We start from the raw sequence: 70313 nt of genomic DNA, 5'->3' as shown, positions 1-70313 counted from the left end.
TAGGGGGCCTGAGTGGCTCAGTCAGTTAAGCATCTGACTTTGGCTCAAGTTATGATCTTACATGAGCCCCAGCCCCACAACCAGATCCATGCTGACAGCTCAGAGACTGGAGCCTGCTTCCGATTCTGTGTCTTCCTCTCTCTCTGCCCCTCCACCACTCACTCTGCCTCTCTCTCAAAAATAAATACACGTAAAAAAGTAAATAAAATGGGCTCTCATTAAAAGGACATATCTATAGATGCTTTACATCCCATAAATCCCTATTTTCAATTTAAATCTAGAATCACTTGCTGTATTTGAAAAATAAACCCATTTTTGAAACAACAAAAAGACACTTTTCCTTCTTGTTGCAAATATTAGCGGCTTGGTCCAAGCTCTGAGAAATGTTGGCCGGGTGAAGTCTGGTTCTTTTGTTGCTGCAGCAAATTCACTGCAGCACTACAGTGGAAGCTTTGCCGAGTGTGCTCTCTTATAAACGGTATAGGACCTTCTAAATGTCTTCCAGGAAGTCTGGATATGTAGCAAAAAGTAAGGCCCATGTAGAAAGGCAGCATAGAACCAGAGACCTCAAGTCTTCAGTTTAAAGCATCTTCAACAGAGCTAGTCTGACCATGTGCCTGTGACCCACGGCTTAGGAAGTATCTAAACTACTGTTCCCAGCTCAAAATCATCATTCTGGTCTGTACGTCCTAAAATGCAGAAGTGGAAGAAGGTTTCCAGTTACACTGGCAAGGATATGTCGAGATCAGTTTTGGTATTTCACTCAGGAAGCCTTTATGATGCCGAAGTCCGGGACCTCTGGCTGTCACATGCCTCCTGCGTGAACACCTCCCTGATGCCGGCTCCTCTCCGTACACTCAGCGCAATCAATTAACCCAACGCTGCTAAGCAAACCGTATTATCCGTGGTCACGCTCCGCAACCCAACCACAAAGCATTACTCTCCCCTCCTCGATCCCTTGGTCTTTTGTGCCAGCAGGTGCTCAACCTACTTACTGTAGTGTTTTGTTTTGTTTTGTTTTCGTATCTGATAAGACTTCTACGATGAATCTACACTACTTTTTTAAAGCAAAAGAGAAAAAGAAACTTCTAAGTGCCCTTTTTGAGAAACGGAAATAGTCTTGTTCCGGAGGTGTGACTGGGGCGCAAAGCCTCCTGTTGCTCCGCGTGCTGAGGATAGAAGAGAACCGGGTCCCTGGCTCTGCTACTGCCTTCCCTGGGAGCTGCGACTGGCGTTTCCACAGGCATCGCTCCCTAAAACCCCAGGGGAGGTGGGTTTCCCGAATTTACAAGTATCCTCCGGGGCCTCAGTTCCTCCTTTGCTTCATTCACATTTACATTTTGCTTTGAATAGCCCCGTTAGAAAAGGGACAAAGAGCTCATAGTCAATCTCAAGTCAAAATAAAAGCAGTGTAAAAAAAAAAAGTATCAGACGCTGCACCTGACAACTGCTGAAATGCATGTTGTCCTAAAGGACAAAAACCCGAGCCGCTTCCACGACCTCGTGGCGCAACGGTAGCGCGTCTGACTCCAGATCAGAAGGTTGCGTGTTCAAATCACGTCGGGGTCACAGCTGTGGCTTTTCTGTTTGGCCACTGGAATCAATTCGGTAAGCGTCTGTCTGCTACCTCCCAACCTTGGGCTTTCTCTTTCTTTTTCTTTAGTCCAAAGGGACTTCTTGCAAACAACTCGGCAATGGACAGGCACTTAAACTGAAGGGTGAGGATGACCTGGGGGGGGGAGGGGAACCCACAGAGGCGGACGTGTGATGAGGGTCGTTGTATCCCTATCCTTATCATGATTATGCTTCAACAGAGGACATTAAAATAGGGCAGGGTTTGTTAATGAATTCACTCTGGTGTGAAAGTAGTTTTATTGGGGTGCTAGCTGGGCATGGTAATAACTCTCTGGTGATAATTTGTGTCGCTTTGAAGAAGATGTCGATTTCCCAGTTCTGCCTCCTCACTCCGTGAAGGTTTGAGTTTCCTGTTGAAAGCTCCTGAACATTATGATTAAAGAGAAAATACTGGGAGGTTTGTTCAAAATTTATTATGTTGAGGATGCAGTTCTTGAGCTTTCTGAGAGTGGAAATTATCCTGGCAATTACCACCTTTTAATTCAGGATTCATTAAAAATCATCCCTCCGATAGAGATTTGAAACTATCAGGTTTCAGATACAAACAAGTTGCCGTGACCCAAGAGCGAGGAGAAACCCAGCGGAAAGAGAGATCTAGGTGTATACCAGCCTCGCTTCCTTCAGTTTAAAAAGTCTGTCCTTCGATGAGCTTAAAACAACTTATAGGGATTTTTTTTCTTTCTTTCTTTCTTTAGTAATCTCTATACCCAAGTGGGTCTTGAACTCAAGACCCTGAGATCAAGAGTCTCTCACTCTACTGAATGAGCCAGGCAGCACTCTAGGTACTGTTTTTAAAGATGTGAATGCCTGATGAAATCTTGGAATACATAGCATAGCACATGTTTTGAAGCCAAAGCAATGTGAACAAGCAACCTTCTGAGCCAGTGAGATGAGTTACTGCGGTGCTAGCACCGGAAACTTTTTGCATATTTAACATATGGTAATTTCCCCAGTTCTCAGTTGCATAATTTAATATTTGCTACCCATGCACCGAAAGATTTGGGCTTCTCTGGGCTTCTGGTCCTTTCATTACAGAGATGTACAAAGCAAGATGAAAAGGGCCATAAAGTAGAGGTAAACAGGAGGGGAGGGTGCCTCAGAGAATACTTGCCCTCACCATTCAGAAATAGCGTCCCCTCCCTGGAGGTTTGGAGGCACCACTATCCTTCCCCGCAGTCCTGATGGTCCCATTTCTTCTGCAGGACTTCAGATTCTAGCAGCCCCTGGAACAAATTTTACTCAGAAGGAATATGAGGTGGGCAGGGGAGAGTCCCTTAGACACAGGAGCGTCCTCAGAAGCAGCAGGCGTCAGGGGGAATTCTACTCACCCAGGGAAAGTGAGCAGGAGCAAATAGAAGGAAATTCACATGAAAGTCAGTCGTCTTCCTGGGATCGCGATTAGGAGCATTCTGGGTTCTTAGCTGGAGCCAGGTCCTACTCGGAGGACACAGAAGTGCCGTGGGGACCCAACCTGTCATCTCTGTCCCTCCCAACGTTCACATTCCTGGAAAGGATCTTCAGAACTGACTCCCCAAGTCATCTGCCTAGAGATGGTCAAGCTTGTCCATCCCTCCTTTCCCTAAGTTCAAATGCTTGGACCTGACCTCCCCCTCCCCCCCACCCCATCATTCCTCGCCTTCTGTAAAGAGAAACTTTGGCCCTGCTGTGGGTGAGTTGCTTTACTTCTAAAGGTTTTCCCCTTCTTTACAGTGACTCTGAGAGCAGTTTTCCTAACTCATTCCCCAAACATTAGCATAATCATAATAGCATAATGCACACACAAAATGTTGCAGGATATTCAAGCACTGTTGTGGGAGTTAGGGCCAGAGAACAAAACAGACCGACTTTCAGGGAAGTACCATTCTCTTTACATATCAGAAGAGATTTAGACCCATGACAGAAACAACACAAAAGGGAGGCAAACCCTGAGGAGACCATGTGGTAGAAACGGGGACTCTCTTCCAGCGGTTAAGACAAGAGTGTTCTTGAGCTTCACCTATGAGCAAGACTATGTGGTTTGTTTGCTCTATTTTAAAAACAAGGCAATTGCTACTTTTTTCTTTTTAAGAGTATAATATGTTTACTTGTTTTTTAAAGTTTATTTATTTCGAGAGAGAGCATGAGAGGGGGAGGGGGCAGAGAGAGAGAGGGAGAGGGAGAATCTCAAAGCAGAGAGCTTTACATGGGGCTCCCTATATTCCCATGAACCCTGAGATCATGACCTGAGCCAAAATCAAGAGTTGGATGCTTAACCAACTGAGCCACTCAGCTGCCCCAACAACTAAGTACTTAACCATTATCACACTCTTGTCTCTGAAAGACTAATAGCACTTTACTAAGATGGCAGAAGAGATATGGTAAATAATGTCACAGATATCATGGCCTTGGTTGGGACCCAGGTGGAAGTAGAAAATGATCAGCTGGGGAACTTTTGAACACACCAGACAAAAAGAGTAAACGGGAGAATAGCTGACAAAAATCACCAACTCAAACCTCACATGGGAGAAGATGCTCAGGTTCAAAGTCAGCCCCTAGGGTACAGTAGGTACAAGCAGGCTCTGTGCTGTCAGCTCAGAGCCTGACGAGGGGCTCCATCTCACCAATCGTGAGCTGAAATCAAAAGTCGCTTAACTAACTGAGCCACCCAGGTGCCCTTTTAATGATATATTTTTTCTTATACTCACATAAGAAGGAGAGTAAAATGATGAAGGCATTACTAGACACTTCACCTTCAGAATCCTGTTTTTCTGAATCATTTTTCCACTCAATGTTGTCTGTGCCCATGTTTTCCCATCTGGTATCATTTTTCTGGCTACTCTTACCAAAAGAATCAGTAATACAGCAACTCTTAAGTACTCTTAAGCATGCTCCACTGTTGTCTCTGGGATTTTCTTCCACGCTGTTGATATCCACGGTGCGGTGACTATTCACCAGTGGCACCCGACCAACAACAATTGTAAGGCACTTCTGGATATCAGAGATATGAAAATGTAGAAGAAACCTGCATGTATTAGAATCAGGGGAAACAGTAAAGTCTATTTTTTATGAAAATACTGTGACAACCACTCCTGTATAAATTGTGTGTTCCTTTTCTGTGGCTTTTAGATTCAAGCTGAGATGTGCCTACAGTCAGAGTGTATTGACCTATCTTTGTAAAGTTTTATGAACAGTGGTAGTATTGTGAGTATCTGCACAGCACACTGCAGAAAGATGTCCTATTAATTTAGTCATCTTTATTAAAATTTTGCAGTTAATTTGTATTTATATTTTGTATTTTAAGTTTATAGGACCTATCTGCCTGTTATGATTATGTTGGGGAACATGGTGATGGAGAAAACATATTTCTTTATTATCTGAAACAAAACAAGGTGGGGGTGCCTAGGTGGCTCAGTCGATTGAAAGTCCAACTCTTGACTTTGGTTCAGGTCATGATCTTACAGTTCGTGGGATTGAACCCTGATGGAGCTTGGGATTCTCTCTTTCCCTCTGTCTCTGCCCCTACCCTGCTCTCTCTCTCTCAAAATAAATAAACTTAAAAAAAAAATAAAACAAGATGAACAAGCATACATTCATTTGAAAAGTATTACCCTAAAAGTGCTCAGAAGGCATCTCTGAAGGTATGAGCTAGGTTATGCTGTAGAATCAAACAACCTGAAAATTCTCAGTGACAGCAAGCAGGGTGTCTTTCTTACTCATGTTACATGTCCGTGTCTTCACTCCGGAGCCCAGACTGTTGGAACAGTCTTATATGAGATATTCTAAGTCTCATGGCAGAGGGAAAAGAAATGGCAGACCAGAACCTGACTCTTAAACAGACAAAGATGACTCTCTCAGGGAAGGTTATTGTGAGTCACAGAGCCAAGCCTTAATACAATCAGGTAGGAAAGTATGATCCTCTTGCAAGGAGGAGCAGCAAAGATTTTGAACAATAATGTAATAGCTCTAGGCATGGTTAAGATACACCTAAGGAAAGACAGCTTTGACGTAATCTGCCTCCTTCCATTTCCCAAATATTTTATTATATTTTTAAAATTTTATTTAAAATTTTTTTTAACATTTATTTATTTTTGAAAGACACAGAGAGAGACAGAACATGAGCAGGGAAGGGGCAGAGAGAGAGGGAGACGCAGGATCTGAAGCAGGCTCCAGGCACTGAGTTGTCAGCACAGAGCCCGAGGCGGGGCTTGAACCCACGAACCGTGAGATCATGACCTGAGCAGAAGTCAGATGCTTAACTGACTGAGCCACCCAGGCACCCCCCCCAAATATTTTAGGTACTCCATGACTTTGGGATTGAGTACAGGGGAAGTCTTATTAGAATTCTCCCGTGAAACAGAACCAATAGAAAATAGATAAAACATGATTTATGATTAGGGATTGGCTCCTGCAATTGTGGGGCTGAAGTCCCATCTGCAAGCTAGAGACCCAGGAAGGCTGGTAATATAGTTCTAGTCCACACCTAGAACAAGGGGAATTAATGGTGTAAATTCCAGACCAAGTCAGAAGACCCAACAACCAGAGGTGCTAATGTCCAAAGGCAGAAAAGATGGATGTCTCAGCTCAAGCAGAGAGAGCAAATATGTCCTTCTCCTGCCCTTTTAGTCTATTCAGGCCCTTGATGGATTGGATGATGCCCACTAGCATTTATGAGAACATCTTTACTCTGTCTACCAATTCAAATGTATTATAATCTCTCCCAGAGACATCCTCACCGACACATCCGGAAATATGTTACCAACTATCTTATCATCCCTTAGCCTAAAGTAGACCACATAAAATTAACCCTCACCAAAGTTGGATTTATTCCCACTTGAAAGCCTCTCATTGTTCTGTGAAATAGATGGTGGTGGATTCATTGACTAAGAAAGAGGGGTTGGTCATGAAGTAGAGCGTTTAGTAAAGCAGTATCGGGAATGGCTGCTCAGAATGGAGTCAGAAAAGGAGACAACCACTTATAAAAGGAGATAGCCATGGATAAACAAAGGACTGATAAATTATGCTAGGACCTAGCTGAGGCTGAAATGCATAATTGTGGAATGGCATCTTCTCAACACTCAACTTTGTTGACAAGGCTCTGTGCTTGACACCTGGGACAGTGATGCACAAAATATGCATGGTCTCTGTCTTCACAGAGCTTACAGTCAAGTAAGGAAGGTGTACATTAAATAGCAGCAAAAGTAAATGTATAATTACAAACTGTTGCAAGTCTATGAAGAGAATGAACAAGGTTCGGTGAGAAAATTAATTTGAATTAAGGGGAAGGAGTTCAGGGAAAGCTTCCAAAGCTTCTCTGAAGTGACATTTGAACTGAAATCTGAAGGATGACAAAGAGATTCTAAACAAAGGGAATGTGTAGATTAAGGGACAGGAAAGAACTTGGGATATGTGAGTTACTAAAAAGCACATGTAACAGGAGTTTCGAGGATGAAAGGAAGATAGTAGCAGGTAATTCAAGATTGGCACAGCCAGATTATGCAGAATTTTATAAATTGTGCCAAGGAGTTTATGTCTTATTCCAGGGCAAAGGGAAGTCACTGAAGGGCTCTGAGGATAGCAACACAGATTTGTTTTCTTTCCTTTCTTTTGTTTTTTAAGTTTATTTTGAGGGGCGCCTGGGTGGCTTAGTCGGTTAAGCGTCCGACTTTCGTTTAGGTCATGATCTCGCGGTTCGTGGGTTCGGGCCCCGCGTCGGGCTCTGTGCTGACTGCCGGCTCAGAGCCTGGAGCCTATTTCAGAGTCTGTGTCTCCCTCTCTCTCTGACCCTCCCCTGTTCACGCTGTCTCTCTCTCTCCTAGAAATAAATAAAAATATTAAAAAAAAAAAAGTTTATTTTGAGAGAGCGTGGGGGAGGGGCAGAGAGAGGGGGAGATTGAAAATCTCCAACAGACCCTACACTGTCAGAGCGGAGCCTGATGCAGGACTGGAACCCATGAACTGCAAGATCATGACCTGAGCTGAAACCGAGTCAGACCCTTAACCTACTGAGCCACCCAGGGGCCCCCAGATTTAATTTTTAAATGTTCATCTTGACTGTCTTGAATAGCATGGATTGAGAAAGGCAAGATTAGATGTGGAGAGACTATTCAGGTGGCTGGCAATTTGGACTGTAAGGCCACCTGTGATACAATTGGTTTCTCTTGGTGAAGAACTGGAGTTACAGCCTGGAGCCTTTATAAACAGAGAAAAAGAAGTACATTTCCTCCGGTTGCTCTCTGCATCCAGTACCAATGTTGGCAAATTCCAGGTCCGCACAATCCCCACTTCACTACCAACCTCCCTACTTGCCTCCTCACATCTGACTTTTCCTTGTGAACTCATTCCTAATCATGTTTGTTTATATTACATCTCATCAATCAGGACAATGGCTTCTCAACCCTGCCTATGGTTTTTATTTATCGGTTATCACTAGCGGTTTCCAGACTTGGGGCTTTATTTTAATGAGAAATACTAGGGAAAAAGACTGTGTAACAGCTGTATCCCCACACCACCACCAATTAATAATCCGACACTGAAAATACTTGGAGCTTTTAAACAGCTTCCCACTCTATTCAAAAAGGACACCTATCAGATGGGGAAATATCTCCATTTTAAGGTTGACATTGAAGGCCTTCAGTTCTCTCCCCGTCGCTCTGCAGACGGCCCCCAAGGACAGGCACCGAAGTCCCCGAGCCCTCTGGGAAGTGGAGTCCTTCCGCCGGGACCCCCGACCTGGCGCGGTCGCCTCCCAAGTGCGCAGATGCGACTCCAGACGGAGCCTCGGGCTCGAGCCTTTTGTTTCCCCGTAGCTCCGTGCGTCCGGAAAGCTACTCCGTCCTTCCCTCCGGTCTGACCGCAGCCCGGCGGGGACCCGCCCTGTGGCCGGAGCCGAGTGGGCAGCGCGTCCAGGGGTAAGAGAAAGCTGGGCCTGAGGCGCGGGTCTCAGCGACCCACTGGTCCGTGCGCAGGGCTGCAGTACCTCTCGCAGCAGCCTGGACCAGGATCTCAGGTTCCGGCCCCGGCGCGGAATAGGCTGAGCCTTGCCCTCGTCCCGGGCCCGCTCCTCGGGGCTGTGCGCATCCTTCCAGCGTCTTTTCGGCTCGTACGCGAGCCGGCTCTGTAGGTTTAGTTTTGAGCTGGAAGGCGTCCCGGAAGCACAAGATGCCGCTAAGCCCTCTGGGAAATGGAGTCCGGGAACGTGGAGGAGGCGTGGGAGAGCGGGGGATTGTGGGAGCGCGACTGCAGAGACCAGTGAACTCGAGCGCCTCCTGCCAGTTTTGGCCTTAAATCTTGCCCCTCCACTAAGAAAGAGCCTTAACCTGAACTCCTGCAACAGAAAGAAAAAAAAAATGGGGTCTGCTTCTTACTGTTTCTCCTTTGCAGGCTTTGGCTACAAGCCAAGAGTACGCTTCCAAAGGGAAGCATTAGGTCCGCGGTTAAACAGGCACAACCCGCAAGTTCCGTGCCCTTTACAAAGATTGGTCACGCTCAAGTCCCAAATCACGAATTTCAGGTGCAAGCAGGATACAGTTAATAAGTTATTTCTGGTGGCAGTTTCAAGATGTGGCAGCCATTCAACAGCATGTGCTGCAAGTGTCTTTCTTGCAAATTGAATTTTATGTCAGCTTGTCCCCTTAGGCTGTACTGACTCGTTTTATTCTTCATGGTCATTCAACCTGATTTAAAGTTTAGTTTTTCTTCCTTGACATGAGGGAACCCATGTTGTCTGTCAGTTATTACTGTCAATTTCTGAAGTCTTTTGTTCTTGCTCTGACCATGCAAGGGAATCCTGGTCTGTACATTTTCAGGGTCTTTTAAAAAGGTGAGGAATCGGCTGTATTCGAGCCCCATCTTATCAACTGCCTGTTTTTATGAATAGTAAGGATGAATGAACTGTGGGAGCCCTGCTTATATAGTTAACTGCTTATATAATCACAGGATATTTTATGGCCAGTGTGTGCTTTCGGGTCTCCTGGGTGTTTCTGCACAATTTGGAAGCAGGTGTGAGGCTCACAGTTCACTGCACTGATTCTCTCTGGTTTTGCTCTGGTGTGGCATGTAGTGACTGATCTCAGTACTCTAGAGAATGCTCTTCCAGTTGTGGAGACTAATTCAGCCTAAATAATAAAGCTCACAAGCAAAGAAGAATTCCTTCTGAGGCCCTACAACTTAAATGCATAGGAATAAGCCTCCTAGGAGTAGAGATAGAGAGAGGGAGATCCCCCCGGGCAGGAACCAGTTCCAGAGGATGGCAAGCCTAACCTCAAAATCTCTCTCCAGAACTTCAGAATAGAGCTGAATGATTTTCACAAAGAAGCAGATTATGTATTGTTGGAAAGTCTGTGTTTATCTCATCTGAAACAGTGAATAAAGGAGGAAGTCATAGCAATAACAGGACAAAAAAAGAGAAGCTGATCATGGACTATCTGACCATTGAAGCTGAGGAAAAAGGTAAGAATTACAGATATAAACATGAGGCTGAAAATGGGGACAAGTGGAAGAAATACCCTCCACGAGAATTAAAAAGTTATATGCCCGTGCATGAAAGGAAATGGAAGCAGACACGTCCCCAAGTAGAGAAACTCAGTAAGCTACCAATTTTGGAAATCACTAAGTGGGCTCCTTGTGACACATTCTCCAGTCCCCTTTTCCTTGTTCAGCACTTCTGTGATCATCCACCTTCCCTCTGCAGCCGTGGAAGACAGAATATTCCATTTTCCATCCCCTGTTAGGCTATTCCAAAAGGTTGATGTCTACAAGCTTAGCTTTTTGGGCAACACACTTTCACTTTATCGTCTTACTGTATCCTCATCCCACCTTTTTGAGTAAAGTCAAGTGGGCCTTGAGTGTACAATTTACCTGGCTTGTGATAACTTTTGTCCTAATGAATTTGGAAATGGGGAGATAGAGTTTACCTCCTTCATGACTTTTCCCCCCCGCTCTAGTCCTTCCAGCCATTACTACTAAGGATGCTTCTCTGCCCCAATACCAGAACACAGAAGAAATGGAACCTACTGTTGAGTTCCTTCCTGTTGAGTTCCAGGCAAGTCTGAGTTTGATTTCTTCATCTGAAATCATAGCTTGGAGTTCACAGTGTGTCATTTTCTTTTTTCATCTTGCTTTGGAGGTCCATGGCAATCCCAACTAGAGAATTGAACCGAAGTAATTTTTCCTTGAAGACTTACAGGTCTGGGGAGAGCTCAGGCTTGAGCACTGATTTTGGGAGTAGTCTGTGTGAACAGTATTTTAAACCATGAAACTAAGAGAATAAAAAAGAGATGAAATTTTATTTCTGAGTCCTATAGCTTTCCAACACTGAGAAATCAGGGAGATGAAGAGGAACCAGCAAAGGATTCTGAGAAGATGGGATCAGTGAGATAGGGGGAAGTCAAAAGTGTGGCATACTGGTAAACAATTGGAGAAAGTGTTTCAAGGAGCAGAGAGTGATCAGCTGTTAAATGCTGCTGCTAAGTCAAGTAAAATGAGGCCTGAGAATTGACCATTGGATTTAAAAATAGGAAGATCACTGGTCACTGCCAAGAACAATTTCATGGAGTGGTTGGAATGAAAGCCTGATTGGAAAGGGTTCAGAAGAGAATAGGAGAGAAGTTAGAGGCAGGGATGACCGACACCTATTTTGGAGAGTTTTACTCTAAACCAGAGGAGAGAAATAGGGTGATAGCGGGAAGCAATAGTAAGACCAAAGAGGGTTTTCCTTTTTTTTTTTTTTTCTTTTTTCAAGATGGGAGAAATAACAATTGCTTACAGGTATGTAAGAATGGATGGAGAAGAGAAGATGTCTAACGACTGAGCTCTGGGGAACTCTAACATTTAGAAACATAACTTCATTTATTTTAAACAAAAAATCATGTGAGTTAGGAGTGATGCTTATTTCACAGTAAAACGGAATCTCACAGGGGCTCCTGACTGGCTCAGTCAGTGGAGCATGTGACTCTTAATCTCAGGGATGTAAATTCAAGTCCCATGTTGGGTATAGAGATTACTTAAACTTAAAATCTTGTGGGGGTGCCTGGGTGGTTCAGCCGTTTGGGTTTAGCTTAGGTCATGATCTTGTGCTTTGTGGGTTCAAACCCCGCATCGGGCTCTGTGCTGACAGTTCAGAGCCTGGAGCCTCCTTTGGATTCTGTGTCTCCCTCTCTCTCTCTGCTCCATTCATGCTCACTCCTTATCTCTTTTTCAATCTCAAAAATAAACATTAAAAATTTTTTAAATCAGTAAATCCAGGGGTGCCTGAGTGGCTCAGTCAGTTAAACATCTTACTTTGGCTCAAGTCATGATCTCATGGTTCTTGGGTTCAAGCCCCATATTGGGCTCCATGTTGACAGCTCAGAGCCTAGAGCCAGATTTGGATTTTATGTCTCCCTCCCTCTGCCCCTGCCCCACTCACACTCTGTCTCTCAAAAATAAATTAAAAACATTAAAAAGTTCTTTTTTTAAAATTAGTAAATCCAAACAAACCAACCAACCAACCAGTAAATTTGGGGTGCTTGGGCGGCCCAGTTGGTTAAATGTCCGACTCTTGATTTTGGCTCAGGTCATGATCTCACAGTTCCTGAGATCAAGCCCTTTGTTGGCATCTGTGCTGACTTCATGGAGTTTACTTAGGATTTGCTCTCTCTCCCTCTCTCTGCCCCTACCCCGCTCATGTGCATATGCTTTCTCTTTAAATAAATAAACTAAAAAAAAAACAAAAAACAAAAACAAAACAGTAAATCCATTGATTCAGAACAACTGCAATTACTAAAAGATAACTAGATAAATCTAAAAGTCATGACCCTAAGTACAGAGAAAGAAGAGCATGACAGCATGTATACATTCGGGATATCAAGCAGAAGTTCTAGAAAATCTCAGAATATCCTGAAATCAGTATAAATTACATGTCTGAGACTTACCCCATCTACAACAACTAAGTGCAATTAGTAATTAACATTTGGTTGTCACTCAATGGTTAATTTATATTAGATTTCTATAGTAAAATATGCGAGAGAGAGAAAAATACAGTAAAGAGTATAGCTTTGCTGTCAAATCACTATGCTGTGCACCTGAAACTAATATATTTTATGTCAACTATACTTGAATTAAAAGAAAACAAGTATATGGGGCACCTGGGTGACTCAGTTGGTTGAGCGTTCGACTCGTGATTTCAGCTCAGGTCATGATCCCAGGGTCGGGAGACTGAGCCCCACATCAGGCTCTGATCTGAGCATGGAGCCTGCTTAGGATTCTCTCCCTTTGAGAGAGGCAAACCATGAGAGACTCTTGAATGCTGACAAAAACTGAGGACTGATGGATGTCGGGGGGAGGGGGGAGGGGCATAGAGGAGGGCACTTGTGGGGATGAGCACTGGGTGTTATGTGGAAACTAATTTGACAATAAACTATTTGTAAAAAAAAAAAAAAAAGATTCTCTCCCTTTGCCCCTCTCCCCTGCTCATGCTCTCTTAAAATGAAATAGGGGCGCCTGGGTGGCTCAATTGTTTAAGCATCCGACTTTGGCTCAGGTCCTGATCTCAGAGTTCATGGGTTTGAGCCCCGCATCAGGCTCTGTGCTGACAGCTCCTAGCCTGGAGCCTGTTTCAGATTCTGTGTCTCCCTCTCTCTCTGCCCCTCCCCCACTTGTGCTCTGACTCTCCCTCTCAAAAATAAATAAGCATTTAAAAATTTTTTAAATTTTTTCTTAAAAAGATAAAATAAATATAAAATAAAATGAAATAAAATGTTGTTCCATTAAAAAAAAGAACCGAAAAGAATATAGTTTTGGAGTCAGACTATCTGGGTCCAGGTCTCAGATTTGATCCTCACATCTGTAAGTACTGTTAGTAATAGTACTTATCTCATGGAGTTATCATTACAAGAGGTAGTTCAAAGGACAGCACATAGAAAATATATTGTTAGCTATTATTATTTTTCCTAATATATACATACTTTGAAATTTTAGACTGTTCCATTAAAATAAAGTTTTAACTGTCAAATTAAAAAATANGACTGCCAGCTCAGAGCCTGGAGCCTGTTTCAGTCTGTGACTCCCTCTCTCTCTGACCCTCCCCTGCTCACGCTGTCTCTCTCTCTCTCTCTCCCCTAGAAATTTAAAAAAATATATATATATGTATATATATATATAAACCTTTCTCTTCTAGATTGTTCTCTTCCCCAAATTCTCTAAGAATGTGCTTGTTCTTCCAGGAATTGGTGACAGTCAATGATAAGGAAATGGACTTCACTCATATGGAGGAAGAACAGCTAAATTCTGCCCAAAGGTACATGGGCATGGATATGAAAGTGGAGAATTGTGGGAGCCTGGTATTTTGGGGTAAGGAAATTATTTTGTAATGCAAACTGCTTACTGGGACATAAACTTCCTCTATAACTCATGGCATCTAAAATTCTATAGTTGAGGTGCCTGGGTTGTTCAGTCGGTTAAGGGTCCGACTTCGGCTCAGGTCATGATTTCACGGTTCGTGAGTTCAAGCCCCGGGTCAGGCTCTGCGATGACAGCTCAGAGCCTGGAGCCTGCTTCTGATTCTGTCTCCCTCTCTCTGTGCCTCTCCCCCATTCACACTCTTTCTGTCTCTAAAAAATAAATAAACATTAAAAATTTTTTGAAAAAATAAATTAAAAAAAATAAAATAAAATGCCATCGTTGGGGCGCCTGGGTAGCTCAGTCAGTTGAGTGTTCAACTTCAGCCTAGGGCATGATCTCGCCATTCCCAAGTTCGAACCCCGCATTGGGCTCTGTGCTGACAGCTCAGAGCCTGGAGCCTGTTTTAGATTCTGTGTCTCCCTGTCTCTCTCTGCCCTTCTCCACTCACGCTCTGTCTCTCTCTCTCAAAAATAAACATTTAAAAAATAATAATAAAATAAAATGCCATAGTTTTGCTTAAGATCCAGAGAGCCTGATCCCCTAAGAGATCTCTGATCATTCTGGGCTCAGAATTGGGCTGCTTTTCTCTGTTGGCAAATAAAAGTTTACTATATCTGGTATTGAAAAAGGATTGCTTTATTACATTGGTTTTAAGATTTATAAAATTATAGGGGCACCCGAGTGGCTCTGTCAGTTAAGCGTCCGACTTCTGCTCAATTCATGATCTCACAGTTCGTGGGTTCAAGCCCCGCGTCGGGCTCTGTGCAGTCAGCTCAGAGCCTGGACCTGTTTCAGATTCTGTGTCTCCCTCTCTCTCTGACCCTCTCCTGCTCTCTGTCACTCTCTCTCTCTCTGTCTCTCTGTCAGAAATAAATAAAACATTAAAAACACTTTTAAAACAGATTTATAAAATTATAGTAATGAAAACAGTGTGGTATTGGTAAAAGGATAGATGTAAATCAATGGAACAGAACAGATAGTGTGGAAATAGACTGCACATGTGTGGTCAATTAATTTTTTTTTGCAATCATTATTCTATTCTATTCTATTCTATTTTTTTTTTCCAGGAATAGAATTTAGTGTCTTTTATGTTTTGTCTCCCTCTCTGTTTTTATCTTATTTTTGCTTCCCTTTCCCTATGTTCATCTGTTTTGTTTCTTAAATTCCACATTAAGTGAAATCATATGATATTTGTCTTTCTCTGACTGACTTATTTCACCTAGCATAATACACTGTGTTTCCATCCATGTTATTGCAAATGGCAAGAATTCATTCTTTTTGATTGCCAAGTAATATTCCATTGTATATGTATACCACATCTTCTTTATCCATTTGTCATTTGATGGATATTTGGGCTCTTTCCATAATTTGGCTACTGTTGATAGTGTTGCTATAAACATTGGGGTGAATGTGCCCCTTCAAATCAGCATTTTTGTATCCTTTGGATAAACACCTAGTAGTGCAATTGCTGGGTTATAGGGTATTTTATTGTTTATTTTTTGAGGAGCCTTCATACTGTTTTTCAGAGTGGCTGCACCACGAACTGCAAGATCATGACCTGAGATGAAGTCAGATGCTTAACCAACTGAATCACCCAGGCACTCTATACAGTTGGATTTAAAGCTACTTGTCTTCTATTTGTTCCATCTTTTCCTTATTCATTTTTCTTTCTTTTTCACTTTTTTGTTTGTATATTTTTTACACCATTTTATCTCCACAATTAGCTTACCACTAAACCTTACTTAAAGTTTTTTAATGGTTGTCCTAGAGTTCCCAATATGCTTCTTTAACTAATCACAATATTTTTAATCGTTATTCATTTTTGAGAGAGAGAGAGACAGAGTGCACGTAGAAGAGTGGCAGAGAGAGAAAGAGACACAGAATCCAAAGCAGACTTCAGGCTCTGAGCTAGCTGTCAGCACAGAGCCCGATGCGGGGCTTGAACTCACGACTGTGAGATCATGACCTGAGCTGAAGCCAGGCACCTAACTGTCTGAACCACCCAGGAGCCCCAATCACAATATATATTTTTAAAATGTATTTATTTTGAAAGACAGAGAGAGCAGAAGGTGGATAGAGAGAGGAAGAGAGAGAATCCCAGGCAGGCTCCATGCTGTCAGCACAGAGCCTGATGATACAGGGCTTGAACTCACAATCCTGGAATCATTACCTGAGCCGAATTCAAGAGTTGGATACTTAATTGACTGAGCCACCCAGGCACCCCAAACACACTATATTTTTAAAGAGTATTATACCAGGGGCACCTGGGTGGCTCAGTCAGTTAAGCATTCCACTTCCCTTAGGTCATGATCTCACAGTTTATGATTTCAAGCCCTGCATCACGCTCTCTGCTGTCAGCACAGAGCCTGATTCAGATCCTCTGTCTCCCTCTCTCTCTGCACTTCCCCTGCCTAAAATAAACAAACATTTATTTAAAAAAAATAATATTACACACTTCGTGCCTAGTGTAGGAAACCTCTAGAGAGTTCCAATTCCTCTCTCCCATCTTGTGTATAATTGTTTTCATGCATTTTACCTTTACATACATTATAAAATCACAATATGTTGCTTCTATTTTTTTTTAAACATTTATTCATTTTTGAGAGACAGAGAGTGAGCTGGGGAGGGGCAGAGAGAGAGACACACAGAATCTGAAGCAGCCTTCAGGCTCTGAGCTGTCAGCACAGAGTCCTACGCAGGGCTCAAACTCATGAACCATTAGATCATGACCTGAGCTGAAGTCAGACACTTAACCGACCAAGCCACTCAGGTACCCCTGTTGCTTCTACTTTTAAGACAGTCAGTTATCTCTTAAAGTAATTAAAAATAAGGAAAAAAATTGGGGTGCCTGGGTGGCTCTGTCAGTTAAGCATCTGACTTCGGCTCAGGTCATGATCTCACAGTTCAAGGGTTTGAGCCCTGCATTGGTCTCTGTGCTGAAAGCTCAGAGCCTGGAGCCTGCTTCAGATTCTGTGTCTCCCTTTTTTTCTGCTCCTCCCCTGCTCATGCTGTCTCTCTCAAATAAACATAAAAAAATTCTTTTAAATAAGAAAAAAATTAATTTTATATCTATTTTCATTTATGCCATTGCCAGCACTATTCATTTTTAATATAGACCAGGGGTTGGCAAACTTTCTCTATAAAGGACCAGATAGTGAACATTTTCTGCTTGTTGGGTCATATACTCTCTTGCAATTAGTTAACTTTGTCACTGTAGCATGAAGGCAGCCATAAACAATATGTAAACAAGTGGGAATGGCCAGATTTGGTCTGTGGTGGGTCAGTTCGGCCCATGGGCTATAACATGCTGACCCCTACTGTAGATCCAAGTTCTTGACTTGCATCAATCACCTTCTGCCTATAAGAGCATTTTTTTTAAAACTCCAAGTTAGTTAACATATAGTATAATAATGAGTTCCCAAATAGAATTTAGTGATTTATCACTTACATATAATACCCAGTGCTCATCCCAAAAAGTGCCCTCCTTAATGCCCATCACCCATTTAGCCCATCTCCTCACCCACCTCCCCTCTATCAACCCTCAGTTTGTTCTCTGTATTTAAGAGTCTCTTATGATTTGCCTCCTTCTCTGTTTTTACCTTTTTTTGCTTCCTTTCCCCTATGTTCATCTGTTGTGTTTCTTAAATTCCACCTATGAGTGAAATCATATGATATTTGTCTTTCTCTGACTGACTTATTTCTGGGGACAGGAGGGAACTATTTAAAAAGTCAAAAGTGGTTGTTTCTGGGTGATTCTTAGAAGTTATTTTTTTTGTCTTGTACTTTTTCAAAACTGTCTAATTTCAACCTGTGTTTTTATCTTTCCACCCTTCCACAGATGTTTTATATTAACATTTATTCTAATCCCACTTGCTTATCCTCCTTCCTGATTAGTCTGCTCAGTTTTCCATTTTCTTAGGTAGAGCATCCTCATTGTCCTTTTATTGTGCCTTATATTACTCATCCTCCCATCTCTGTTATTTCCTGATACTTCCTCTGCCACTGCCATGAGGTGCTTTCTGAAAACATTCTAATAAATGTGTTTAATAAGCATCAGTTTTGGGGGTGCCTTGGTGGCTCAGTTGCTTGAGCATCTGACTCTTGGTTTCAGCTCTGGTCATGATCTCATGGTTATGGGATCGAGCCCCACATCAGGCTCTGTGCTGACAGCAAGGAGCTTGCTTAGGATTCTCTCTCTCCCTCTCTTTCTGCCCCTCTCTCTGGATCTCTCTCACTCTCAAAAGAAATAAACATTTTTTTAAAGCATCCTTTTTGTTTTCTTTTTCCTCTTGCCAACTCAGCAGTTTTCTTTCTCTCATCAGAGAGAAAACACAATTAAGTGTACTTTTTATGTATTCCAGATTCCGAATCTATACCTGAAACGAAAGAATCTTTTTCAAAGCAAGGACTTTATGAAGAAGTGTCCCCTGAAAGAGAACTGATAACAGAAAGACTTGTAAAGGATGAGGCCTGGGACTCCGAATTGATAGAAACCTGGCAATGTGAAGGCACATTAGAAAGGCACCAAGGAAACCAGAAGAAAGATTTAAGGCAAGCCATAATTAAACAGAAGAAAAACCCTGTGGAGGATTGTAATGAAATTGGGGAAAGTTCAAACCCAATTAAACATCAAAATATTTACTCAGTGAAAAAGCCTTGGAAGTGCAATGAATGTGGGAAGTCCTTCAGTTACTACTCAGCCTTTATCCTACATCAGAGAATTCATACTGGAGAGAAGCCTTATGCATGTACTGAGTGTGGAAAGGCCTTCAGTCGGAGCTCATCACTTATTCAGCATCAGAGAATTCACACGGGAGAGAAACCTTATGAGTGTAATGAATGTGGGAAGACCTTTAGTCATCGGTCAGCCCTCATTCAACATCATATCATTCACACTGGAGAAAAGCCCTATGAGTGCAATCAATGTGGGAAGGCCTTCAACCAAAGCACATACCTTATTCAACATCACAGAATCCATACTGGAGAGAAACCCTATAAATGCAAGGAATGTGGGAAAGCTTTCAATGATACCTCATCCCTAATTAAACATCAAAGAGTTCATACTGGAGAAAAACCTTATGGATGTAAAGAATGTGGGAAAGCCTTTAGTGACAGGTCGGGCCTCACTCAACATCAGAGAACTCATACAGGGGAAAAGCCCTATGAATGCAGTGAATGTGGGAAAGCCTTCAGTTACTGTTCAGCTCTTATTCAACATCAAGGAACCCATACTGGGGAGAAACCTTACAAATGTAATGAATGTGGGAAGGCCTTCAGTGACCGCTCAGCTCTCATAAGACACCACAGAATTCATACTGGAGAGAAACCTTACAAATGTAAAGAATGTGAGAAAGCCTTCAGCCAGAGCTCATCTCTTACAAAGCATCTGAGAACTCATACTGGAGAGAAACCATATAAATGCAATGATTGTGACAAAGCCTTCAGCCAGAGTTCATCTCTTATTCAACACCAGAAAACCCATAGAGGAGAAAAACACTACAGATGTAAGAAATGTGAGAAAACCTTCAGTGTGCGCTCAGCCTTTTATCAACATAAACAAATTCATAATAAATAGAATGCAGTAAATTCATGAAATAATTATGTATTCTTGGGGCACCCAGCTGGCTTAATCAGTAGGACATGCAACTCTTGATTTTGGGGTCATGAGTTCAAGCCCCACGTTGGGCACAGATTTTACTTAAAAAAAGGAAAAAGAAAAAGAATTATGTATTCTTTGCTGATCATGTAAACCTGTTCTAAATATTACAGGGTATACTACAAAAACATATGAGGCTGTGTCATGCAAAAAACACCTCTCTTCCTTGAAACATTAGGTATGGGAAGAAGACAAGAGGTACAGTAACAGAACCCAAAAACCTAAAGCAGTGGAGAAGAGAATTCCTAGGGGAACACAGAAGGAGAAAGTCTAATTTAGTTACAGAAAACAGAGCCAGGAGCTAAGCATCTAATATCAGTAGAAAAGTTAATCCAAGCAGCAGGCTTACAGTACTTGAGGCTGATCGCTCTCTAAATAGTAGTTTCAACCTGAAGCCAAGTGGGGAGGATCGGGATCCCAAAAAGGAAAATCACCAGGCTGTTTCTCCAGAGAAATAAAGCGGGGGGCGGGGGGGGGGAACCTAAGTCCAGGTAATCCTCCTTTTCTCTGTCCCTGCACTCCCCTGTTCGCTTGAACTTTTGCAAATATTTAAACCAGTGCTTATTAATCCTGGATGTACACTGAAATCATCTGAAAAATACCTAGAGATTCTGATTAAATTTGGCCTGAGCCTGTATCCTGGGCATCAGGAATTTGAAAACTCCTCAGGTAGTTCCAATATGCAGCCAAGATTAAGAACGACTGATTTAGGCTCTTTCTGCACAAGGATCAAGTCAATAAGGTAGGAGGAGTATAGGCAGAATAATAACAATCTACGTCAGTTCTCAGGAGCGCTTTGTGTCCTTGTTTCTGCCTTTTCTTTCACTTGCCAATTGTATAATGTCATCTTTTCTTTTACCTGATGTTGGATCTTTTGTTTGATCCTTTTTAGTTTTCTCTTTGTGTGAATTGAGCTGCCTGATCCTAACTTCTGATTTGGCCCCTCACCTTTGCTAAATGTGCTCTTTAAGCTTGTGCTAAATGTGCTTACAGCTTTCTCAACCTCTTCTGCCCATGAGGATCATATATTGTGCTTGCTACCCATGGCCCGATGGTGGCAAATATTAACCATAAGAAACAATAAGAGGACCTACAGAACAAAATCAAGACCAAAACAAGAGTCGAGACATGGTGACTGGAAAGGAACTTCAAAGAGTTAAACTTCTGAGTCCAACTGTATAGTTTGTATCTTAGAATTTCCTGAAATTATAATAAAATTTAGTTGTGTGCACGAATTAATACTAAACTTCAAGGGAGGGAGGTGGAAGGCATGGTAAATAAAAAGGGTTTCTACATTCAGTATGACAAACGATCATACTGTAATCCCTATAGAATACCCATTAAATAATAATGCAAGTAGAGGAATTAAATTACATATTAAAAAATGTTTAACCCTAGAGTTGCCTGGCTGCTTTAGTCAGAGGAGCATGTGACTCTTGATCTTGGGGTTGTGAGTTTGAGTCCTACATTGGGTGTAGAGATTACCTAGATAAATGAAGCTTTAAAAAAATGTTTAACCCAAAAGAAGGCAGGAAAGAGGAAGAGGGACACAGAACAAATTGTAAACAGGTAGCAAACTGGGGGACCTGTGTTCAACCACATCAACAATTATAGTAAACATAAAAGAAACACTCCAAATAAAACTGACAGATTGTCAGACTGAATAAAGAATGACCCAACTATATCTAAAAGAGGCACACTTTAAATACAGAAACACAGGTGAACATTCAAAAGACACACAGTGAAAACACTAATCATAAGAAAGCTGGATATGTTAATATCAGATATAATAGAATTCAAGAAGGTATTATCATAGATACAGAAGGCTATTTTATAATGATAAAATGGTCAGTTAATCAAGGTTAGTAAATCTTATAATGTGTAACCATGTTACAGATATGACATGTTAATATACATAAGATTTATAATTTTAAGTTTATTAATATATTATGAACCTAATATCAGGGCTTCCAAAATCACAAGGTAAAAACTGACAGAACTAAGTTGTTTTTTTGTTTTTTTTTTAAATTTATTTCTAGGAGAGAGAGAGAGACAGCGTGAGCAGGGGAGGGTCAGAGAGAGAGGGAGACACAGACTCCGAAACGGGCTTCAGGCTCTGAGCTAGCAGTCAGCACAGAGCCCGACGCGGGGCTGGAACCCACGAACCGCGAGATCATGACCTAAGCGAAAGTCGGACGCTTAACCGACTAAGCCACCCAGGCGCCCCAAGAACTAAGTTTTTAAGAAGAACAATCTGGGGCACCTGGGTGGCTCAGATAGTTAAGCATCTGACTTCGGCTCAGGTCATGATCTTGTGGTTCGTGGGTTTGAACCCTGCATCGGGCTCTGTGCTGACAGCTCACAGCCTAGAGCCTGCTTCGGAGTCTGTGTTTCCCCCTCTCTCTGCCCATCCCCTGCTCACGCTCTGTCTCTCTCTCTCAAAAATAAAAATAAACATTTAAAAAATAAAAAAGATGCTTAAAAAAAAGAACAATCCACAATTTTATAATTAGAAATTTTAATACTCCATTCTCAGCAGTTGATAGAACATCTAGACAGCAAATATTAAATATATAGAAGAGTGAACAACACCTTGAGTGAACAATCTACCATCTTGAATCAATTGGCATATATAGAATACTTTATAGAACACACAAGGAACACACGGCAACTTCAGAGTGCACATCCCCTTCAAGTGCACATGGGATGTCCAAGTTACATTGTACATTGGGCCTTAGAGCAAGGCTCAGTAAATTTACAGAACTGAAAATATTTTCTACTACGTTTAATGAAAGTGGAGATCAATAAAAATAAGATAGGAAATTCACCAAATATTTGGAAATTAAATGCCATACCTCTAACTAACCCAAGTCAAAAAATTTAAAGGAAAATGTATTGAAATAATATGTTCTTTTTTCTTTTTTTAATGTTTTATTTACTTCTAGAGAGAGAGAGAGAGAGCGTGAGCAGGGGAGGGTCAGAGAGAGAGGGAGACACAGAATCTAAAGCAGGCTCCAGGCTCTGAGCTAGCTGTCAGCACAGAGCCTGATGCAGGGCTTGAACGCACGAACCATGAAATCATGACTTGAGCCGAAGTTGGATGCTTAACCGACTGAGACACCCAGGCACCCCTGAAATAATATGTTCTTTGACAAAAGTGGGATTAGTCTAGATATCAATAACATAATAGGGGGAAAAGTCTCAACTTCCTAGAAATTAAGAAAAACCACTGTTAAATAACCAAAGAGAAAATAAATAAAAGTAGAAATTGGAAAACAGTTTTGTCTGTATAATAATGAAAATGCAACATATCCCAACTGTGGGATACAACTAAAGCAACATATGGACAGAAATCTCTTGCATTTAATTATCTAACATTAGAAAAGAAGGCTGAAGGGTGCCTGGTGACTCAGTTGGTTGAGCATCTGACTCTTGATTTCTGCTCAGTTCATGCTCACAGATTTGTGGGATCGAGCCCTGTGTCAGGCTCTGCACTGATAGAGTGGAGCCTGCTTATGTTTCTCTCTCTCTCCTCTCACTGCCCCTCCCCCTCTTGTGCACACGCTTTCTCTCTCAAAATAAAGAAACANAACCGCGAGATCATGACCTAAGCGAAAGTCGGACGCCCAGCCGACTAAGCCACCCAGGCGCCCCTCATCATCTCAGTTTCCATTGACAGACTAAAAGTGGAAGCAAATTTAAACACAAAAGAAAACATATAATAAAGAGAAGAAATTTAAAAATACAAAGCAGATACACAATAAAGAAAATCAACAAAGGCAAAGGTTGGTACTTTGTGTATGGCTACTTTTACAAAACAAAGCAAAACGAAGGAAAACTGAAGAACACACAAGAATTATATGTAGGGATTGGAGGGAATGAAGTTAATGGAGCAGGGATAGAATGCCACCTTTACTGCATTTTGTTTTGATTTTTGAGTCACTCAAAAAGTTTTACTATCCATCCAGTACTATTCCAAGCCATATTGGATCCTGAAGCAAAAAGAAACATATATGCCCCTATATACACTTATCGGAATACCTTCCCATGCTTTGAACCAGATTGGGAAAGTTAATAAAATCTCCCTAATTAAGAAAAAATGACTATATGGGCGCCTGGCTGGCTCAGTCAGTAGAGCGTTTTGAGTTTGAGCCCCTCAGTAGGCATCAAGTTTACTTAAAAGATGATGATGATGATAGATAGATAGATAGATAGATAGATAGATAGATAGATAGATAACGAAAAAAATATGACAACCTGTACAAAGTGGGATGTGATGGCTTCATGTCCCAGGAACCATGAGCTGATTGGAAATAATTGTTCTCAGTGCATAACAATCCTAGTTTATAAAACAAGCAAACAACAGTTTGTTTTATCTAAAATTCTAGTATTTTGTTTTTCATGGATTTTTTTGCATTAATTTTGATTTAGAAAATATTGCATTAAAACATTATTTGTCTTGATTACTGAGGGTTTTGTTTTTTTTTTTGGTGCCCTCTTAAATTTTGCATCCAAAGTGATTGTTTGATTTGCCTCACCCTGATCCTGCCCTGAACACATTAGATGGGATCATCTGGAGCTGGGGGAGCTGGAATGGAGGAGATTTAGTGATTTTCATCATGGCCAAGGAAAGCAAAGACTGTGGACATATTTATTTAAAGACTCATGGGGCACCTGGGTGGCTCAGTTGGTGGGGCATCCGAATTCATCTCAAGTCATGATCTCACAGCTGGTGAGTTCCAGCCCCGAGTTGGGCTCTCTGCTGTCAGCATGGAGCCTGCTTTGATTTCTGTCTCCGTCTCTCTGTCTCTGCCCCTCCTCAGCTCATGCTTTCTCTCTGTCTCAAAAATAAATAAAAATATCAAAACAAAAAAAAACTCATTAAAAGATGTAAAGATATGGGTAGGTTTTAGGAAATTCTAAAACTTGGTGTGTGTGTGTGTGTGTGTGTTTATCTCAGAATCACAGGTTGGTGTTACTGGGCAGTTTGGGTTTTCATCTTTGTGACTGAAGAAATCAACAGAGACATCCATGGGTTACCCAATCTTACTCTAGGATTTTCCATTTGGAGCTCTGAAGGCTTCTTCTCAGGGGCACTTCAGGGGACCACATGCCTCCTGATAGGGTTCAAACACCCAATATCCAACTACAGTTGCTGAGCTCACATTCCTGTCCCTGCTCTAATTGGGGACCTCAGTTGGCCCTGTCCATGCCCATGGCAAGATTGCTGCGACTATATAGATTTCCTCAGGTGAGTGATTTAAAAGCTCATTTTCATTTTACCACCCTTTACCTACCAACTTGAACAACCTCCTTGCAGTTTCAACCCAAAGTCACAGTGCAGCCCCCCTCAAAGCATAATGGAGCACCCAGGCATTCCTCCACATTCAGCAAACATTTTCCCAGGACCCCGTTTCCGTAAGTACAATGAGGAAAATAATTGCACTTACTTCACAGAGTTATTATGTGGATGCTGTAAATTAATTCATGTAAAGCACATGAAATGGTCCCTGGCACACAGGGTGAGGTCTGGGAGGGTCCAAACACAGAAGCTTCTGTCCCTGTGGAGTTGGGATATGTCACACTGCTGCTAGTGTGGATGTATTCACCAATTTGGAAGCTCTCCGAATCCATACTCTTGGGGTTTTATGGGGGTTTCCTCACAGAGGTATGATCAATTATTAACTCCATTTCCAGCCCCTTTCCCCTCTCTGAAGAAATGAGAGGCAGGACTGAAAATTCCAAGCTTCTCATCATGGCCTTGGTCTTCCTGGTGACCATGGCCCATCCAGGAGCCCCCTAAGAGCCCACCCAGAGTCACTTCAATAGATCAAAAGATGCTCCCAGTGCTCTTACCATTAGGAATTTATAAGCGTTTTTTTCTTTTAAGTTGATTTATTTTGAGAGAGACTGAATGTGTGAGCTGGGTGTGAGGGGGAAGCAGAGAGATAGAGAGAAAGAGAGAATCCCAAGCAGGCTCCGTGCTGTCAGCGTAGAGTCTGACGTGGGGCTTGAATCCATCAACCATGAGACCTGAGCCAAAATCAAGAGTAGGACATTTAACCAACAGAGCTACCCAGGCACCCCAGGAATTTACAAAGGTGTTAAGAGTCCTGTGTCAGGGATGAGGTCAAAAACAAATATTAGAGGGACACCTAGGTGACTCAGTCGATTAAGTGTCCAACTTTGGCTCAGGTCATGATCTCATGGTTCATCAGTTCGAGCCCCATGTGGGGCTCTGGGCTGACAGTTTAGAGCCTGGAGCTTGCTTTGGATTCTGTGTCTCCCTCTTTCTCTGCTTTTACCCTGCTCACATTCTGTCTCTCTCTCTCTCTCTCAAAAATAAAATAAATATAAAAAAATTTTTTAATATAAAACCCCAAATATTAGAATAAGAGATACTCCTGACACTATTATCATTCAGGGAATTACAAAGGTTTTATGAGCTCTGTGCCAGGAGCTGGGTGGCAGAGACCAATGTATGTATTTTCTGTCACCTCACACCAGGAGGGTCCAGTCTGAGGAATGGCAGAGAGTCTGGATGAGGTTTTTGTTAAAGTTGCACATAATGCAATGAGATTCTCTCAGATTTCACAAGAGAAATAACATAATGTGTAGGCCAACATAGACGGGAAGTGGCTGGCAGGAACTATATAAGGGAGTCTGAACCCCAGAAAACTTGGTTTAAAGGTAGACACAGTGTGTTCTGCCTAGTCCTAGAGATGAATTAAAATGGAAACAAAAAGCAGAAACAGGGACACAAGTCCTACCAATGCAAGAGACAGTAGGAAAACTGAGTTCCCAAGCCTTATCCAAGGACCTAATGGAGGAGGGGAACTAGGATATTAACATCCCTAAGTTAATTTATAATGTTAGCATGCTACCAGTATAAGTAGTTTTATTTCTGCAGCTGTATTTATGAATTCTATAACTCATGTAAAAAAATAAATAAGCAGGGGCGGCTGGGTGGCTCAGTTGGTTAAGCATCCAACTCTTGATTTTGGCTCAAGTCATGATGTCAGGCTCAGGTAATGATCTCAAGGATTGTGAGTTCAAACCCTGCATCACGATCTGTGCTGTCAGCACGGCGGAGCCTCCTTGGAATTCCCTCTCTCTCTCTCTCTGCCCCTTCCCCGCTTGCATGTGTTCATATGCTCTCTAAATAAATAAATAAATAAACTAAAAAAAAAAAAAAGAAGTAGAAGGGGAGAACAATGAGGAGGGGGAGAAGAAGAAACCAAAAATCATGGTGAATTCATTTTTAATTTGGGAGTAGAGAAATATTTCTAACGATGTCTCAAAATCCAAAATCCAAAGTCTATACCCCAAGAGGAAAACATTCAAGCACAATTTCAGACAGTTCAGTCAGAAAATGCAAATGCAATTGTAAAAAGAAATGCAATGGAATAAATTTAAAGATTGAATTGGCTTTGTTGAATGATTCATGAATTGGGCAGCATCCTATCCAGCACTAGAATGGAACTCCAGAGGGCTACAGAAGAAAAGGTTTGTATTTTTATTCATTAAAATTTTTTTTAATGTTTATTTTTGAGAGAGAGAGTGGGGGAGGGTCAGAGAGAGAGGGAGACACAGAATCCAAAGAAGGCTCCAGGCTCTGAGCTGTCAGCACAGAGCCCAGCGCAGGGCTCAAACTCACAGACCGCAAGATCATGGTCTGAGCTGAAGCTGGATGTTTAACCGTCTTGATTCACTCAGGTGCTCCCAGAAGGAAAGGTTTTTTTAAAAAGGCAGAGAGAGTGTACAACAAGGAAATCATAGATGGAAAAATAAATCATCTGGCAAGGTAACCTTCCTTTGGGGGACAGTAGAGTCTGTTAGAAGCATTGCTTCATTGGTGCTGACCAGAAAATTCCAGACTGACCAGTTAGGATTGCATTCCTAGGAAATGTCGAAACTGTAATCAGGGCAGTTAAATATTGGCATGGTGTCATGGGTTTGAGACAGGGAAACCGAAGGACTCCATAAAAATCTGGGTTGTTCTGTGTGTGTGTGTGTGTGTGTGTGTGTGTGTGTGTGTGTGTGTTTCCTGCTTCTATTCTTATTAGGACCTGCACCCCCACCCCACTCTACACACTTCTCAGAATGTCCTCCCTGGATTTTAAAAATGTTGTTTGTTTGTTTGTTTGTTTGTTTGTTTTTGAGGGGGTGGGGGAAGGGGAGAGAGAGAGGAAGAGAGAGAATCCCAAGCAGGGTCCATGCTGTCAGCGCACAGCCCAGACTCAGGGTTCCATCTCGCCAACAGTGAGATTATGACCTGAGCTGAAATCAAGAGTCAGATGTTCAACCCACTGAGCCCCCCAGACACGCCTAGAATGTCCTCCTTGTAAGAGACAAGGAATTCATGATTTCTTTAACATCTAAGCAAGGACCAGGTAAGAATGACCAGAGGAAGAGAATGGTAGAGAACACACAGCCAGGGACCCCCTTGGTAGAGAATGCCTCTACCACTGTAGAGGCTGCTTTTAGGAAAACAGGCTTGAGTGATGGAGTGTGGAAAGGGCCCACAGCAGTTCCTTGGCTGAATACAGACAGGCCCATTGGGTGACCCAAAATATCCATAGGCCCTAACTGACCAATGGGTTAATTACATCCAGGCACAGTTACCAAAAAAGGGTAGAATTCCATACCTAGCCATACCTCCTCACCTTCCCTGTTTTAAAAACAGCCCCCACTCATTGCCTCGAGGCAGACAGCCTCTCCTCTGCTATCCTGCCTGCCCCTCCCTTAAAGTATGTTCCATAAACTTCTATTGCCTTTCTTCTGCCTCAGGTGAATTCTTTCCCCATCCAGGCCCTTGGCTTCCACCTGATCCTTGCCCCACATTTGGAGACCCCCATTCGACCAGATTTAGACACCACAGCCATCCTATGCACATTCTGGACCATGGCACTAGACATCTCCATGCCAACACCCCCTCGTTCCAAGGAATAACACCTGGCCCCTTGTCTTTGCTCTAACCGGTTCCTGGATAACTGAGGGGACACGTGCACCAGACCACTGTCCTCAGTAAAAACCCCAGACTGCAAACAAAGATGAGACTCCCTCCTTTCCTTTCTGAGTATCCTGGACACTGTCTATATATGCACTCTCTCTACACCTTTTATAAACTCTGCTCTTACTTCCTGCTGGCTTACGCTTGATTTCTATCTTACAGCCAGGGACCCCCTTGCCTCATCCTACGGGACCCTCTCTGGGTCCCCAGACCCAGCCCGCAAGCATCACCTTTAACCCAAGCGACTCCATTTGGGGCCTGTTGCTTCCTTTTAACAATTTAAATACTGAAAATTTTAAGTGCTGCTAGGAATTTACCCAAGGGATACAGGAGTGCTGATGCATAGGGGCACATGTACCCCAATGTTCATAGCAGCACTTTCAACAACAGCCAAATCATGGAAAGAGCCTAAGTGTCCATCAATGGATCAAAAAGATGTGGTTTATCTATACCATGGAATACTACATGGCAATGAGAAAGAATGAAATCTGGCCATTTGTAGCAACGTGGATGGAACTTGAGGGTGTTATGCTGAGCGAAATAAGTCAGGCAGAGAAAGACAGATACCATATGTTTTTACTTGTGGGTGGATTAGGAGGAACTTAATGGAGGATGAAGCGGGAGAAGAAGGGGAAAAATAGTGGGGGAGAGGGAGGGAGGCAAACCATGAGAGGCTCTTGAATGCTGAGAACAAACTGAGGGCTGATGGGGGTGAGGGAGAGGGGAAGGGGGGTGATGAGCATGGAGGAGGGCACTTGTTGGTATGAGCACTGCGTGTTATATGGAAACCAACTTCACAATAAAGTATGAAAGAAAAAAATGAAAATTTTAAGTGCATTTGTAAGAAAATAAATGCATGTTACAACTATGCTGAATTTCCTCTTCTGGCCATCATGCAGTTAGTAAGACTGGACTCACTGAACTTATGTAAAAAACTATAAAACTAGACAGAACAAGGGCACCTACCTGGGTGGCTCAGTCGGTTGAGCATCTGACTTTGGCTCAGGTCATGGTCTCACAGTTTGTGAGTTTGAGCCCCATATCGAGCTCTGTGCTGGCTGCATGAAGCCTGCTCGGGATTCTCTGTCCCCCACTCTCTTTGCCCCTCCTCTGCTCACACTCTCTCTCTCAAAAATAAATAAACATTTAAAAAAATAGACAATATATGAAAAACATGTTTTCAGACTGGAGAAAACAGGCAGTACAGACCTGTGATCCCTGAGAAAAAGGCACCTTTTATGCCACAGTGCAGGGGAGGAAAAGTCCAAACAGACCACAGCAGGCTCTCTGAGATGAGAAGACAGATATTTGAGTTCAGGGAGGCAGAGGCAGCTGGGTTTGGGTAGCAGAATCTAGGAAGCCAGAAGCTACACAGAGAAAATGCTCTAGAAATTTCCATAAAGTGTCCTCTTAAGTCTGTTTCTAGTAGAATCAATGACAGGCAAAGAACGAAAGGAAACAGTAAGTGAATAATTCTCAGAGTTCACACAGAGCTGGGAGATGTTCATGTCCTAAGTGACATCACTGAGTCTGAGGACTCTCACGTGAGGCATTCAGAAGCGCTCCTGGAAGTATAATGCCTCAGTAAAAGTATTAAACTAGCCCTGAGGGACTTCAAAGTTTGCTCAAGCTTTCAGGCCAAAGGCACATTCTTCTTGGGGTGACTCATCTTTACAAAGCTTCAGAACAAGGCTTGAAAGACTCAAGCCAATCAGAAAGTAATCTGAAGTGTCTTAAAGGGAAAAAAAAATTATGCTAGTAAAATATATATATAACATAACATTTAACTTTTTAATCATTTTTTTAAANGAGCCCGATGCGGGGCTCGAACCCACGAACCACGAGATCATGACCTAAGCGAAAGTCGGACGCTTAACCAACTAAGCCACCCAGGCGCCCCTCTAATCACTTTTTAAAATTAATTTTTTCCCATTTTTAAATTTATTTTAGAGAGAGAGTGAGAGCAAGGGGAGAGGGGCAGAGAGACAGAGAGAATCCCAAGCAGGCTCCACAATCAGTGCAGAGCCTGACACAGGGCTCAATCCCATGGCCCTGGGATCATGACTGGAGCCGAAGTCAAGAGTCGGGCACTCAGCTGATGCAGCCACTCAGGTGCCCCTAACTTTTTAATCATTTTGAAGTGGCATTAAGTACATTCACATTGTCTGCAACTATCACCACTGTCCTTCCCAAGCTGAAACTCTGTACCCATTAAACATCAACTCTGTTTGCCCCTCCCCTCAGCCCTTCTACTTTCTGTCTCTATGAATTGGACTACTCCAGGTACCTCCATAAGTGGACTCATACAATATTTGTCCTTGTGTGTCAGGCCTTTTTCACTCAGCATGATGTCCTCAAGGTTTTTCCATGTTGTAGCATTTGTCAGAATTTCCTTCCTCTTTAAGGCTGAAAAATATTCCATTGTATGGATATTTGTTTCTCCATTCATCTGCCCAGGACACTTGGCTTGCTTCTGCCTTGTGGCTGTTGTGAATAAATCTATTATGAACATGGGTGTACAAATATGTTTGAATCACTGATTTCTTAAGGGCATGTTACAGAAGATCGATTTCTGGATCATATGGTTCCAGTGTTTTGATTGATTGATTGACTGATAGAGAGAGAGAGACAGAGCATGAGCAGGGGAGGGGTAGAGAGAGGGAGACACAGAATCCGAAGCAGGCTCCAGGCTCTGAGGCTGTCAGCACAGAGCCTGATGCAGGGCTTGAACCCACAAACCATGAGGTCATGACCCGAGCCGAAGTCGGATGCCTAACCGACTGAGCCACCAAGGCGCCCCAGTTCCAGCCTTTTTTAAAGAAAACAACAGAGGCACCTGGGTGGCTCAGTTAAGCGTCCGACCTTGGTTCAGGTGGTGATCTCACGGTCTATGGGTTCCAGCCCGTGTTGGGCTCTGTGCTGACAGCCTGGAGCCTGCTTTGGACTCTGTGTCTCCCTCTTTCTTTGCTCCTTCCCTGCTCGCACTCTGTCTCTGTCAAAAATAAATAAATATTTAAAAAATAAATAAAAAGATGGTTACTCCACATTACTAACACAAGAGGAGCTTTTAAAAATATACAATTTGGGGACGCCTGGAAAGCTCAGTTAAGCTTCAGACTCTTGACTTCAGCTCCGGTCATGGTCTCACAGTTTGTGGAACGAGCTTGGCATCTGGCTCTGCACTGACAGCATGAAGCCTGCTTGGGATTCTCTCTCCCTGCCCCTCCCTCCTCTCAAAATAAATTTATAAAACATTTTTTTTTTAAAACCCACGCAATGGCACAAGGGTCCATCCTAACGGATTCTGGTTCAATTGCTGTGGAAGGGGAAGGTCTTAGCGCCAGAGTTTTCAAACCCTCCTGGTGATTAGAGATTCCGAAATGCTGGTCTGGGCGGGAACCGGTTGGGGCGGGGCCTGAAAGTCACGTGCCCAGACGGGCTGCTGCGGCAGTTGATTGGCCCCGACCAGGGGTGCGTGAGACGGAGGCCCTTCTCTATTAAACGGACCAGAGAGTCGCGAAGCCTCCGCGCTTCCTAGAAGGGACGCTGACAGAGAAGCTGGGCTCCCTGCGCAAGAGTAAGGGCCGGCGAGTGGCGCGGGTTTCTTCCGCATTCGCGCCCTCAAGTAGGGGCTTAGCGGAGGGGTGCAGGTCCATCACAGGTCCGGTCCGGAACCTGGAGAGGAAAGCCCGCCATGGGGGCTGCCGCAGGTGGACACTGAGGACTTCCTGGAGGAGGTGGCGCCGCGGAGGGTCGGAGGCGGCGAGCAGGTCTGAGGAGAGGAGCTAGTGTGATAGGAGGGGTGTGTGGGGCGGCGGAGCCACGATGGCCACGCCACGGAAAGTGACAGGGCTTGAGAGACAGTCCTCAGCCCCCGCCTTCGGAACAGGGCGCAGGGCACTTAAGGGAGCGTCTTCCTGAAGATGTCAACTTGTGAATATTTTCCGTGGCGTCAGTTTTTCAGCATTAAGAAAGAACACGTCTGATGAACACTGGTTAACAGTGTGGTTCGGTTCGGTTCGGTTATAGGGCGGAAAGGAGATGTGATTGAACGTTTCAGGAGTTCACATTGTTGGCAAGTGGTGTTTTAGATTCTGACTTCCACATGCACAATGTTCACGGAAAACGGGATAGTTTAGATAATGAGAGGGTTGAGGTCCCTTCCCCAGTCTTGAACCCATCAGCCAGGACATTTCTTTGGAGTGCCTCCTTGCTTAAAAGGCAGAGCAGAGGGTCTTCAAGCAGTGTTTTTAGGGAACTGAATGGTGTGAGGGAATGTTCTTAAAAATGCACTTAGAGAAAGCAGCGTTCAACGGTGGTCAGAGAAGCAGAAAAAAAGAATGAAAATCGTATCCCAGTAACTATTGTTACTCAAGTAACAACAGTGAGTTTATAATGGTAAAGAAAAACCACAGTGGAGGCCACAATTTGGTTATATCCTAGGCCAACCACCCATGGCTGTGGAATCAAAACTTGAACTGCCCTAATTTCCCCAAAGTGCAGACTCTCCTGCAGAATTTAAGCTTTCTTCATGTCATGGTGATCTTATAGCTTCCTAGCCAATCAGCTGCAGATGAGTAAACTTGTACAGTGCTTCTATTCTAAATTTTTTTCAATGTTTTTATTTATTTCTGAGAGAGAGACAGAAAGAGAGACAGAATCTGAAGCAGCAGAATCCGAAGCAGATTCCAGGCTCAGAGCTGTGTCAGCACAGAGCCCGACTTGGGGCTTGAATCCACGAACCTGAGATCATGACCTGAGTGGAAGTCGGATGCTTAACCGACTGAGCCACCCAGGTGCTGCGTGTGTTTCTATTCTAAAAGGGTTGTAAGTTTCTAGTAAACAGACTAGAAAACAAAGCTACTTCTTCATCTCATGCATAGGGGGTGGAAAAATAATTTTCTTTCTCAGTCCTTAGCTGAGACTCCTGCAATAAAAGATTAAGAGAAAAACAGACAAGTCTATTCACATGTATACTACATGTATGTGTGGGAAATACGGAAAAATGAGTAACTCCTGGAGTGGCTTAGAATTCAGGCCTAAATACCATCTTTTTAAAAACAATTTATTTTTGAGAGAGAGAACAAGGGAGGAGCAGAGAGAGAGAGGGAGACAGAATCCCAAGCAGGCTCCGCACTGTGAGCACAGAGCCAGACGCGGGGCTCAAACTCACTAAACTATGAGATCATGACCTGAGCAGAAATCAAGAGTCTGACACTAAACTGACTGAGCCACCCAGGCGCCCCCCTAAATACTATCTTAATAGGAAAGGAGAGGATATAGGCCTCTTAGAGGAGAGTAAGAGGTTTTTAGGAAAGGTGAGTGGACCCGTAGAAGAGTAGACAGAAGGTCCAATAGTCTATGACAAAGTTTGGGTGTTGTGTCAACGTCTAGTCTCCTCACCTGTGACAAAAGTCTTATCTTCCCTGGTTGGTGAAACTCCCTGGGAAGGGAATTTATGACAATTGAGTTCTTTTTGGAAGATCTGTCTTTAGGGATAGATGGGGGGGTTCAGAGAAGGCCTATCTCTGTGTTTGCCTCCTTTCAAATGCCTGCAGGTTGAAAGAATCATGGGGTGGCATCTTCTCCCCCTCATGTGCTTTATGAACTGAGCAGTGACTGCTGAGAGCTCTTGGCTTCTTCACACTTTTGGTTGAGAAGTCTCCTTGTTTGCCGTTTGTTTTTCCCTCAAGAAAATATTCATATCAAGTAAAGCTCTCTGAATATTCTTTTGACAGGGATTACCTCTGTGTATATAATATGTAGCCTGAGATCTCGAATTGCCCTAACATCGTATTTACACTCTCTGAGCTGAGTCTGTGTGAGATGGAGAAATAAATGAAGACCACCCTCCCCACCCACCCCCTAAAATGAGAATGAGCAAAGGGTCTTAATTGAGAGCCTACCATAGCAAGGAAGGGAGCCACTGTCATGTGTTTAGCAGAGACTCAAGAAGGCAGGCAGGGGAAAGGCGGGGGTGGGGGGAAGTTTGGATGTACCCAGTCTGAAGGTTGTTGGCTCGGGAAAGCTGGAGGCAGGTTAAATAAGTAGAAGTAGAATATCCCATGTGGTTGGGGAGAGGAGTGTGTCTGGCTTCTCTGTTGGTCCTCAGTTGGAGGAAGGAAGTAAAAATTCAAGATAAGCTGACAGTTATTGACCAAATCAGGATTTGGAGCTGATAGCTACACTGGCTATGGTTTAAGTTCTGGGCTGATTGCTGCAGGGTATGAGTCAGAGTTCTTTTTTCATCTATGGTCTTGTCCCTTTGTGTATTTGGTCTTTCAGTGAGAATATATAGAATATATTCTATATATATTCTGTGTATATTCTACAGAATATATTCCAGAGAGAAGGGGAGGGTGGGGCCCTTAGGTAAAGCTTTGGTGATTGATCTAAGTTCAGAAATTCCTAAAAAGACTCTCCTAGCAGCTCCTTTCATGTTATCACCCATTTCAAAACCAATCACATGACTGTGTATTAGCAGAGGTTTGTTGGCCTTGTTGGACTTCCCTGTCCCAGGGCTGCCTGGTGAGAGAGCTTTAAGTTCAGATTGGCCTTACTCATGATCATTCTTCTCTTTTAGTCTAGGCTGATGGCAGCAATCCTTTCCCATCTCGGAGACCAGGATGTGGAAGCTGTATTCCTGACAGCTAGGTGGAAGGTGAGCTGGGCTCCTCCTCCCTTTCCTTGGGATAGTCCCTGCGGCCCAGCAATGGCCTTGACTCCTTTGTTCATGCTGAGCCATCTTTATTAATTTGGGGACTTTTCCTTCTTGGAAGGTATGATGTAAAGAGCTTGAACTCTGGGTTCAGGTTCAAATCCAGGCTTTGTTTTAATTGTGTTACCTGCAGCTAGTTGCATAGCTCTCTGGGCCTCAGTTTAATTATCTGTAAATGGGACAATGATAGTTCCTATCACAAGGAGTTCTGAGGATTAAGTGAGGCACTTATGAAAATAAGTAAGTAATACTTCCCATAGTATCTGGTTAGATTTTAAGCACTTTGCAAGTTTTAGCTACTGTTGCCATAGTCATTGATTGTTTCTGTCAGTTGATTGTTTCTGTCAGTGAGAGATACTGTGTTCCTTCTGTCAGTGAGTGATACTGTGTACCTACTGTGTACCAGATAGTATTCTTTGTGCTAGGAGATAAACTCTACCTGAAGGAGTTTACAGTCTTTTTGGAGCCCAGAGTTCAAGCTCTTTTTTTTTTTTTTTAATTTTAATGTTTTATTTATTTCTGAGAGAGAGATAGAGACAGCGTGAGCAGGGGAGGGTCAGAGAGAGAGGGAGACACAGAATCTGAAGACGGGCTCCAGGCTCTGAGCTAGCTGTCAGCACAGAGCCTTATGCGGGGCTCAAACCCACGAACTGTGAGATCATGACCTGAGCCGAAGTCGGAAACTTTACCTACTGAGCCACCTAGGTGCCCTTGTTTTTGGAAAAGTAGATATGTAAACAGATTCTTCCAATATTGGGATAAATTCTTTTTTTTTTAATTTTTTCTAATGTTTTATTTATTTCTAGGAGAGAGAGAGACAGCATGAGCAGGGGAGGGTCAGAGAGAGAGGGAGTCACAGACTCTGAAACAGGCTCCAGGCTCTGAGCTGGCAGTCAGCACAGAGCCCGACGCGGGGCTCGAACCCACGAACCGCGAGATCATGACCTGAGCGAAAGTCGGACGCTTAACCGACTAAGCCACCCGGGCACCCCAGTATTGGGATAAATTCTTATCCGCCAGTATTAAGGAAAAAACAGCAGCTTAGTTACTGAGTTTGTAACATTATAGAGATTATAAAAAGTTGAATTTAGAGGCTCCTGGGTGGCTCCGTCACTTAAGCGTCTGATTCTTGATTTCGGCTCAGGTCATGATCTGAGTTCATGAGAATGAGCCCATTGTGTCAGGCTCTTTGCTGATGGCTCAGAGTCTAGAGCCTGCTTCCGATTCTGGGTCTCCATCTCTTTCTGCCCCTCCCCCACTTGTGCTCTGTCTCTCTCTCAAAAATAAACATTAAAAAAAAATTTCTCCTAAGTTGAGTTTAGGGACACCTGGGTGGCTCAGTCAGTTAAGCATCTGGCTCTTGATTTCGGCTCAGGTCATGATCTCATGGTTCGTGAGATGGAGCCCCACATCAGACTCTGTGCTGTCAGTGCTTGAGATTCTCTCTCTCCCTCTGCCCCACCCCCACAGTCACTGTCTTTCAAAACAAATAAATAAACATTTTTTTAAAAAGTTGAGTTTAAAGCTAAGGAGACATGTTAGGACACCATTGCAACAATTTTGAAAGAACAGTGGGACAGGAAGGAGGTGATTTGAGTTCATGCAGTTTGATCATATTGCTCCAGCACGTCTGCATTTTCTGAGGAATCACAAAGCTCTGCCTGCTTTTCCGGCTTCATGGCCAGTGTGCCCTGACCACCAGAGAGTCTGGAGTGCTCTTCTGTTCTTTCACCTCTTTGCACAACCTGTTCTCTCCTTCACAGGCAAACTCACCTAGTCACATTTTAAGACTGAATTAAAAACTCTTCTCTGTGAAACCCCCTCGACTTTCTACATTAACTGCATCACTCGGCCCCACATTAGTTGCAGAGGCCTGATGAGGCTTAAACCAGATGGCGGCTTATGGAGTGATGGTAAGTGAGTGTGTAGTTTTTTTCTGGAAGCTGGTCCAGTAAGGGAAGGAGAAAGAGCCAAAACCAGAGGGGAAGGAAGGCACAGGAACATCCTTTTAAAGATAGGCAAGATTTTGACATTTTTGCTGGTGAAGGGGAAGGAGTTAACGAGAAATGAGTGTTTAAGGAAAACATTCATGTGTTTCTCTGCATTCTCCTTTCACGCTGTACTTCACTTCTGACATTAGACATGCTGGGGCTTTTCCACATACATCAGGCACTTCTGTGACACCAGCCCGGTACCCTGCAACGGAGCTCAGTTTTGACACTCTCTGCCAGGGTTAGCATCAGACGCCACAGGTTAAGGACTCAGTCCCACAGACATCAGCCAGTTGCAAGTCCAGCTCTGGTATAAGGAGGGACATTTGGGATGGGTGGTGAGCAAGAGCTTGAAACCATAGTCCTGGAAGTCAGGCTTGGTAAGGAGGAAAGAAGGTCATGTAATTTGGGAGATTCTGGTGTCTGTTTCCCGAGGGGGTCGGGGTGAGTATTTCCTTTTCCTGCACAGACAGCCCCTGATGCTACTCAGTTTGTGCTAAGAGAAGGGAGTGTGGTGGGCAGACACCAGGCCTCTGCTCCAAGAGCTGCCCGAGGTGTGAGGCACCTTCTGTTCTCAGCCCACATGAGTTGAACATATTTGCAAATGGAAACGTCTACCATGTACATTGTACTAAACAGTCTCTGTTTGCCCCCGCTCTGATATAGGCTCCACCTCCCCCACTTTGGTCTGTGCCCTGGGAGGCTGACCTTCACACACTGTCAGTGGGTTCTCTTGCCCTCTGGCTTCCAACTGGCTTTTGGCAATGGGATGGAAGGGGGCGGGGGAGCAGAAACTTGGAAGAAAGTGGTGTCGGGTTTTATTCCCACAGCTCTGTGCCTGTTGGGCTGTGGGATGACCGTGGCCGCAGAGTTCCAGTCTTCTTTTCCAACAACTTTCTGGATTCCAACAACCCCCTTCCTTCCTCCTTCCCCTTCAGAGATATGGGTGATTGTTCCCCATGAGAGCCAGCCTGGCATGCTTCAGCCTGCCTTGTTGGCTTCCATGAAGCCTGTCCCTTCCTTTGCAAATTGTCTGCATGCTGACCTGTCTTCAGTGACCACATGTGAATGCACCATCTCTTTCCTAAGGGAACCAGGGGCCACAATAAATTATTTGTTAGAGGTGGTAGTGTATGGAGTAGGGCAAGCAAACTGGACCTTGTAGTCAAGTTTTACTGGAACACAGCTATGCCCATTCACTTACCTGTTGTCTCTGGCTGCTTTTGTGTGACAGCAGCAGAGCTGAATAATTGCAGCAGAGACCAAACCACCTGAAAGCCTAAAATATTTACCTTTTGGCTTTCTACAGCGTAAGTTTGTCAGGGCGCCCAGGTGGTTCAGTCTGGTTAGGTGTCCGACCCTTGATTTTGGCTCAGGTCATGATCTCCTTGTTTGTGAGGTTGAGCCCGACATGGAGCTCCACACTGACACCATGGGACCTGCTTGGGATTCTCTTTCTCTCCGCCTCTCTCCTACTCATAAATGCACGTGTTTTCTCTCAGAATAAATAAAAAAAGAAAAAGTTTGTCTACTCTGTAGGATAGAGGAAAGAATGAGCTTGGCCAAGTCACTTTACCTCCTCAAGCCTCATTTGTAGAATAATGATAGTTTCACAAAATTATTTTTAAGAATTGAGGCTGGGGGTGCCTGGGTGGCTCAGTTGGTTAAGCATCTGACTCTGGATTTCAGCTCAGGTCATGATCTCACGGTTCCTGAGTTCAAGCCCCATGTTGGGCTCTGTGCTGACAGCACGGAGCCTGCTTGGGGTCCCCCCTCTCTCTTGCTCCCTGTCCCTCCCCACTTGCTCACTCTGTCTCAAAAATAAATAAACTTAAAAAAAAAAAGAACTGAGGCTATAATTAGTCTCTGTTTTCAGGAGTCGGTGTCGTTTGAGGATGTGGCTATGTACTTCAGCAGAGAGGAGTGGAACAAACTTGACTGGGCTCAGAAGGACCTCTACAGAGATGTGATGCTGGAGAATTACAGGAACATGATCTTGCTGGGTAATGAATGACTTGGCTTGAAGATTTGGCCCTGAGTATCTACACAAGTCCTCAGCCCCTTATTTGCAATTCCAAAATCAGGAAAGCTCTGAAAACCGGAAGTGTTTTCCTAACTCATCTGGCTGCAAGACCCTGCCTGAAGTGTTCAGGTGGTAAAACCTGATCTCTTCCACTGGAAGTTATATATCATCCTTCCTTTTCCCACATGGTCTTCGTGTCTGTATACTTAAGTGTATCAGAAATATAGCGTGTTTGATTAAGGGTACAGCTCCAACCCCTGTTGGGGGTGGTAACATAATAGAAAACATACACACCAAGTCATCTAAAATCCGGGAAAATTCTGAATCCTGAAACATGGCTGGCCTCACAAGGTTTTCAAACAAGGGACTGTGGACAATGAATAGTTTCCTTTTGTTTTAGAGGTCAGAGACGCTCAATCCACTCCCCACCCTAATCCTGCATCTTCTACATCTATAAGACATAGAAGCTGAATAGATTATGGCTGATTTGGATTCCAAAGGTTAGCTTCTTTTTCTCTCGAAAAGCTTTTCTTCTCTCTAGAAGTGAGTTCCTTCTTTGTCTGCAATACCACTGAGTGTCCAGGAAATGATTCCTAGCTGACTTCATTTCTGAACCTCTACTGCTTCCTCACTCTCGGAGTCTCCCTTTGGCTATTCCAATGCAGTTTCCTCCTATGGGCATTTTCTCAACAAACTGCTTTCTTTCTGGGGCCAACTTTGCCACCCACACTGACACTCTTGCCACAGTCTTGACCACCTCTTGTGGGATTATCTACCCACCTCCGGAGTTTCTGATTTTTATTTTCCTTGTGGAAGCATTACAAGAGCAGACTTGAGTACACAGGAAGGTACAGGAAAGTATGACAGGAAGGGGAGGGCATTCAGGGGTAACACTGTTCATATTTTGGAATGTTTCCTCCCGGTTTTTCTCTTTCTGCTTTTAAAAAATGTAGCTGAGCAGGAGCACCTGGGTGACTTAGTCAGTTAAGCGTCTGACTCGTGGTTTCAGCTCAGGTCATGTTCTCATGGTTCATGAGTACGAGTCCCACATCGTGCTCTGTGCTGATGGCATGGAGTCTTTTTAAGATTCTCTCTCTCTCTCTCTCTCTCTCTCTCTCTCTCTTTCTCTCTCTCTTTCTCTCTCTGCCCCTGCACCACTCGCACTGTGTCTCTGTCTCTCTCACAATAAATAAATACACTTAAAAATTTTTTTTAAATGTGGCTGAACATATTCTTTTTATAATTTTGTAATTCCTTTAAATCTTAACATTAAGCATCAGCGTTTTCCCTGTTATTAAAAGCCCCCATAATTAGGGGCGCCTGGGTGGCTCAGTCGGTTGAGTGTCCGACTTCGGCCCAGGTCATGATCTCACGGTTCGTGAGTTCGAGCCCCGTGTCGGGCTCTGTGCTGACAGATAGCTCAGAGCCTGGAGCCTCCTTCAGATTCTGTGTTTCCCTCTCTCTCTGACCCTCCCCCTGCTCATGCTCTCTCTCTCTCAGAAATAAAACATTAAAAAAAATTTTTTTAAAAAGCCCCCATAAATATAGTAAATGATCATAATGTAATTCTGTTATATAGTCTGTAATGTTTAACCGTTATCCCATTTAGGGATACTTAGTTTGGCTTTTGTTGTTGTTGTTGACTTGTTTGTGGATTTGTCATTTTCTATATTATAATATTCTGATGGATGTTTGTGACTGTAAATCCTTATATGAATTTCCGACTATTCCCAAGATCCAGAATTTTGGTGTTAAAGGATATGGGCTCTTAGTCTCTCTGTATTATCGAATGGTTTTCAGTGACAAAGTAGGAAATAAAAATTATCTGCAGGCTTACTGCCAAGAAATTACCCCTGTTAACATGTTGGCTTACTTTTTCCTAGTCTTTTCTTATACTTAATGTACATATGCCCACACATACATGGTTTTTAAAAACAAAATTTGGATCATATTTCATGAGTTTTACATTCTGCTTTAAGATATACAGGAAACATTTTCCTATTTTAATATGCTTTGAACACATGGATTTTTAGTATCTACCTAATACTTTTGCCTTCACTGAATTCACATGTTACACTGTAGCTGTTCCTGTATTGATTTCCACTTTTGCGCTGGTACCACTGTGCTGAACATCTCTGGTACATTAATCTTGTCCTAATTGTTCCTTAGGCTGTGTCTCTAAGATTACCAAATCTAAGAGTGGAATATTGTTGAGAATTTACTGAATCTTTCCTAAAGATTTTTAGAGTTTCAGAAAGATTGTGCTGAATTCTCTTCTCACCAGCCCTTTTGATTATTGTCCTTATCTGTTTGCCACTATAGACCCAAGGGGCTTAAGCTGGGTGCTAGGACCTCTCTCTGTAACTCACTAACCACATCCCATTTACTTCCCTGTGAGTAGGATTTCAGTTTCCCAAACCTGAGGTGATCTGCCTGCTGGAGCAATGGGAAGAGCCATGGATCCTGGATCTACCAAGAACTGGGACTAGGAAGCCTTCCAGTAGTGCTTGTCCAGGTGGGTGAGGAGAGGACCCAGTCCAAGTGGAAAAATCATGAAGGGGCAGGAAAGCACATTAATGTAGCCCCTCATGTGCCCCCCAGAGCCTGAGCCACGTGTTCAACATCTGTTCTCCCACTTATTCATCCCTGCTGCCCTCTGAAGCTTGTAGGTGTGGCCATTGGTCCCATTTTCCAGATGAAGAAACAAAGATTCAGATGTCTGTCACACAGTAGATTGATAGTTGGGATCCAATTTCAAGCCTCTAAAGCTCATGTTCGTTCTACTGTGGTAGAATGCTTTTCTTTTCTNGGGGTGCCCCGGTAGAGTGCTTTTCTAAATCAGCTGGCCTCACAGCTCTTGTGCCAAACCAGATGCTTCTTTCTTCTACGCTCATTACTTATCCTTCCCCTCTGTTTCCTCTGATTCCTTTGCTTTCATCCTTTTTCTCATATTCCCACAGTGTTTCTTGGCATGTCTACTTTTTCCTACTTAAAATGTCCTGATTGCTACTTCTACCTTTTTTTTTCACATTCCTCTGTTCCAGCGTTTCTCAACCTCTGCTCTATTGACATTTTGAGCTACATTATTCTTTTTTTATTTTAATTTTTTAAAAAAATGTTTATTTTTGAGAGAGAGACAGAGTACAAGCAGGGGAGGGACAGAGAGAGAGGAAGACACAGAATCCAAGGCAGGCTGCCGGCTCTGAGCTGTCAGCACAGAGCCCAATGTGGGGCTTGAACCCACAGACCTTGAGATCATGACCTGAGCTGAAGTTGGATGCTTAACCGACTGAGCCACCCAGGCGCCCCGGGCTGGATAGTTTTTTGCTGTGGAGGAGCTGTCCTGTGTGTCGTTGAGTGTTAAGCATACTGGCCTCTACCCATTAGATTTGAGTAGCACCATCCTAGTTGGGATAACCAGAAATGTATTAAGACATTGTCCAGCGTCCCCCAGGAGGCAAAATCACCTCTGATTGAGAACCTCTGCTCTATTCCATTGGCCTTTGTACCTACTTCCCTCTGGTTCCTTTTTTCTTGTGTCTTATGTTCTCCATTTTTAAAAAGTTGTTTCTCTCAGAATTATTAAAAAATACTAAGCTAGAAAGTATAAGAAGTAACCTCTCCTACATTTATGTGACTTTACTAGGTACCAAGGGTAGGTTATTTTTCCATAAGTAGTGATGTATTTACTCAGTTCTCACTTCTCTGACACACACTTGTGCATTTTTTAGTCGTTCAGTTGATTTTGAGAACCCTTTCTGCTGTCAAAGCCGAGAGTCCTGTGGAAATCAGAATTTGGGCCTTGTTAGCCGGACGATATAACTAAGCAAGCACTTTGCGTCATTTAAGTGTCTTCCACACACTCATTTGGCTTCTTTTTTTCCTTCTGTGAGGCGGTGGACAGGTCATTTCTATGTTTTTTTATTTGGATAGGTTCTGAAACCAAATGGAAGATGAAAAAGCCAATTCCAAAGCAGAAGGTCTCTGAAGATTTGGAGTTGTGTAACACATCAGCAGTAAAGCAGAAAACAGCCAAGAGACCTTCAGAAAAGTTACATAAATGTAACGAATTGGTGGACATTTACAGCCTCACCCTCCCCACTATTGGTGATGAATGCAACAAGAACTTCCTTCAAAACCTTCACCTTCTTCAAGATCAGAATGCTCAAGCAGGGAAGAGGCGCGGCCAGCATGATGAGTATGGAAAGCGTTTCAGTCAGAGATCACTGCTTTTGCAGAATAAGCAAATTCCTCCAAACACAAAATCTTACGAATGCAGTGAATGTGGAAGAGTCTTCAGGCGTCAAGCAAATTTTGTTCGACATCAAAGAATTCACACATCAGAGGATCCCTTTGAATGCGACATATGTGGGCAAGCCTTCAAACAGAAGTCCACTCTTGCTGTCCATAAACAGTGTCACCTGCAGAAAAAGCCATATAAATGTCATGACTGTGGAAAATGTTTCCGTCAGATGGCATATCTTATTGAACATAAGAGGATCCACACCAAAGAAAAACCCTATAAATGTAGTGAGTGTGAAAGAACGTTTAGTCAGAATTCAACCCTTATTCGACATCAGCTAATCCATAGTGGAGAAAAACCCCATAAATGTGTTGAATGTGGAAAAGCCTTTGGTCGGCATTCAACCCTCATGAACCATCAACAGATTCACACTAAACAGAACACTCATAAATGCAGTGAATGTGGGGATTGCTTCAGTCGGAGTGTAGACCTCATTCAGCATCAAAGAACCCATACCAAGGAGGAATTCTTTGAATGTAGAGAGTGTGGAAAAACTTTTAGTTTCAAGGCAAATCTTCATCGCCATGAGGTCATTCATACTGGAGAGAGACCCTACAGATGTGACAAATGTGGAAAATCTTTTATTTGGCGTACAAGCTTTATTAAGCATCAGGGTACTCACAGAGAACAGATATCTATGTGATACTAACTGGAAAAAGACCATTTAAAGACCACAACTGGGGGCATCTGTCTGGCTGGCAGTGGAGACTACAACTCTTCATTTCGGGGTTGTGATTTTGAGGCCCACGTTGTGTGTAGAGATAACTCAAAATCTTAAAAAAAAAAAAATAAAGACCAGAACTTACCACTATTGTAGGTATATGAAATTACATTGTTTTAAGAAAATTAATAAACAGGAACTGAAATGGTTTTGCTTTGGGGACCCTTTTTCTGTAGCTAACCTTCTTGCTGTGTTAAGAATGACTTAATAAGGGGCACCTGGGTGGCTCAGTCGGTTGGGTGTCCGACTTCGGCTCAGGTCATGATCTCATGGTTTGTGGGTTCGAGCCCCACGTCGGGCTCTGTGCTGACAGCTCAGAGCCTGGAGCCTGCTTCAGATTCCGTATCTCCCTCTCTCTCTCTGACCCTCCCCTGCTCACGCTGTCTCTCTCTCTCTCAGAAATAAATAAAACATTAAAGAAATTTTTTTTAAAAAGAATGACTTAATAAAACATGTAATAAGCTGTTGTGTCCACTCTCCCTTGAGCCCGTCTCCCCAGCCATACTTTCATTCCCTTAAGTCAAGTTAAGGCAAAAGGGAGGCATAAAAACTCAGTGGTTCCCTAAGCTGGAGACCATTTAATGGATTATGAATGATTTAAGAATGCTTTTCTTATTTCTCAATAAAACTGGAGGAAAAAGAAGTTTTTAATTCAAAAAAAAAAAAAAAGGTGTAAACAAATGCCTTTCCTTGGGTTCATATGGAAAAGTTACCTGATATTACATTGACTTTTTAAAAGCAAAGTTAAGGTCTACTGACAAGTAACTAATGAGATACCAAGAATTACTAAAATGTATCCACACACTAAAATTAGTGTGCCACTAGATTCTACTGAGAGTTCTAAGTCAAGTGTTAACAGAAACTGTCGGTGCCCCTGCCCTCTGCTTACTCCCTCTGTTGGGCTTCATCTGACTTGCACTGTGTGTCTCTTGGTCCTCTGGCTTTTTCTAAAGCCACGAAAAGGCCACTGCTCCATAGGGCAACTAGCACATTTTGAGAGCAGGCCTCGACTAAAACTTGATGGGAATTTGACAAATATGATATTCTCCCTTTAGGGGGAATATCTCGGAAGCATGTGTTTTACATGGTTTTCAGTTTTCCCATAGGATTATGCATTTATTTACCTTGGAAGCACCTGGTCAGCCATCTTCCCTGCTGTCTCTTCTATGCTCCCCTCCCAGTGTTTCAATACTTCTTCTCCCCACGAATAAGTTGCTTGAGCTCAAAAAGTGTCAGCTCTAGTCCTTGGGGAGCCAAATCCCTTTCTCCAGTTATTCCAAGCACACTCTTACGTTCAGGTTATATAAGTGGAGCTGACCTTACAACTTCCCTACAGCTCACAAGACAAAAACTCCATTTGAAATTCTAAAAAAAAATTTTTAATGTTTCATTTATTTCTAGGAGAGAAAGAGAGACAGCGTGAGCAGGGGAGGGTCAGAGAGAGAGGGAGTCACAGACTGAAACAGGCTCCAGGCTCTGAGCTGGCAGTCAGCACAGAGCCCGACGCGGGGCTCGAACCCACCAACCGCGAGATCATGACCTAAGCGAAAGTCGGATGCTTAACCGACTAAGCCACCCAGGCGCCCCTCCATTTGAAATTCTAATATCCGAAACACCATCCTAAGTTGCATTACAAATCGCTGCCATTTAGACCCTCTCCTATAAATCCTCACTAGTTTCTTCTTGATTCTATTTTCTTGCTCCTACCAATTCCATGACTTCTTACGGAACATATAAAAACAAAGATCTATTAAGAAAGGAAGTGGCACCTCAGAAAATTAAGGAATCTGAAGACTTGGAGGAGGAATATAATAAGTGATAGATTGTATATTGGCTTCAAAAAGCAGTAATTTTGTAGTGGCCAGCATGGATTGGCTAGAAGCGCCTAAACAAAATTAAGAAGTTGAGACTTCTAACTGAGGGGGAAATAAGCCTGCGAGAGAAAAGTCCACCTTAAAACAACCTTGGGAGATGAGGACCTATGAAAAAGTGCATCCCTCCACTGCTAAGTAGAAGCCATAAAACTCCCAAATAAATAAATTAATCAATTAATTTTAAAAAGTATAAGTATAGGGTGCCTGGGTGGCTCAGTTGGTTGAGCGCCCGACTTTGGCTCAGGTCACGATCTCACGGTTTGTGGGTTCTAGCCCCGCGTCGGGCTCTGTGCTGACAGCTAGCTCAGAGCCTGGAGCCTGTTTCAGATTCTGTGTCTTCTTGTCTCTCTGACCCTCCCCTACTCATATTTCACTCTCTCAGAAATAAATAAAACATTTTAAAAAATAAATAAAAGTATAAGTATAAATAAATAAAAATAGATTGATTAAAGAGATAGGGGCACCTGCTGGCTCAGTTGGTGGAGCATGCAACTCTTGATCTCTGGGTTGTGAATTTGAGCCCCATATTGGATGTAGAGATTACTTAAAAATAAAATCTTTAAAGCAAATTTCCTGATGGTAGCTCTCAGTTGTATGGGTGAGAACTGATTTGGAAATCAGCAATCTGGTCCAGGGAGACTGTTACAGGCAGACACTTGGCTGTAAGGACACCTAGAGGTATGCCCTAAATGCTATTCTTGGGCTGTGGCCAACAGCTAAGCCATATAGTCTGGCAAACGGGCCTTGGACAATTAAAAATAATCAAAGTGGGGAGCCCAATTATGATAAGCCCTTTGCTTCCCAGAATAACCCAGAGTGGGTTCTGAAGGTTAACAGATGTTCTAGGCAAACCATTCGAAGTGGCAGTGTGGATGTGTGGGTATCCAAGATGAGTGGCCACGGAGGCTCCCAAGCCATGCTGTGTCAGATCATCCCACATTCCATTGTGACACCTGCTTGGGCATCAGCGGTTGTCAAAGAGTGTCCAGAACTTGCCAGGTTAGCATGGTGGGAAGTGGGTTCACCCCAATGAATGTGCCTAGTAGACAGCCCTGCCGCATGTCCCTCCTAGGAACCTCAAGATGCCAAACAACTCTCTGGTCCCTCACTCTCTGGTGGGGTTAGTGAGGGGCCCAGCCATATGCTGCTGTGGTTCCCACCTCTGAGCCCCAGGAGCTTCCCTTTTAACTCTATGTCTCTGCCCTAGAGACCTCTGAGTCGTGAGCAGGGCACAGGACCTTCCAGAACAGAACTTAGAAATGTTTCAAACAAAGGCAAGCTAAGACAATAGATTTAAATGACCATATCACTCTCTCTGCTAACTCCAGTCAGGAATTCTAACACTTTGTTAGCAAATATCTGGACTTCACGCTTTGTAGGACATAAGATGCTATGTAGATCTATGTGAAGAATGGAAAGATTATTCCCTTCTGTTATGGACTGAATTGTGTCCCCCCAGATTCATACATTGAAGTCCTAACCCCCCAGTGTGACTGTATTTAGAAATAGGGCCTTTATTTTATTTTTTTCTTTAAAGAGAAGTATTTTATTAAAAATAATTCTTTTAAATGCTTTTATTTTTTTCTGAGAGAGAGAAAGACACCAGGAGAGAGCGCGAGAGCGAGAGAGCGAGAGCGAGTGAGCGAGAGGGGGGGAGGGGGAGAGAGAGAGAGAGAGAGAGAGAAATAGGGCCTTTAATGGGGCGCCTGGGTGGCTCAGTCAGTTAAGTGTCCGACTTCGGCTCAGGTCATGATCTCACAGTCTGTGGGTTCGAGCCCCACATCGGGGTCTGTGCTGGTTTCAGATTCTGTGCCTCCCTCTCTCTCTGCCCCTCCCCCACTCGCTTTGTCTCTGTCTCTCAAAATAAAGACATTAAGAAAAAAAAAATAGGGCCTTTAAGGAGGTAATTGAGGTTGAATGAGGTCCTAAGTGTGGGGCCTTTAGTGCTGACTGGTGTCCTTGTAAGAGGAAGGGACCCCAGAGGCCTCTCCATCCACTGTAAAGAGGAAAGGCCATGTGAGGACACAGTGAGAAGGCGGCCATCTAGAAGTCAGGAAGGGGCATCAACAGAAACCAGCCCTGAGGGCACCCTGACCTTGGATGTCCAGCCTCCAGAACGGAGAAAATAAACATGTTGCTTAAGCCACTCAGTCTGTGGTCTTTTGTTCTGGCACCAAAGTGACTAATACTCTGACCCTTTATAACCTAGGGATCAGAGATGGTGTATACACGTTAACTTACTGGATATAATAGTTTGCATGGGAAGTGACAAAGCCTACAGATAATGGTAGTTTAGTAAACGAAATAATTGGGGTAGGATAATTGAGAAGTGACATTTTAAAGTCATTTTACAAGACTTTTCTGTTATTAATCTGGTGGGTTAGCGTCTAGGGAAAGGAAGCTGGGATTAAAAACATCTTGGACAACGGCATATATGTGGAAAATTCAAGTAGTACGTAAGCAACAGTCAATGTGTAGAGAGGGTGAAGAAGGGAAGAACAGAGGGAAGGCTAAAGTACAGAAAGGAGAGCTGGCTCTAAGTCTGTGGTGTTCCTGGGGCGCCTGGGTGGCTCAGTCAGTTAAGCACTGGACTCCTGAATTTGGCTTAGGTCATGATCCCAAAGTGGGATCAAGCCCCACTTTGGGCTCTATGCTTAAGATTTCTCTTCTTCCCCCTCTGCCCTTGAAGGTGTGTACCTTCTCTCTTTCAAAAAAAAAAAAATGTCTGTGGCATTCCTCAGTAAAAAGAACACTGGGATCAGGGTATTGCTACTACTCTATTGCTTACTAGCTCTGTGACCTTGGGCAAATAACCTTGATAAGCTTGGGGAGAACACCAGTGTGATACACCTTGTGGACTGCTTAGACACAATGTACATGTCCTCATTCTCAGCCCCAGTGCTAGATATGAAATCATTCATAAGTGACATTCTCCACATGACACACCAGAACCTGAACACACCCAGGGCAGCCCTCTCGTTGTGCCTCTGTGCTGACAGCTCAGAGCCTGGAGCCTTCTTCGGATTCTGTCTCTCCCTCTCTCTCTGCCCCTCTCCTGTTCACTCTCTCTCTAATACATACATACAAAAGCCTTGACAGAAGAAACATGTTTTAGGCTATTTGTCAAGAGCCACCCTCCTTGCCCCCCACACAAAGCTTAACAAAAGGTTTAATGCAGACTTTCATCAAAAACCAAAAGTCCTCAAATAAAGCACCCTTAATTTAGTAAGCTTCAAAAATGATATAATGACGGGAATTAATAAGTGTATTTGGGTGGGGTTTTCCTTTGCTTCTACTTTGAAATCAACAAGACGTATAAAATGGAACCCCTAGAATGGGGAAGAAAGAGAAACTCTGTAAAATTAATTTTTAAAAAAGCAAAAAATATAGTGTCTTGTATGTACCGAACTTTAAATGGTGTTTTAGATCATCATGTATTTGAAATCCTGTCCACCATCGAAGCAGAGAGAAAATTCTAAGTGACTCAAATATTTCTCAGGGTAATGAGTGGAATGGGGAAGATTTGGTCTGAAAGTGGAGGTAAGAAGAGACCAGGACAGAACTGTCCCAAGTAAGCCCTTGCTGTTGTCAGGAGGCCCTTCCAGGGGACACCCTTATCCTTCGGAAGACTCCCTACTTACACATTCCTGCTTCTTGGTGATGCTCAGAGTAGATACTAAGACCGAAGTCAGACTGATGGATCTGTCGTGTGTGTGATGCCCGTGGAAATGAGATCTACAAATGACATACTTCAAATGGCAAAGAATGGTGTTTCTGGACAGCAGAATGAACACACACACCCCACCCCCCCATGAAGCAGCCATGTCAAAACAATGGGACTTTATTTCTTTTTTTAATTTTTTTTTAATGTTTTATTTATTTCTAGGAGAGAGAGAGAGAGACAGCGTGAGCAGGGGAGGGTCAGAGAGAGAGGGAGTCACAGACTTTAACAGGCTCCAGGCTCTGAGCTGGCAGTCAGCACAGAGCCCGACGCAGGGCTAGAACCCACGAACTGCGAGATCATGACCTAAGCGAAAGTCGGACGCTTAACCGACTAAGCCACCCAGGCGCCCCAATGGGACTTTATTTCTATGGATCCTTTGGTGTCGGATAAGGTGTGGACTCTGTCTAAAGCTTTCCCCGCATTCAAGACACTTATAAGGTTTTTCTCCAGTGTGAGTCCTCTGGTGCGTAATGAGGGTTGCGCTCTGACTGAAGCGTTTTCCACACACAAAACACCCGTATGGCTTCTCCCCGGTGTGGATCCTCTGGTGTTTAGAGAGGTCCGAGCACCGTTTAAAGCTCTTCTCACACTCCTCACATGTGTAGGGTCTCTCCCCTTTGTGAATTCTCTGATGTCTAAAACGGTTGGAAATACGGCAGGTTTCCCCACATTCGTGACATTTGAAGTGTTTCTCTCCTACGTGGATCCTCTGGTGCCGGTTGAGATGGGAGCTCTGCCGGAAGCTGTCCCCACACTTGGGGCAGGTGTATGGCTTTTCGCCCGTGTGTGTCCTCTGGTGTTTGATCAGGGCAGCGTTCTGGCTGAAGCTCTTCCCGCACTCTTGGCATTTGTAGGGTTTCTCCCCAGTGTGGATTCTCTGGTGTTTAAAAAGGTCAGAACGCTGTTTGAAACTCTTCTCACAGTTCCCACATTTATAAGGCCTTTCTTCCCGGAGCCGCTGCCGGGTCTCAAAGAGGCCTGCGCTGTGGAGCTGTTCTTTGCTGTCGACAGAGTCAGGGGGTTTCACCGTGTGATGCTTTACCAGCTCTGAACTCTGTGTACGACTGTCCCCCTGTTCGCTGCCATCAACGGGCCTCCCCGCGGCCTGCACATGCTGACAAAGAACCCAGTTTGAACTTCTGGCCCTGTTCCCACATTCATCATGCTTGAGGTCTCCATCCTTTGTGGGACCACTCTTGAGATCTGCAGTGCTGGGGAGTCCTTCCTCTTCAGGAGAATTTTCCAGTTTCAGTGATGAGGGATTTTCTGACTGCTTTTCTACTCCATTCCCACGAGTATCACCACACCCCAGGGAAGCCTTCCTGTGGGACCTTTCTTGTAGCTGCCCCTGCAGCTCTATTTCTTCTAAAATTTCTTGTTTTGGAATAAAGTCTTTGTTCTCAGTTCTGGTTTCCAAACCTGAAACATTAAAACAACAGTAAACAGGGAGGCAAACCATAAGACAAATTTGTATTTATTTGTATTAAATACAAATAACAAACTAAGGGTTGTTGGAGGGGAGGTAGGTGAGGGGGATGGGCATTAAGGAGGGCACTTGTTATGATGAGCATTGGGGTGTCATATGTAAGGGATGAATCACTAAATTCTACTCCTGAAACCATTATTACACTAGATGTTAACAAATTTGGATTTAAATACAATTAAAAAAAAGAAAGAAAGAAAAAAGGCTGACATTTCATCCTGGTGCAAGAGTAAAACAAGCAAGTGCCTGCAAAAAAATACCCACCCTCCCAAAACTTTTCTAATATTCTCCATGAACCACTCAAGTTAAATGATTAAAAAAAAATTTTTTTTAATGTTCACTTATTTTTCAGAGAGGGAGAGAGACAGAGCGTGAGTGGGGAGGGACAGAGAGAGGGAGACACAGAATCTAAAGCAGGTTCCAGGCTCTGAGCTGTCAGCACAGAGCCCAACGTGGGGCTCGAACTCACAGATCATGAGATTATGACTTGAGCCTAAGCCAGACCCTTAACCAACTGAGCCACCCGGGAGCCCCTCAAGTTAAATGATTTTAATTAACTTGTGAAATGTGCTGACATTTACCTGTACAAACCCCATTTCTTTCCTTTTTCACTTGTGCCTATACCCACATGTCCATCTCTTTCCCCCTGCCTCACTCCACTGTTACAGGAGTCACAATATCAGGAAGGGGTGTCAAGAAGGGCACAACAGCCTATACCCCATGAATGGAGGATGGTTTAACAAGAGAAATTCTATTCATGTCATAAGTTATGGTAACAGACACACCCTGTGCCTCCAATGTCTGGAGGCAGCCTCTGGGTAGGAGACAAATCTAGGACTGACTGGAAGTCTATAAAGGAGCAGTCAAGCCACCAGATTCTACCCCCAATCCAGAATTTTTGCAGTTTACTCCCCAGGGAGACTGAACCAGATAAATTCTGGACTGGGGACATCAGGCACAGCTAAGAACTGGGGACAGGGACCACTTTCGTATCAGGAAAATCAAGTGAAAAGGAAGACACAATTGGTAGAACCTCAGTGCCATCCTCTACTCACGTCCCAAACTGTAAGCTCCAAAGCTTACGTCCTCCAGGCAAGAAAAGGCAGGGATTTTTGTGGCAGGGATTTCATAGGTTTTATTCCCTGATGTGTTCTCAGCACTTAGAACAGTGCCTGGCCGGGGTTCCTGCGTGACTCAGTTGGTTAAGTGTCTGACTTTGGCTCCGGTCATGATCTCTTGGCTCATGAGTTCGAGCCCCACATCAGGTTCTGTGCTGTCAGTGGAGAGCCTGCTTCAGATCCTCTATCCACCCCCCAACCCCTCCCCTGCTCATGCTAGTTCTCTCTCAAAAATGGATAAACACTAAAAAAAAAAAAAAAGCACCTGTCTTATTGCAGACACTCAATAAACTATTTGTTGAATAAATCTCTCTATGGCAAAACTCGCGAGCCCAGGCCTGACATATGGGAATTCCCCAAAACAGCACCTGATAGGCAAGGCAATCCTGAGAAAAAAAGAACAAAGCCAGAGGTATCACAATACCAGATTTCTTTTTTTTTTTTTAATTTTTTTTCAAATTTTTTTTCTTTTTAATTTCTAGGAGAGAGAGAGAGAGACAGCATGAGCAGGGGAGGGTCAGAGAGAGAGGGAGTCACAGACTCTGAAACAGGCTCCAGGCTCCGAGCTGGCAGTCAGCACAGAGCCCGACGCGGGGCTCAAACCCACGAACCGCGAGATCATGACCTAAGCGAAAGTTGGATGCTTAACCAACTGAGCCACCCAGGCGCCCCACTAGATTTCAAGATATACTACAGAGCTGCCTGGCAGGCCCAGTGGGTGGAGTGCGTGACTCTTGATCTTGCAGTTCTAAGTTCAAGGCCCACACCGGGTGCAGAGATCACTTAAAAATAAAATCTTAAAAAGAAAAAAGATACACTACAAATCTGTAGTAATCAAAATAGTATGATATGGGAACAAAAACAGACATATGGATCAATGGAAAAGAACAGGCAGCCCAGAAATAGGCCCACAATTGTGTGGTCAATTAATCAATAACAAAAAGGCAAGAATATACAATGGGGAAAAGACAGTCTCTTCAATACACTGTGTTGGGAAAACTGGATAGCTACACGTTAAAGAATGAAATTGGACCACTTTCTAACACCACATATAAAAATAAACTCAAAATGGATTAGAAACTTAAATGTGAGACCTGAAACCATAAAACTCCTAGAAGAGAACATAGGCAGTAACTTCTCTGTCATCGGCTATTTTCTACATTATGTCTCCTGAGACAAAGGAAACAAAAGCAAAAATAAGCTATTGCGACCACATCAAAATAAAAAAAGCTTTTGCAGGGGGCACCTGGCTGGCTCAGTTGGTGGAGCACGTGACTCTTGATCTCAGGGTTGTGGGTTCAAGCCCCACACTGGGTGTAGAGATTAGCTAAAAATAAAAAAATTTTAATTAAAAAATTCTTTTTAATGTTTTATTTATTTTTGAGAGAGACAGAGACAGAATGAGAGCAGGGGAGGAGCAGACAGAGAGGGAGATACAGAACCTGAGGCTTGCTCCAGCCTCCGAGCTGTCAGCACAGAGCCTGATGTGGGGTTCAAACATAAAAACTGAAAGATCATGAACTAAGCTGAAATCAGACGCTTAACCAACTGCACCACCCAGGTGCCCCAAAAATAAAAACTTAAAAAAAAAAAACCTTTTGCATAGCAAAGGAAAATATCAACACAAAAAGACAACCTACTTAATGAGAGAAGATACTTGCAAATGATATACCTGATAAGGGGTTAATATTCAAGATCTATAAAGGACTTACACAAGTCAACACCAAAATAAACACCAAATTAAAAAACGGGCATAGGATCTGAACTGACATATTTCCAAAGAAGACATAGAGATGGCCAACAGACATGAAAAGATGCTCAACATCACTAATCATCAGGCAAATGCAATGAAAACCACAAGGAGCTATCACCAATTATACCAGTTAGAATGGCTAAAATCAGTATGACAAGAAATAACAAGTATTGGTGGAGATGCGGAGAAAAAGGAACCCTCACACACTGTTGATGGGAATGTAAATTGGTGTAGTCACTGTGGAAAACAGTATGGCGGTTCCTCAAAAAACTAAAAATAGAAATACCTTATGATCCAATAATTCCACTATCGCATATTTACCCAAAGAAAATGAAAACACTAATTCAAAAAGATATATGCACTCCTACATTTATTGCAGCATTGTTTACAATAGTCAAAATATGGAAGTAACCTAAGTGTCCATAAATAGATGAAGAAAATGTGATATACCCTACATGATGGAATATTATACAACCATAAAAGGATGAGATCTTGCCATCTGAAACAACACAGATGGCCCTAGAAGGTATTATGCTAAATGAAATAAGTCATGGGGGTCCTTGCTGGCTCAGTTAGTAGAGCATGCGATTCCTGATCTTAGGGTTGAGAGTTCAAGCCCTGTGCTGGGAGTAAAGACTGCTTTAAAAAACACACAAACAGACACCTCTTAATAAATTAAAAACAAATAAATAAGTCACACTGAGAAAGACAAATACCATATGATTCTACTCATATGTAGAATCCAAAAAAAAAACAAAAAAACAAATAAAAAGAAGAATTAGATCTATAAATATAGAGAACAAACCGATGGTTGCCAGAGGGGACACAGAAAAAGGCTGGGCAAAATGGGAGGTACAGGCTTCTAGTTATGGAATGAGTAAGTCAGGGGAATAAAAAGGACAATGTTAGGAATACAGTGGATGATAATTTAATAAGATGTACCCAGCCAGACAGTAGCTACACTTGTGGTGAGCAGAGCACAATGTATACACTTGTCTAATCACTATGCTGTACACGTGAAACTGATAGAACATTGTGTGTCAGCTACATTCAAAAATAAAAACAAACAAAAAACCACAGAGCACCTGATGACTGCCCCTATATTAAGACCACCAGGTCACAATCCTAGCCCAAAAAAGAGTTTTCAGTCAGAATTCTTATGTTTGACTATTACATAAAAATGGAAAGTAGAAGATTACCAACATTTCAGGAAAACCTCGAATGAAAGTGTTGAGGAAACATGCAGTGTGTAAAACAGAAGGTCTAACGACCTACAGTCAACATTCTCAGGTAAATAAGAGAAGATATTGCATCCAGGAAATGAGGAGGCTATAAGAAAAGGAATATTTAAAGAACAAGAAAAGGCTCCTGAAAATATTAGTGAGAGCAGAAACATTTCAGCATTAACAGCTGGAAAACAAAGCTACAGAGATTTCCTAAGAAAGTGAAACAAAAGATAAAGAAATAAGAAGAGGCAATGAACCTGATGTGATCAGTCCATGAGTTCCAACATCCACTGAAAAGAAATCCCAGAAAGAAAACAGGAAAAAAAAAAAAAAAAAAAGAGAGATAAAAATAGATAGATAGATCGAAAGACAGATAGATAAAATACCATAAAAAATTTCTTATGCACCTGGGTGGCTCAGTCGATTAAGTGTCTGACTTCGGCTCAGATCGTGATCTCGAGGTTTGTGGGTTCAAGCCCAGTGTCTGGAGCCTGCTTCAGATTCTGTGTCTCCCTCTCTCTGCCCCTCCTCCACTCATGCTCTGTCTCTCTCATTCTCAAAAATCAATAAACATTAACATTAAAAAAATGTTTTTTAATTTCTTGGAACTCAAGGATATGGATGTCTTGTTACAAGGGCCCACCCACTATCAACAATGAATGCAAAAAACAAAACTAAAAAACCCTCCTTTACACTAAGCCACATCCATTCTGAAACTTCATACTAGCAGGACTAAAGAAGAGATTCTAATGGCTTTTGAACAAACAGATCACACACCAAGGATAAAATATCACAATGGGATCTGATTTCTCAGTAGCAACATGGCAAGCTAGCTAGAAAACCCAGTCTTTAAAATTCAATGGTAAAACCATTTCTAATGGGGAATCTGGCCATACTATGATCTGGATATAGGAAGGAATAGAGACATTTTCAGACAAACTTTCAAAAAATTAGGTTCCCAAGTGTATGTTTTCTGGAAGATACTGGAAGAGGTTCTCCATCAGAGGGGGGTAAACCAAGGAAGAGAATGGTATGGGGTCCAGGAAAGAGAAAAGGAATTCCAAGGTGACAGTGAAAGAAGGTTCTTAGGACACTAGCTGTGTGACAGGCCTGGAGAGAGGCCCATTCACGCTGGAGCAGAAGATTCTGAAGGCTTCCTCCAAGTGGACTATGAAACTGATGGCATATCTGATACATTTGCACCTACAGTTTTACATTTCTAACAGGGAGACTGTAGGTAAATTGCTGTCCAATAGTTAGAAAAGCAGTGTGTGCAAAACAGGCATTATTAATTCCAGAGAAAATTAGAAGTTGTAAAATAAGACATATAATCATACAGGTTATGTGGGTAAATACAGATAACATTTATGTGGGTAGGATATTGAAATATTATATCAATATGCAAAAGGACTGATTTAACCATAATGAGAGAATTACAGACTGCTAAATGTGTGCATGGTCCTGTCTTCCTCGGTAGACAGTTAAGAGGTAATACTTGAAATCAGGGGAAAAAGAGCAGAATAAGCATCATATATAGAAATATGAAAACAAACACCAGTGAAAAACACATAAAAGATTTTAAAGTTGTGTCTGCAAAGATGGAGTCAAGACTGAGAAGGGCGTGGGGGCCTGGGTGGCTCAGTCAGTTAATTGCCAGGCTTCAGCTCAGGTCATTATCTCAAGGTTCATGGATTCGAGTCCTGCATCAGGCTCTGTGTTAACAGCTCAGAGCCTGGAGCCTGCTTTGGATTCTGTGTCTCCCTCTCTCTCTGCTCCTCCCCAACTCATACTCTATCTGTCTCTCTCAAAAATAAATAAACATTAAAAAAAAAAAGATTGACAAGGGCCTGGTATTTTCCTAAGATTGGAAAAACACAAATCATAAAGTAAAAGATCGAAAAATCTGACCCTTAAACAAGAGTTTGACCTGTGAAGGCCTACTTGTGTATGGATTTTTTTTGGTAAAGTCAGTCCAGCACTGTAAAAGTATTGTCTCTTCCTTATGATTTTCTTAATAACACTTTCTTTTTTCTAGCTTACTTTATAGTAAAAGAAGGGGCACCTGGGTGGCTCAGTCAGTTGAGCATCCAACTTTGGCTCAGGTCATGATCTCACCACTTCCTGAGTTAGAGCCCCACATGTGGCCATGTGCTGACAGCTCAGAGCCTAGAGCCTGCTTCGGATTCTGTGTCTCCCTCTCTCTCTGCCCCTCCCCTGCTTGTGCTCGGTATCTCTCTCTCTCTCTCAAAAATAAACATTTAAAAAAATCATAGTAAAAATAACAAAGAGTTAATACAGAAAATATAAAGAACTGCCACAAAGCAATTAAAAAAAATAATGAAGGAAAGGAAGTGAAATAGGAAATAAATAGGCAATTCATAGAATGCACCCCGTACCCTAAAATAAATCTGAAAAGGTATTTAACCAAGAACCAGTCAGGGAAACGCAAGTTAAAACAATAAAATACTATTCATTCATTAACTAGTATTTATTGAGCACCTGCCAAGCACTCTCTATCCCAACTACTTGGGATATATTAGAACCAATGAGACAAAAATCTCTCCCCTTGTGGAGTTTACAGTCTAGAAAGGGTAGTCAGACAATAAATACACAGAAAGTAAATTCTGTAGGATGTCAGAGGGTGATGAATGCCGTGGATCAAGTTGAGGAAGGTGTGGGATGGATCAGCAGCATGGGAGGAGGAGATGGTGGAAGGCAAACTGCACTATTAAACACAATGGTCAGGCTGGGCCTCACTGAAAAGTAAGATCTGAGCAAAGACTTGAAACAAGTCAAGGAATTTGCTTAGTGGAGATCTGAAGGAAGGAAGAATAGTCCAGGTAGAGGGGCACTTGGTCGGCTCAGTCAGTTAAGCATCCGACTCTTGGTTTCAGCTCAGTCAGTTAAGCATCCAACTCTTGGTTTCAGCTCAGCTCATGATCTCGTGGGTTCGAGCCCCACATGGAGCTTTGCGCTGACAGTATGGAGCCCGCTTGGGATCCTCTGTCGTCCTCGCTCTTGGCCCCTCCCCTTCTAGTGCACTCTATCTCTCTCTAAAAATACATAAACATTAAAAAAAAAAAATCCAGGTAGAAGGGTCAAATAGAGCAAAGAACAGGAGGCAAGATGCCTGCCATGGTCAAGGAACAAGGTCAGTGGGGCTGAAGCACAGTGAAGGGCAGCGTAAGAGAGGGGTGTGCCGGGTTACAGGCCTTGTCACATTAGGCAACACAGATTTTCCTTTGCATGAAACAGAAAACCACTGCAGGTTCTGAGCAGAGGCCTGATGTCACATAATATTTTAAAAGGAACATGTCAGCTACTGTGTTACGACATCCTATCAGCCGAACACCAAATGTCTGTAAGGATGTAGAGAAGGAAGATTCTCATGTATTTCTGGTAGGAGTACAAACTGGTTGCAGTCTTTCCTTCTGAACAGCAAGATGGGCAAACGTGCCTAAGTCTATTCTCTTTAGTTCCTATATATGTTCCTATATGTGAACACAGAAAGACTCAAGTATGTCTGATGTAATGCTATTTGTAATGGTGAAAAACTAGAAGCCTTGATGTTCACTGATAGGACAGTGGATAAATGAATTTTGGACTAGTCATACAATGAAAGATATAAATGTTAAAATGAACGGACTAGAGCTACATATGCCAACATAGATAAATTCCAAAAACGTAATGGGGGAAAAAAAGGCAGGGTACAAAAAAAATCATACAGCAATTTAATTTATACACCATCAAAACATCTAAAAATACTACGTGTTTACAAATTTATGTATTTATATGTTTATATACATGTTTACACACATTTTTGTATGTAGAAAGTGCACATATATATACAATATGCACATGTAGCTACGTGTACATGTAGAAAATATAAAACGTGCGTGGAAATAAGTACCACAATCAGGATATTGGTTACCTCTGAAGAGCGAGGGGAACAGCTTCAGGGAGGGTACCCAGAGTTTCACCTATAGTTGTAACATTATTTCTTGGCGTTGGGGGGGGTGGGGGAAGAATGATGCTGTTAGGGCCTAATATTAAAATATGATAAACGTGGGTGGTAGATACAAGGTGCCCATTATACTTTTTGTATTTTTCTGCATGTAATTTGTTTAAAATGAACCAAAATAAAAAGCTAACAATACAGAACAGCAAGGTCCTGTTGGGTCACAAAAGAGACTCCATGGCTCTCAACCTGTGTGTGTGACTGGCTCACAGATGGCACTGGAGCAAGCCCTCCACAGATCACACATGGCTAGAAACAAGGTCAGCACTTACTCAGTGAGACCGATGAGACCGAGGTCCTATGATCCTTCCGTGCACTCTCCCAGCAGAACTCCCTGGGAGCTGGGTCCAGAGGCTCCCACTCCTCACAGTTTAGAGGCACAGCCACATTCTTTATCGTCACCAACTCCTGCAACAACACAAGACCTCCACTCAGCACCTGCTGTCCCAGGACAGCATAAGTGACCACTAATCTCAGGATGAGGCCAAGCTTGGGAGGAGTCTGCAAACACTGAGCAGGAAGCCCTGGGAATCAAGTAATACATGGCTGTCGAGTCTGCTCCAGTGAGTCTTGTACTGACTGGAGTTCCAAAGTAACAAAGACGGAGGCTAATATTCTCTTGCAATCCAGAAAAGCCTTTCTGTGGACTATCCACACTAATTTGGGGTAAGAGCAAAATCTTCATCTGAGCTGTATCACTGTAATCTATCAAAATGGAAATGTGATACAGATTAAAAATGTACAGGTAACCAGAAAGCGCCAAACTCCAGTGCTGGCTCTGAGATCGGTTACCTTACTCATGAAATGGATATAAATTTAAGAAGATGAAGGTACCTCCCTGACAGCAAGTGCTCAGTAAAATCGATTTCCTTTCCCTTGACCATTCCACAATAGGATAATTATCCAGCAAGGTGATCTTTTGTGATACCTTATTTAAATACAAGTTGACCATTCACAGAAGGCAAAGCCACAGTTCTTAGAAAAAGAAGGTTCTAACACTGGCGTGTAGACAGGTTTCTCTAGTGATGGGTCACAAACTGACTTCAAGGATCTGTCACTCAATGACAGGAAAGGGAAATACATTCTTAAATTTTGTTATGTTTTGACATCTTAAAAAAAAATCTGGCTAGGGAGACTGCCCCTCCCAGGGCTAGCCAATTCTTAGAGAGAGCAAAGGGCTCAGCCAAGACTGCTTATCTCAAGCCATACCTCCACCTGGCCCGTACACTCCAGGACACAACAGTACTCTGGCTTCGTTATCCTAAGGCCAGGTTTCAGGGCAACGAGGGACAAGCCCTATAGATTAGAGCATGCTGAAATGATTCAGACCAATCAATCCTAAATTGTTTCCCCTACCCTGTGTGTTTCCCCGGGAAACCTCAATACAGGCTCTGACCTAAACTCTCCCCTTGCTCCCGTCTTCTGCCTCCTGACCACCCCTGGTGTCCTTCTGAGGAAGCCCTGAGTGTCGTGCTGTACCTCCTGTTTCTAAGATCTGAATATAGTAACATTTGTTTTTTTTCCTGAGCCTCTCCTCTGCTTCCTGGTCAAGGAAAAAAAATCACATTCCTGTGCATCTTTTCTACTCTCAATACACTGAATACTTTCACAACAACACTCCTTCACTTCTGACACCAGATGTAGCAGTTTTCCACATCAAGTAATTCTGTAATACCAGCTGGGTGTCCTCAAGTGTAATTCAATTGACACTATCTACTGAGATATACAGTCACATCCCACAGGTGAAGGGCTTGGTCCCACAAGACCACCCACCCTTCCCAACTTTGGAAGCCAACCTCAATTAGGCTTACCAGTTTATTACAAAAAGATATGATAAAGGATATGGATAAACAGCAATATGGAGAGACACACTATAAGGTCTGGGAGGGTCCCGAGCTCAGAAACTTCTGTCCCCAGAGTTGGAGTTTGTCACCTTCCAGGTATATGGATGTGTTCAGCAAGTGGAAGCCGTCCGAATCTCACACTATTGGGATTTTTATGGAGGTTTCATTACATGGGCATGATGGATTAACTCCATTACAGCCCCACTCCTCTCTCCAAAGTACCATTATCAATTGTAGGAGGGGGTCGCCAAACTGTTAAAAAAAAGTTAACCTCCCATTCAAAGTGCTCGTTATTGCTGTTCTAGCCTAAATCATTAACGACATGCAGCCGCTTTCCATCCTGACACCTTTCTTCCCCAAATAATCTGGTTAGACAAGAGGGTCTTTTACAGTGGGTAAACAAGCCTTCCACGTTGGTTTTGTGCTCAGAAGTCTATTAACTCACAGATCATTTCTTCCATAGATTTCTTTGTCACTACAGAAAGGAAGTTTCATGTACACCCTAAAGTTCAAAAAAGTAGTAAGGAGAGAAGGTCTAAAACTCTTAGTACCCCGTACACTTCTAATCCTCACACCTCCACCACCAGAAAACTTTAACTCTTCACCTGGGGTGATGTCCCACCAGGCGCTCTCTGAAAAGCGCGCACCGCGGCCGCAGCCTTCTCCCCGCTTTGCGGGCAGTGCTTCCGCACCCAGGCCTGGAGCTCCTGGGGCAAGATGCTCAGGAACTGCTCCAGCACCAGCAGCTCCAGGATCTGCTCCTTCGTATGCATCTCAGGCCTCAGCCATCGGCGACAAAGGTCCCTGAGCCTGCTTAGCGCCTCTTCGGGTCCGGCCACCTCCTGGTAACGGAACCGCCTAAAATGCTGTCGCAACTTTTCGGCATCCTGATAGTCCCCGGGCAGGTCCGACTCCTGACCTCCAGCTGAGTCTCCCTCCACTTTCACTATCAAAAGTCCATCACGCAGAGACGGCGCGGGGACCCTGGACTTCGCAGCTGCCATCCAGGCTTCTAACTCAGTGTCACTGACTCGACTCGCGGTCAAGCTCGAACTCATCCGGCACGTGCTGTTTTCCTGAGTTTTGCCTTCAGGTGAGAAGACAGCAAACCCTGCAGAAAGCCACGGAACTCATCGGACCTCCCCAGACCGGTACCTCCCGACTGCGCCGTCTCAAGTGCGGCTCTATCAAGCCCTGCCCTTCCGGTACTTCTCCCACCCACGGGTACTCCAACCACTACTTGCGGTGGCCGCTTACAAAAAGTACAAATAAAACCAGGCCGGAAGTGCGTCACCGACTGCTGCAGCGCCCACCCCTCGCGAGCATTTCCGGGGCCTCTCTAGGCGCCCAGGAGGAGTGAGACCCATCTCGGTGGTTTGCCGTCCTGCCCCTTCCAGAGACACTCTGATGTGTGTGTACCATTCTGGTGGAGCTTATGGTCGTTTAGCTTAACAGAGCTAAATGATACTCTTATTTACAACTCGAATGTAATTTTTTTAACACACTGTGAAAAAAGTTTTGTAAATTTTGTTGTAGGACAAGTTAAAGGTCCGACTATACGATGAGCGGTAAACAGTCATCCATCCATGTGATATTTATACAATAAAGGTTTGTAGAGTTACCTGCTACATGCCAAGGCATCGTGCTCGACACTACAGTTATAAACCTGAGTAGACATCCTCTCTATCCTCAGTCTCCTAAGAGAGTTAAACATTTAAATACTTACAGGATAGGGTGGTGAATGCAATACTTTGACACATATGTATGCACAGTATATTTGTATGACCCAGAGGTGGAAATAATCAGCCATGGTTGATGGGGGAGGGTATAGTGAAAGACTTCACTCAGGAGATTAAAGCTTAAAATGTCTATGTGAGCTGAAGAAATGTTCAAATTAAAAAATAGTTTACATAGGGGTCCCTTGGTGGTTCAGTCAACTACTCTTGATTTGGTTCAGGTCATGACCTCGTGATTGGGTGGGTTGGAGCACTGATTCAGGCTTATGCTGACAGTGTGGAGCCAACTTGGGATTCTCTCTTTCTGCCGCTCGTCATACACATACACTCTCTCTCAAAATAAATAAGCTTAAAAATGTTTTAAAAAATAGGTTAGGTAAATTTACAGGCAACAAATCCCTAATATATTAAATAAACCCCAATAAATCCCTCTGACATTAAGCTTTCCTATGTGCAGCTCCCTTGCAATGTCTCACACTCAGCCATCAAAGCTGCCAAGGATTTTGTCCTCCTTGAAGCTCAACCCTTCTGTTCTATCATTACTCGCCCTCCCTTTTAAATATCAGTATAGACACTGCTGCCACCTTCTCCCTCTTCTTTCCTATGCTTCCCTAGTTTTGACTATATCTGGCATCATATTGAATATACAAATAAAACACTTTCTAAAGAACTTGTAGGTAAAAAACAGGGCATAATTAAAAAAACTTTTTTAATGTTTATTTATTTTTGAGAGAGACAGAGCATGAGCAGGCGAGGAGAAAAGAGAAAGGGAGACACAGAATCCGAAGCAGTCTCCAGGCTCCAAGCTGTTAGCACAGAGCCCAAAGTGGGACTTGAACTCACATACCCAGAGATCATGACCTGACTCCAAGTCTGACACTTAACCAAGTGAACCACCCAGGCACCCCAGTACAAGCATTTTTCATCCCCTCCTAGTAAGGTTGTCTGCTCACCGGCTGATTACCAGTCAGCTTCTGCCTCTGGGTTGTGTGACTATGGCCTCTAATCATGATATACTGCCTCACCTTTAAACAATAATTGAGAAAAGAAAAATAGAGCAAGGACAAATAGATGGGGCCAGGGATAAAATGATAGTACAAGTTGCCTGCTGTAAGCTCCTATGTACTGGCAAAAAGTAGCTCACAATTTGGCTCTGAAAAGCCTCAGCAGCCAATGTAAGAGGAAAACAAGATCAGTTACATGATATGCAGTGTATCTTGGGTAAAAGCAAACTATTAATAGTAGCTTAGGAGAAATCCAGCTATTCTTGATGCCAAGTGGGAAGAGAAATTTCCCATGAATGCCCTGGGAAAGGACCATGTGACATAGCGGACGATATCTTAAGATATCTATAATAAATAAAATTAATGGATTTTAATACCCTTTCAATGTTAGTGCTGATGGTTCAGCCAATTCTTTATGAAACAAAACAGATGAACATAGGGGAAAGTTAAAGAGAGAGAAAGAGGAGGAGGCAATCCATAAGAGATTTTTGACTCTAGAGAACAAACTGAGGGTCACTGAAGGGGAGGTGGTGGGGGATGGGCTAAATGGGTAATGGGCACTTGTGATGAGCACTGGGTGTTGTAAGTGATGAATCACTAAGTTCTACTCCTGAAGCTAATATTACACTATATGTTAACTAACTAAATTTTAAATAAAAATTCAAAATATTAAAAATAAAGAGCTAATTCTGTGAAGGAAGAAAAGCGTATAGTTTAAGTATTCACCTCACTGAAGGTCCAGTTTAATATAAAGACAAAATTCAAAGTGCCTAAAGCAACACTTTCCAGACCTTTTACTGTGCCATGCAGGCTAATGGCTATGTGAAGAGTCCATTTCCAGTACTAACCGGATCATCACTTTTCTCTCCTCTTGATGGCATCTTATTTTGGTACATTGCAAAAATGGCCAAAAAAAGTAAAACAAAATGTATAGAAATACACTTTGCAGTTCCTCCCTTCTAGCAGTGGAGTCTATTTCCCCCACCCTTTGGATTTGGGCAGGTCTTGTGGCTTGCTTTTACCAACAGAATGTGGCAGATGTGAGTTTCAAGCCTGGGTATCAAGAACTTTTGCAATCTCTGGTTTCTTGCTTTTGTAACCGACTACCACCAAGTGAAGAAGTATGAGCTATGCTGCCAGGTGATGGGAAAATGCCTACTAGCACTCCAAGTGACAATCAGCTAATCTCCAGAACCGCTTAGCTCAACCAGCAGCTGAACACAGACAAAAGGAGCCTAACAGAAAAGCCAGCCAGGTAAGTAAGGACCAAATTGTCACCCCACAGAATCATAAGCCTAATAAGTGGTTCCTTTTTTTTTAGGTTGCTAAATTTGGGGTGGTTTGTTACACAACAAAAACTAACAGACATACTTTTAAAAGCCAGTGCAACCCAACTCACCATATTAACAACAACAAAAAAAGATAAAACACTTAGGAATAAACACAATAAGCTATGTGCAAAATACATGAAGAAACTTTAAAACATTCCCAAAGGATCCACAATTAGGCTTTTTTTTCCCCACAAATGGAAAAACCTACCATGTTCTTGGGTAGGAAAATAAACTTTATAAGAATGTCAATTCTCCTTGGGTACCTTAGCGGCTCAGCTGGTCTGACTCTTGACTTCAGCTCAGGTCATGAGCTCATGTTTGGTGAGATTGAGTCCGGCATAGGGCTCCGTGCTGACAACACGAAGCTTGCTTGGTTTTCTTTCTCTCCCTCTCTCTCTCTCTCTCTCTCTCCGCCTTTCCCGTTTGTGTTCACGCACTCGTTCTCTCTAAAAAATACATAAATAACCTTAAAAAAAGGGGGAGGGGAAGGAATGTCAATTCTCCCTAAGTGAATACATATTAAAAATGATCCCAATACAGATTTCTTTCTGGAACTAGAAAAGTTGAATCTAAAGTTAATTTGTAAAAGAACTAAAGAAACAAAAATACTCTGAAGAAAAAACACAACTGGGGGCATTCTCTGTAAGAAGTAGTAAAACCAATTATTAATGTTCAATACATTAAGACCGCATATTATCACATGCATAGACAAATAGACCAATGCAGCAGAACAGAAAATCTAGAAACAGACCACAAAACATGGGGATTTAGTGTATGAAAAAGGCAGCATCACAAATCAATGGGAGGTAAAGACAGTTTTTTTCATAAATGTTGAGACAACTGGGTAAAGGTTCGGAAAAAGATGAAGTTAGATCTATACTTCACACCACACACCATAATTTTGAATGTTCAATGTTCAGACGTGAGAGTACGCAATGTAAACGTAAAGTGAAACTATAGAAATACTACAATCCACCAAACATACCGCAGGGTAAATTTAAGCCTGATACAAAAAAGAGAGATTATTAAGAAGGGCATCCCTCTGGCTAGAGAAACCTGCATGGACGACTCCCCTTCTTCACAGGAACGAGGGGATTCCGACGCCACTCAACCTAGCGGGGAGAGCAACCCACTCAGCCACAATCCTTCTGGGAGGAGGCGGCCAGGGAAACGCCTCCCTGCCCTCCCGCACTCTGATGGGTCCTAGAGTCCAAGGCTGCAAAGAGATCCGCGGCCCAATTGGCTAGTGGGCGTGGCCCGCGCGGGGCTTCCTGGGAGATGTAGGCTCCTAGGACTCCCGGGTTTGATGTCGGAGAGAGGCCCTGTGAGCTCTCCGCCGTGGTGAAAAGGTGGGTGTGTCTGGAGACCGGGTGCGGGCAGAGGCGAGGAATCAGGTGAAGAAAACAAAGGATTTAAAATTAAAGAGAAATTAGTGTTGCGGGCTCTCAGGAAGCGACGAACCTACTTCTAAGTGGGGCGCAGAGCGTTGGGGGTGGGGAGCGCAAGTTCCACGGCCAATCAAACATTAGCAACTGTTGCCTTAGCAACCATTCTGGACAGCTAGGGCCCAGTCCTGTGCCCAGACGCCCAAGGAAAGGGGAGGAGCCCGGGCTGTTTAAATAGCTTTGGGCGCAGGTGGGGAGCAGCTGGCTCCTTTTCCTGCCCCGCCGTAGTGAAGCTAAACCTGCGGTTCGGTGGGCGGGGAACGGCCCAGTCCGGGGAGGCGCCCCAACTCCCTGCCGATTGGCCCACAGCCTCCCCGGGGCGGGGCCTGGGGCGGGCCGCTCCCTCCCTCTGCGAGGCGAGGACCTCCGGGATTCCTAGAGAGGACTCGGAAGTACTCTCGGCGGTGGGATTGATGGCTCGACCCTGTTGGACAGGGAACGCTTGGACTTGCTTACTTCCGGCGAGGAAGTGTTGCGAAGTGTAGGCTTCGGTTTTCTCTCCGTTTTTAGGAAGAAACCTATCTTCCCAACCTTGGCTGCGGGAGCTTGGTCTTCCAGGAGAGCTCCCCGGGACTGGTGCCTTGAGAAAAGAGAATGGGCTTTATATCCAGACTGGGATCCTGTGTCTAACCTTGACCGGGCGTTTTCCGTGTCTATGGGGTCAGGGGTGATTCAGAGGAATATAAGTCCCAATCTTTACTTATAACTCAGCTTCTCTTTGGGACCAATGAAGTTTCCTGTTGGTCCATCGTGCTCTTGTGGCATGAAGGACAGGACTCGTTCTGACTGCTGTAATATTTTTGACCCCTGTTTTAAGTTTGGTCCGTAGAGAAAATGAGAGACTGCGTCTGGACTACTTAGTAGTAAGTCTTGTCATGTTATTTCTATATTTAATGCTCTTCACCATTAAGATTATATTCGGTTAGACCTGATGTCAAAGTTTTATTGCTCTTTACCTTTTTAAAAGAGTTTACTTGTTTATTTTGAGAAAGAGAGGGAGAGTGCATGACTGGAGGAAGGCCAGAGAGAGAGAGAATCCCAAGTAGGCTCCACTCAGCTCCTAGCCGGTCGTCAGGCACCATCTCACAACTGTGAGATCATGACCTGAAATCAAGAGTTGATTAGTAGTAATTTTTGGGGTGCAGTGACGGCTTGTCTATATTTTAAAGTAAATTACTCTGCTGAATGGTCATCTTTAGTAGAGATGACCTCTTTGTCATCTCTTTGCTAATACTGCTTTCTAATATATCAGTAGATTGCACGCTAGTGAAACTGCCCTTCAGAAGATCTTAAAGAACAGAAACCAGATTTGATCTGTGTGACACAGCTAACCTGGAGAGACGTCCCTCTGCGTTGGAATGATAATGACAGAATCTGGGGAAGTTATAGACTTAGACCCTCCCGCTGAGACTTCACAGGAGCAAGAAGACCTTCTAATAGTGAAGGTGGAAGAAGAAGACTGTACCTGGATGCAAGAGTACAACCCTCCAATGTTTGAGACTTTTTACCAGCGCTTCAGGCACTTCCAGTACCATGAGGCATCAGGCCCCCGGGAGGCCCTGAGCCAGCTCCGGGTGCTGTGCTGTGAGTGGCTGAGGCCTGAGCTGCACACCAAGGAGCAGATCCTAGAGCTGCTGGTGCTGGAGCAGTTCCTGACCATCCTACCAGAAGAGTTCCAGACCTGGGTGAGAGAGCATCATCCAGAAAGTGGGGAAGAGGCCGTGGCTGTGGTAGAAAATATACAGAGAGAACTAGAGGAACGCCGACAACAGGTGAGTGGAAGAGGAGACATTAGAGCAATGAGGAAGGAGAGGAAGAGAGTTAAGGTGCTGCTGAGCAGGGGTGAGATCCTTAGTGCTCTGGTGCTTCATTCATATTCTTTTGTTCTCCTGGGATTAGGTACACTGTGGAGATTTCCTGCCACTCCAGCAAAGAGAAGCAATATCCAGTGTGTTAACCTGGAGAAGACAGTCTGCGATTTTATTTACTTTTAAAATTACTGTATTTATCTTTTGATTGACATGATACAAAATTCAAAACGTGCATAAGGTTGTTATGAAAAGTAAGTTTCCTCCCACCTCTCCTTCTCTGGCTCCCTAGTTCTCTTCAGAGGCAGCCACTGTCACCTGATACCTGTATGTCCTTTCAGAGATCTACTTTCTTCTGTATGCATGAATGGACGTGTGGATGATATGCTTTAAAAAACCACAGATGTTTTTAAATCACTGTGTACTTCTGCCTCTTGCCCTTTGCTTGTATCTTGGTTTGTTCCATGTCAGTGCAAACAGACCTGCCTCTCTCTTGGAAACTGCTTATATTCCATCGTGTGGATGGATGTACCATAATTAAACTCCTGCTGAAGGCCATTTAAGTCATTCCTTTGGATTGTTTCTGAATGTAAACGTTGCTACAATGACTGTCCTTTACATTCATTTTTAATTATAGAATAATAAATGCTTAGAAGTCAGATTGTTGGCTCAGAGCCAATGTGCATTTGTAATTTTGACACCTGTTGAGAAATTGCCCTTGGTAGAGGTTATACCATTTTCATTCCCGGATGCGGGGTGTGAGAAATTTTTTGCTCACAGCTTGATCATGTGATGTTACCCAACTTTTTGTCATTGCCAGTCTGAAAGATGCAACATTCCATTTCTGTGCAGTTTTAATATGCATTTCTCATATTATGAGTGAGTTTGACCACAGTGTACTATATCCACATCCAAATATGTATATTTTAAAATTTTTTAAAAATGTTTTATTTCTGAGAGAGAGAGAGACAGCATGAACAGGGGAGGGTCAGAGAGAGAGGGAGTCACAGACTGAAACAGGCTCCAGGCTCTGAACTGGCAGTCAGCACAGAGCCCGACGCGGGGCTCGAACCCACGAACCGTGAGATCGTGACCTGAGCTGAAGTCAGATGCTTAACCGACTGAGCCACCCAGGCGCCCCTATTTTTTAATTTTTTAAAGTTTATTTGTTTTTGAGAGAGAGAGAGCACACACACAAGCAAGGGGAGGGGTAGAGAGAGAGAGGGAGACACAAAATCCAAAGGAAGTTTCCAGGCTCTGACCTGACAGCACAGAGCCTTATACAGGGCTTGAACTAACAAGTTATGAGATCATGACTTGAGCCAAAGTCGGTCATTTAACTGACTGAACCACCCAGGCACCCTAATCATAGTATAGGTTTTATTTTTTTATTTTTATTTTTTATTATTTTTTATTTATTTCTAGGAGAGGGAGAGAGACAGCGTGAGCAGGGGAGGGTCAGAGAGAGAGGGAGATACAGACTCTGAAATAGGCTCCAGGCTCTGAGCTGGCAGTCAGCACAGAGCCCAACG

At 43.3% G+C, this 70313-nt stretch overlaps 4 protein-coding genes and 1 non-coding gene across 16 annotated transcripts in view; 4 read left to right on the top strand and 1 right to left on the bottom strand.

Annotated features, from left to right (window-relative positions):
• The first annotated feature begins 1497 nt into the window (after positions 1-1497).
• TRNAW-CCA (transfer RNA tryptophan (anticodon CCA)) lies at positions 1498-1569 on the top strand. Its single transcript has one exon. It is a non-coding gene; the product is annotated as a tRNA-Trp (tRNA).
• An 8396-nt stretch (positions 1570-9965) lies between these two features.
• LOC144227137 (uncharacterized) lies at positions 9966-19568 on the top strand. Its single transcript, XM_077758697.1, has 3 exons — positions 9966-10062; positions 13815-13941; positions 18354-19568. The coding sequence occupies exons 2-3, from the start codon at positions 13842-13844 to the stop codon at positions 19565-19567; spliced, it is 1314 nt and encodes a 437-aa protein (XP_077614823.1). The 5' UTR covers positions 9966-10062; positions 13815-13841; the 3' UTR covers position 19568.
• A 12598-nt stretch (positions 19569-32166) lies between these two features.
• ZNF789 (zinc finger protein 789) lies at positions 32167-44804 on the top strand. 7 transcript variants are annotated; one of them, XM_077758690.1, is made up of 5 exons: positions 32167-32238; positions 35245-35322; positions 39247-39373; positions 41795-41908; positions 43327-44804. In XM_077758690.1, the coding sequence occupies exons 2-5, from the start codon at positions 35254-35256 to the stop codon at positions 44337-44339; spliced, it is 1323 nt and encodes a 440-aa protein (XP_077614816.1). In that variant the 5' UTR covers positions 32167-32238; positions 35245-35253; the 3' UTR covers positions 44340-44804. The 7 variants fall into 7 exon arrangements, with proteins under 7 accessions (XP_077614816.1, XP_077614819.1, XP_077614820.1 ...); XM_077758694.1 differs by lacking the exon at positions 32167-32238 and adding an exon at positions 32249-32431 and having other exon boundaries at positions 35250-35322; XM_077758695.1 differs by lacking the exon at positions 32167-32238 and adding an exon at positions 32300-32431.
• A 5376-nt stretch (positions 44805-50180) lies between these two features.
• ZNF394 (zinc finger protein 394) lies at positions 50181-62680 on the bottom strand. The gene is made up of 3 exons (XM_077758684.1): positions 62063-62680; positions 59886-60021; positions 50181-51434 (listed from the first exon to the last, which is right to left on the bottom strand). The coding sequence occupies exons 1-3, from the start codon at positions 62513-62515 to the stop codon at positions 50338-50340; spliced, it is 1686 nt and encodes a 561-aa protein (XP_077614810.1). The 5' UTR covers positions 62516-62680; the 3' UTR covers positions 50181-50337.
• A 4141-nt stretch (positions 62681-66821) lies between these two features.
• Positions 66822-70313, top strand: part of ZKSCAN5 (zinc finger with KRAB and SCAN domains 5) — a 24163-nt gene continuing 20671 nt past the window's right edge. The window contains exons 1-2 of one of the 6 annotated variants that reach the window (XM_077758679.1): positions 66822-66877; positions 68226-68745. In XM_077758679.1, coding sequence (XP_077614805.1) covers positions 68332-68745 — 414 coding nt within the window. In that variant the 5' untranslated portion in view covers positions 66822-66877; positions 68226-68331. Of the gene's footprint in view, positions 66878-67413; positions 67837-68225; positions 68746-68964; positions 69036-70313 lie in introns of those variants that run through there. The other 5 variants (XM_077758678.1, XM_077758677.1, XM_077758681.1 and 2 more) reach the window with 5 other exon arrangements.

This window comes from Crocuta crocuta, unplaced genomic scaffold (assembly GCF_008692635.1).
Source record: "Crocuta crocuta isolate KB4526 unplaced genomic scaffold, BGI_CrCroc_1.0 scaffold273, whole genome shotgun sequence".
Classification (NCBI taxonomy): domain Eukaryota; kingdom Metazoa; phylum Chordata; class Mammalia; order Carnivora; family Hyaenidae; genus Crocuta; species Crocuta crocuta.
This window is presented reverse-complemented; position numbering and strand designations above follow the sequence as displayed.

Bases quoted from the DNA above. Each gene is read 5' to 3' on its own strand.
- LOC144227137 (XM_077758697.1), top strand. From the start codon at position 13,842: ATGGACTTCACTCATATGGAGGAAGAACAGCTAAATTCTGCCCAAAGG. The intron at 13,942-18,353 runs GTAAGGAAATTA...TATGTATTCCAG, and splicing joins TGGGAGCCTGGTATTTTGGG to ATTCCGAATCTATACCTGAA.
- ZNF789 (XM_077758690.1), top strand. From the start codon at position 35,254: ATGGCAGCAATCCTTTCCCATCTCGGAGACCAGGATGTGGAAGCTGTA. The intron at 39,374-41,794 runs GTAATGAATGAC...CCCTGTGAGTAG, and splicing joins CAGGAACATGATCTTGCTGG to GATTTCAGTTTCCCAAACCT. The intron at 41,909-43,326 runs GTGGGTGAGGAG...TTATTTGGATAG, and splicing joins TTCCAGTAGTGCTTGTCCAG to GTTCTGAAACCAAATGGAAG.
- ZNF394 (XM_077758684.1), bottom strand. From the start codon at position 62,515: ATGAGTTCGAGCTTGACCGCGAGTCGAGTCAGTGACACTGAGTTAGAA. The intron at 60,022-62,062 runs GTGAAGAGTTAA...GTGTTGTTGCAG, and splicing joins CTGGTGGGACATCACCCCAG to GAGTTGGTGACGATAAAGAA. The intron at 51,435-59,885 runs GTAAGTGCTGAC...TTAATGTTTCAG, and splicing joins GGTCTCATCGGTCTCACTGA to GTTTGGAAACCAGAACTGAG.